The sequence below is a fragment of the Bufo gargarizans genome, chromosome 6 (assembly GCF_014858855.1).
Source record: "Bufo gargarizans isolate SCDJY-AF-19 chromosome 6, ASM1485885v1, whole genome shotgun sequence".
In the NCBI taxonomy this organism is placed as follows: domain Eukaryota; kingdom Metazoa; phylum Chordata; class Amphibia; order Anura; family Bufonidae; genus Bufo; species Bufo gargarizans.
Window position 1 is genome coordinate 322,985,808 of NC_058085.1, and position 72,089 is coordinate 323,057,896.

General features: G+C 45.3%; 2 protein-coding genes across 4 annotated transcripts; one reads left to right on the plus strand and one right to left on the minus strand.

Moving 5' to 3' along the window:
• Positions 1-20,028: 20,028 nt before the first annotated feature.
• Positions 20,029-37,420, plus strand: SDCBP2 (syndecan binding protein 2). The gene is made up of 9 exons (XM_044298709.1): positions 20,029-20,116; positions 25,361-25,422; positions 26,353-26,422; positions 31,412-31,512; positions 32,117-32,278; positions 32,364-32,539; positions 35,625-35,796; positions 36,101-36,192; positions 37,217-37,420. The coding sequence occupies exons 2-9, from the start codon at positions 25,372-25,374 to the stop codon at positions 37,269-37,271; spliced, it is 879 nt and encodes a 292-aa protein (XP_044154644.1). The 5' UTR covers positions 20,029-20,116; positions 25,361-25,371; the 3' UTR covers positions 37,272-37,420.
• A 2,331-nt stretch (positions 37,421-39,751) lies between these two features.
• On the minus strand, positions 39,752-56,141 carry SNPH (syntaphilin). 3 transcript variants are annotated; one of them, XM_044298794.1, is made up of 5 exons: positions 56,028-56,141; positions 50,682-50,772; positions 50,484-50,588; positions 47,308-47,457; positions 39,752-42,136 (listed from the first exon to the last, which is right to left on the minus strand). In XM_044298794.1, the coding sequence occupies exons 2-5, from the start codon at positions 50,723-50,725 to the stop codon at positions 41,185-41,187; spliced, it is 1,251 nt and encodes a 416-aa protein (XP_044154729.1). In that variant the 5' UTR covers positions 50,726-50,772; positions 56,028-56,141; the 3' UTR covers positions 39,752-41,184. The 3 variants fall into 3 exon arrangements, with proteins under 3 accessions (XP_044154729.1, XP_044154728.1, XP_044154730.1); XM_044298793.1 differs by having other exon boundaries at positions 56,091-56,118; XM_044298795.1 differs by having other exon boundaries at positions 50,682-50,769; positions 56,028-56,048.
• Positions 56,142-72,089: the final 15,948 nt, after the last annotated feature.

The window sequence follows — 72,089 nt, forward strand, 5'->3', positions numbered from 1 at the left end:
TATTGCTATAACTTCGTTTTTTTGGATATTCGTCATATTCTAAAAAACAAAGTTATAGCAATATAGCGAATATTCGTAAAATACACATATAGACTGCAATTTAGCTAATATAGTGCTATAGTATTTTTTTTAAGAGTGTAATTTTTTTTCAAATCTGAAGTTCATAGTAAAAAAAAAAATTTGACTATAAAAAAAAGATGATATCACTATATTAGCTAAATTTCAGTCTATATGTGCATTTTACGAATATTCGCTATATTGCTATAACTTAGTTTTTTTGAATATTCATCATATTCTAAAACAAGAATATATAGCAATATAGCGAATATTCGTAAAATACACATATTAGCCAATAGCCAAAGCCAACCAATAGGAAAGTTGCCTTATACAGTAAAAAAATAATAATCGCAATACGTGAATAATTAAATCGCATATTATTCGCGATAAATAGAATAATGACGAATGTTCAATTTCGACGAATATATAACGAATATTCAATCGAATATTCGTGAAATCGAATATGGCACCTCCCGCTCATCACTATTGAACAGTAGTGCCCAAAAGGTAAATAGTTAGTGTAAGCTGCCACTATCTGTTATTGGAAGGGCTAACTTAGTTAAAATGGTGCTGATGCCACAATTTCTATACATTTTGCATAATAGCCCAGTGTGGATACCAATGAGACACTTCTACAAAATACAGGGACTATTTCGGGCCCTTATATGGAATAAACAGTCCCCAAGAATTCGCTTAGAGACCTTACAGAGGCACAGGCTCAGCAGTGCTAATTCTGTAGTATTATGGGTACCTCAGACTCCATTAGTGTGCTAATATCTTATTTGATGGGAGGGAGACCACCAGGATATATATTAGAGCTTGGTTCTGTTGTCCGCCCCCCAGAATCTATCCCGAGTGTTGCCCTTCTCTGCAAGGTATGGAAAAAACTGAAAGAAATTACCAAACTTTCGGGGTGTAGCGCCCTTACTCCTTTATGGAACAATTCAAGCATCCCGGAACTGATTAAGTTGGAAGGCTTTGGTAGTTGGGAGAAAAGGGGGCTTTATTGGGTGTCGCAACTTTATACAAATGGAAATCTCAAAAGTTTTGAACAATTAAAGGAAGAATTTAAACTTATAAAACATATAAAATATAGCATAATAATGAATGCACTGAGCTTAGTTTAGCTTGTCTGTGGTTGACAAATGCTGTTGGGGTTCAGAAAATTGCTTACATCAATAAATGAATTGTGATATTATTAAGTGAGAATTAGTGAAATATTGATAATAATATTAGAAAAAATAAGAAAAAATATGAAAATATTATAATGATAATAATAGTCTTTGTGAGAAAAAGAAGAGATAATGGTGATGAACTGTGTCCATATAAAATTGTTGTAGCAACTTGTTGATTTCCCTACATCAATTTAAGTCCAGTATTTGGTAACACTGCTGTAGCAGAGTGAAGATACAAATGTAGCAGCACACAGAGTCCGCACTCCATGTACAAGGATATAGGTAATATTCGGGTTATTTGAATGGGGCGTCCCCCTCACTGTAAACCCTCTTACCTTGACTTTCAGAATGCTTGTCGCTGTGTATAAGGTACTTTGTAGCACTCAGTTATAGAGCTTTTAAACTTCCCGCTTGTTGTTCTCCGGTCTCTGCGTTACCACGTGATGTTGATACGTGTCACCTTCCAGGAAGCAGCATGCAGGGATCCTGGCTGCTTCCTGGAAGGTGACACGTATCAACATCACGTGGTAACGCCGAGACCGGAGAACAACAAGCGGGAAGTTTAAAAGCTCTATAACTGAGTGCTACAAAGTACCTTTGTAACGGATCTCCTAGCACCCCGACCGGGTACCTCCGTCGATAGATGCTCCTAGTGCTTTCCGAGGACTCCAAGCACTCCACTTGACACTGTACGCCCTGCAGACCCCACGAACCGCCGTAGCTTGGTTGGGGTCTCACCGTCCTCCACCCATGCTGGACCTACGACAAGGCTCCAGGCTCCAGTGGGTGAACCTCTCCTACAGCCAGAGAGCAGGAACAGCTCTTACAAGAGCTAGTAGTTATGCCAGGGGAGTATAGCAAATCTTCAGCGTATAGCAATCCCCCAGTTTGATCAGTTATCTAAACACCAGTCTCAGCATGATGAAGGATAAAACAGGAACACTTTATTGAGGGCTACCCGCCCCGTATTTATGCAGGTCCCCATCTGGTGGCCACGCCCTTAGGGGACCAGAATGGAGACTGCGACACAGGACAGATATGCAGAAATTCAGGATACACAGACACAGCACATCCCCACAATGCATCATGGTTTCCTCCTCTCTGCCTGGCGACACCCGAGGAGCAATCCAATTATGTCTCAGGACAAAGGGAAAACACCAATACACACGTGGAGACAACAGGACAGGAATCACCACCCAAACACACAATGGCACACCCTCCCAGCAAACACAGACATTTAACATATCCCCAGATAGCTCAAGTCTGAGTGCATATCATTAGGTGAATGGCACTCAGAATACACGAATACAATAATATTAGCTATCTGGGTGCCCTCACATAACATACAATTTAACCGAACGCATAATAACATAAAACACAATTCCAAAGACAGATTTAAGCTGTGCGGCCGGCCTGTTTTCTTTAAAGTTAGTATGGGCCATAATCCTGAGGCAAGAGGCTAGCAACCAGCCCCCTCCAAAACACCGTGGCGAGGTTGGTTTCGTCACAACCTTATACACAGCGACAAGCATTCTGAAAGTCAAGGTAAGAGGGTTTACAGTGAGGGGGACGCCCCATTCAAATAACCCGAATATTACCTATATCCTTGTACTTGGAGTGCGGACTCTGTGTGCTGCTACATTTGTATCTTCACTCTGCTACAGCAGTGTTACCAAATACTGGACTTAAAGAGGACCTTTCACTACTCTACAAACTAAAAACGAACTATACCTGTGGGCAGAGCGGCGCCCAGGGGTCCCCTGCACTTACTAGTATGCCTGGGCGCCGCTCCGTTCGCCCGGTATAGGCTCCGGTGTCTGCGCTCCCTCTGACTGATTTCTTGTAGGAGGCGTGTCCCTTGCTGCACTGCTGGCCAATCGCAGCGCACAGCTCATAGCCTGGCTATGAGCTGTGCGCTGCGATTGGCCAGCAGTGCAGCAAGGGACACGCCTCCTACAAGAAATCAGTCAGAGGGAGCGCAGACACCGGAGCCTATACCGGGCGAACGGAGCGGCGCCCAGACTTACTAGTAAGTGCAGGAGGACCCCTGGGCGCCGCTCTGCCCACATGTATAGTTCATTTTTAGTTTGTAGAGTAGTGAAAGGTCCTCTTTAAATTGATGTAGGGAAATCAACAAGTTGCTACAACAATTTTATATGGACACAGTTCATCACCATTATCTCTTCTTTTTCTCACAAAGACTATTATTATCATTATAATATTTTCATATTTTTTCTTATTTTTTCTAATATTATTATCAATATTTCACTAATTCTCACTTAATAATATCACAATTCATTTATTGATGTAAGCAATTTTCTGAACCCCAACAGCATTTGTCAACCACAGACAAGCTAAACTAAGCTCAGTGCATTCATTATTATGCTATATTTTATATGTTTTATAATTTTTATGTGATATTTTACTGCACATTTTACTATATAAATATTCTACTATAGCCATACCAGTTGTTGAGTGCCTGTTTTATTTTTATTTTTATTACGCAATTATTATATTGGATGATCAGGTGAAACATCCTCAAAACAGAGCACCTTGACCACACTAACAGACACGGGTGAGCCACGTTATATTTGTGTCCAAGAATTTAAACTTACCAACACAAACTTTTATCAATATCTACAATTACGCCATGCCTTGACAGTGCAGGGTAGGACAATGACTATATGACTATACAGGCATCTATGTTAGCAGAACAAATCAGGAAAGGAGGTGACAACAAAGGAGTGATCTCAGGATTTTACAAGTTGTTACTCTCATTTTATCAAGACCACTTTCCTTTGAATGTTAGGGAAAAATGGTCCCGAGAGGTTGGCCCCCTAGACGATGTACACTGGTCTAAAATATTGTCTAAGAGCCCCTTTGCTATCACTGTGCGAGACACACAGACTTTCACAACTATACCTGATACATAGGGTAGAGTTCCTACATAAGATAGGTGTACGTGACACATCTAACTGCCCTAAATGCAATATTCCTGGGGCACATATACTACACATGTTTTGGGAGTGCACTGCCATAGGTCCTTTTTGGAATGTAGTATTAGACATTATTTTTGAGGTATTCTGGATCAGACTCCCAGCCGAACCACTGATATGTGTGTTGGGCCTATTACAAGGGGATTCCACAACAGATCTTAATATTGGCATTAGCAGATGACTGTATCAAGCTAGGGAATTATTAGCCAAGTATTAGATAAGCACTACAGTACCGGCCAAAGAGTAATATATTGCACGCATGAATGTAATAATTGGATTAGAAAGGGGTGTGTATCTTAAAAGAGGAACGATTAAGAAGTTTGAGTCTATATGAGGACCATGGATGCGAACATCAGGACTACCCTCTGGACGTCTCCTGTCTATACAATTGGGGCAAAATGCTAGATAATGTTGAAGGGAAGCAAAATACTATAACTTTATTAAAAGTCATGATATAGTAGAAACAGGGGACATAACATCACAGGTAGATGACAATATGGCATGGTTCAGGTTGGGGGGGAGGGGGGAGAGGGTTCTTCATTCTTGTATGTTCAAAGATTGCTTATTAATGCACCCAAATTGGGTATGTACTTGTTTACTTAAATGTACACATGCTGGATTTATAAATGTACTTATCCGAAAAACTTTAATAAAAACGACTTGATTTAAAAAAAACATTGCCTATATGATTACTACAGCGAGCGGGGCCCGGTGTAATACAATACAGTGACTGCATCGGGCCCCGCTGCCATTAAAAAACAAGATGCCGGACCCCAGCCCCTCCTCCCTCCCCGGTGTATCAGTGTAATTTGCAGCATTCACCCCATAATACGCAGTGCTATTTTTCCCCCACTTTGGGGGGGAGTGCGTCTTATAGGGCGAAAAATACGGTAATAAGAATTGGAGCAGGACGCGTACATTCACTGGATGCCTGTGACAGATGCCATGCAGTGGCTTCTGGCAACCATAGGATTCTATTATTTAAAAAAAAGTGCATACTGTTGTATGGAATAATGGAATTAACTATACCATTCTGTGTTTTAGCTGTATAGTGGGAAACATCAACTTGACGGTGGCCATACATTTTAGATAGATAGACATGATTGGCTGAATTAGGGTCCTTTTACATGGGCCAAGGCTGGGCAATAAAAAAAATGAGGTCATTTAAAGGGCCTTTCATGTAGCCCGGTGCATAGGTAATGGAAGGAGAACATTCATTATTACAATTATTTGTCCACCAATTGCTGTGCATATTACGGACAAACTGTGATTTTAGCTGCTGCATTAAAGATGCGATCATCCGATAAACAAGCATTTTGCTCATTTGTCGCATGATCGGAGCAGTCTTACCCCTTACCGAACGTTCATTCCTGATCATTGGCCCCATTGTTGGCCAGTGTAAAAGGGTCCTTATATGCACTGCTCAGCAGAAAGTATCACACATGATACACTTACTGTAGGTACACTGCTCAACAAAAAGTATCACACGATAGACTTAGGTACACTGCTTAGCAAACATCACACATGAAAAGCTGAGATACAGCTGAGATAGAGGATTAGATACACAGCTCAGCAGACAGTATCACTTATGATAGGCTTAGATACCTTGATCCAGCAGGCAGCATCACACATGTTAGGCTTTTAGGTACTCTGGCTCAGAAGAGAGTATCACATGAGATACTAAGATACACTAACTTGGCGGACAGTATTACACATAATTAGCTTAGATACGCAACTTCAGCAGACATTATAGTAACGAATAAGGACCTTGTAATGCTAAAACCTCTTTAATATATTTTAATTGGGTGACTTCATAATGGAGAATTGTTGATTTGATCGCATCTCAATGCTCAGTTAACATCCATGTTGTAAAGAATGCTAATTGCTTACTAATCATACCAAAAGCTGTTCCTAAATTGCCAGAGATATTTCTAAAGATGAGAAATAAGGGTGTGCCAGTAGACTGATACAGACATGCTATGTAAACTAAGGAAGAATACCAAAGCACAAGCAAAAGTTCTTTTGATCAGGAATGTGATATAATACTGCCCCTAATGTACATGAGTGCAACTACTATAGTACAAAATAGTACAAAAATATAACTGCTGGAATAGTACACCCAATGTACAGGAAAATGACTACTATAATACTACCCCTTATGTACAAGAATATAACTACTTTCCTGGACGTCCTACGGCAGCACAAATACATATGGGTTTTATTCCCCTAGGTACAACCAGAAGAGACAGGTTAACAAGCTTAATTAAAAACTAAATTAATCAACCAATCACACGCCAGGTCCACCCATAAAACCCTGACACCAGAGAAGCCTCCTTATATTGGAAGCCCTGAATGAGAAGAAGAGAATAGAGATTTAAAATGATTTTTAGATTTTCCGACAAGTTGGTAAGGCTGATTAGTCAGCCTGCATTTGTGGGAGGGGCGGAGGCTCTTCATATACGAGCCACACCCTCACTCACAGGTGTGTGTTTTCAGGTGCACAGCTGCTGCTGGGTGTCATTAGCACACTAGGTTCTCTGGTGGTAGGAGTCTTTCTTTGCAGCATGGAGCCAGAATAGAGCTTGTTATTTTGCTCTCTGCTACCGTAGCATGCACGTGTCATACTACGTAAGTAGGTTGGGCCGGGGCCGTCTCTCCAGGCCGGTCGGATCCGACTTTGCTAGCGAACGGGAGGCTTTGCCTCAGAATCTGCTACCTCAGGTTTGCTCGTTTGGGCCTAAATACTTCCATTTGCTTTTCATTTTTGGTTGTTGGTAATAAGAGTTGGTTCCTATAAATCTTACAAGTTTCACTTTGCTTCGTTCGTCTCGTATGAAAAGTTTCTTTACAGCAATCCGGCTGAAGTAAGAGTTACCCCGGCTGCACGTGACGTTATGTTTGGAGATCGGACGCAGCGTTTATTGTTTAGGCCTCTTGCTGTAGCTGTTCCTTGCCATGTGTCTCCCCCCCCCCTTTTCCCCCCGCTACCACCATCTTTAAACTTCATGTATTTCACTTTCGTAAGCCGTGTACCGGGGTGGGCTCCCCAGGATACAGCAAAGTCACAGACATGGAAGCAACACTGACACCAGCTTAATATGCAAGAATATAAACTTTACTTTGGAAACAGTATTAACACAAGTACAAACAGTAATACCCCAGGCCCACAGTCACCGTCCCTGTCCGACGGACAGGCCTAGCCTGCTGGCGTACACAGCTGAGCCTACAAGTCGCACTGTGCCGCTATAGAAGACACACCTAACCGGTGGCAGACGCAGCAGAGCCTGCAAGTCAATTACTGCGCTGCAGTCCAGTACAGTAAGGCCTAACAAAGCTATAACCCTATCTAACTAGCTAATACAAGGCCTAGGCTAGTCTCTCGTTACTTTAGGCGCCAAACAGTGAAGTACAATTGGTAATCAGGTGTACTGACCTGCATCCGTTCTGGGCCCTAGGATGCCGCTTACCCAGGATGGCCACCAAGCTCTCAGCAACCATGCGGCCTTGCTTGATGCTAAGGTTTTCTGTCCATACACTGGAACTGGTCTTCCTGGGACAACCTCTCTTTCAAAGCGCTGGATCCTGACAGGGGACAGCAGATGCTCTCCTTCCTTTGAGAGTCCATTCACTGCCGGACATCTGCAAGCCAGGATGGAATCGGATTCAGCCCCTCACAGCACAATCCTTCCACCATGTCAGATCAACACTTACTGGTTCACCCAGAAGCATGCTGACTGTGCTGCAAAACAGCGGCCTCTAGTGCCCGAAATGCCAAATGACAGCTCCAGTACAATTTAAACATACATATACAGGCAGAGCTTATCCACAATCTCATACTTTCATGCTCCGCTGTTATCCTGAGCGGCATTTACACTTTCGGCTTTTATTTAATGTCTTATGCTGCATCCGCACGTCTTCACTGTACTGCACTTTTCTACTCTTGGTTCGTATTCACTCAGATTGGTCTCACATTCAAGCTGCACTCACCTGTTGGCTGTTACATCTCATTCCGTCCCCAGCCGACAGCCGGATCCGTATTACATGCCTGTTATTACATGTTGTATACTCTGCTTACAGCCATAGCTGCTACTGTTACTCCGTTTTCATGCTCTGGACGCACCACCCTGGTGTTCCCACCTTGCTCCACTCACAACCAGAGCTGCGGTTATACCAATTTTCATGCTCTGCTTATACCCAAAGTTGTGTTCACACTTCTACTGCTACACCAGGTCGTATACCCCACTCACCAAAGCCACTTTCCATGTCTGCGGTCACATCAAGTTAATATTTCGTTCACATCCAAAGCTGCGTCCGCATGTCTGCTTTTCACATCTTGTCCTATACTCCTTTCACTACTAGAGCTGCGTCCACATGTCTGCTTTCGCATCACGTCAATACTCTGCTCGCTTTCAGGTTGTATTTACACGTCTGCTTTATACCATGCTTTTCATGTGCTACCCATACTCAGAGCTGCACTCTGAGCTCCCATACCATGTTTTTAGGTACCACTCACATCCAAAGCTGCATTCACCCATTTGTTGTTACATCATGTGTTGTACTCTGCTCCCACTCAAAGCTGCATTCTCCTGTTTATTGCTACATCATGGTTTTGCTCAATCTCACCGGGGCAGTCTGCACCCACCGCTCTGGTACCTCTCTCCTGACAAACATAACTGCGTTCTTTTCAGGCTTACGTTCCCTTCCTCAGTGGTCTGTCACATTCCATAGGCCTACTTTCTGTTTAATCCTGGTTCGTAATCACTCAGACTGGTCTCCTTTTACTTCTGGTTTGTATTCACTCAGATTGGTCTCCTGCCCCAGTTCACCAAACAGCTCCTCAGCGGAGGTCAGTGGGCCGATAGGAGTACGTTTCCTGCCATGTTTTCACAAGCTGTTCATTTGTTTGTCACGATATGAGACTTCTCTTAGCGAACTTGCAATGCCTCAGGCATTTCATGTTTACGTTTATGGTTCGCGGTGGTTAGTGTTTTATGTACGCACGTGCTTCGGATTACTAATGTCTATATTTTTAACACCTGTCGGCAGTGATGTTCCTTAGGCCACCTTCTAGCCAATCCAATCATTCAAGTCGCTTCATATGCCATCAGGTCCGGCTTACGTTTTAATTACTTAATTTAATTGCTTCAGCCCCATGGCTTCAGGGGTCTGACCAATGGTTGTCTGTCCACCTGTGCAGCTATGCTTTTGAATGACTCATATCTTTACCTGCTTGCCAGCTTATGTTATTAATTTTAGTTAATGTCCTTTATCTCCATTTTCTGTCACATTTCCCTTCGTCTTTTCAGGTCATGCAGTTGAACTATTGGGGTCACCTCCACGTCGGTCAGGTCTCGTTCCTAACGATATTTCGCCTTGCATGTTATTCAGGCCACGTAGTTTATCTTGGGTATCGCCTGCCACATCGGTCAGGCTCATGGTTTAATTCACGTGCACCTTATTCATGTCACTTTTCATAGTTATAATTCTTAAGAAAAAAACAAAAAAACTCGGCCCCATGGCTTCGGGGGCCCGACGACTGCTTCGGCCCCATGGCTTCGGGGGCCCGACGACTGCTTCGGCCCCATGGCTTCGGGGGCCCGACGACTGCTTCGGCCCCATGGCTTCGGGGGCCCGACGACTGCTTCGGCCCCATGGCTTCGGGGGCCCGACGACTGCTTCGGCCCCATGGCTTCGGGGGCCCGACGACTGCTTCAGCCCCATGGCTTCGGGGGCCCGACGACTGCTTCAGCCCCATGGCTTCGGGGGCCCGACGACTGTTTCTGCCCCATGGCTTCGGGGGGGCCGACGTCTGCTTCGGCCCCTTGGCTTCGGGGGCCCGACGACTGTTTTCAGTCCTGCTGGGCTGATTGCCTGGTTGGTTGTCCATCTGTGCATCTAGGCTGGCCCCTATGTATCGCATACATATCTGCTTCCCTAATTTCCTAATAATCCATGTTGATCGCTCCATGTTGATCCATGGCTTTGGGGGCCCGACGACTGCTTCGGCCCCATGGCTTCGGGGGCCCGACGACTGCTTCGGCCCCATGGCTTCGGGGGCCCGACGACTGCTTCGGCCCCATGGCTTCGGGGGCCCGACGACAGTTTTTAAACCTGCGGGGCTGATTGCCTGGTTGGTTGTCCATCTGTGCATCTAGGCTGTTTTGGCCCCTATGTATCGCACACATACCTGCTTCCCTAATTTCCTAATAATCCATGTTGATCGCTCCATGTTGATCCATGGCTTCGGGGGCCCGACGACCTGCTTCGGCCCCATGGCTTCGGGGGCCCGACGACCTGCTTCGGCCCCCTGGCTTCGGGGGCCCGACGACCTGCTTCGGCCCCATGGCTTCGGGGGCCCGACGACCTGCTTCGGCCCCATGGCTTCGGGGGCCCGACGACCTGCTTCGGCCCCATGGCTTCGGGGGCCCGACGACCTGCTTTGGCCCCATGGCTCCGGGGGCCCGACGACCTGCTTTGGCCCCATGGCTTCGGGGGCCCAATGACTGCTTCGGGGGGGCCGACGTCTGCTGCGGCCCCTTGGCTTCGGGGCCCGACGACTGTTTTCAGTCCTGCTGGGCTGATTGCCTGGTTGGTTGTCCATCTGTGCATCTAGGCTGGCCCCTATGTATCGCATACATACCTGCTTCCCTAATTTCCTAATAATCCATGTTGATCGCTCCATGTTGATCCATGGCTTTGGGGGCCCGACGACTGCTTCGGCCCCATGGCTTCGGGGGCCCGACGACTGCTTCGGCCCCATGGCTTCGGGGGCCCGACGACTGCTTCGGCCCCATGGCTTCTAGGCTGATTTGGCCCCTATGTATCGCATACATACCTGCTTCCCTAATTTCCTAATAATCCATGTTGATCGCTCATTTTATGTTTTTACCGCAAACTGGTCCGGTTCGCCCTACAGCATTATTGTCATGTCTTACGCAGATATTTCGTCTTTCTTTAATTGTTCATGCTTTCATTCAGGTCCTGCCAGAGGAAGAACAAGTAGGGCAATTCGCTCTAGCATTTTAGTCTCCGATTGTAGTCGATCATATCTTGTCAACCAGGTCCCCACGCAAAGTCTTTGCCTTTTTACCACGACCAGGAATTCATTTTCGCCAGTAGCTTCATTGGATTGCATTCCCTCACTCATGGGAGGGCATAGACAGAATCTTGTATATTATGGCTTCATAGCTTCTTGCCGCACTAACCTCCAACTCCCTACAACCACGTTGAATCGGATTTTGGACAAGGTCCAGCATTTTCTCACGGTAGAAGATTCAGATAGTAGGTCGGTCTTCACGTCTCAAGCGTAAAAACAATTCTCAGTAGAGTCTCGCACAGTAGAACAAAGCGCGGATAGCTGTTGTCTGGGTAACTATTCAAGGATTCTCTTCCTATCTACATGGTTCTTTTTGGCCCTCATTCCTGCATAGTCTAGGCAGTTAGGTTTTGGTCCCACGATCTCCTGACGTTAGGGCATTGCCAGTACTCGCACTAGAACCAAACTTTACAAGTTTCAGTTGGTTTTTATGATCCATTTCACAACGTATTCTCGGTCCTCCATTCCGCTTTGGTGCAGTATCCGCAATATTGAGCATCATGTCTCTGGCCTTGTCATCGACAAGATGGGTTGTAGGTTTCCTACTGGTCTTGCCTCACATACCCCGAATTTTCGCTCTAGATCCCGGATGCCTTGCAGTTGGCTTGGGGATTAGTTTGTACATGCCATTCAAATTCCTTTTCTACCCTACTTGGCTTGGTTTTTGCCCACTTATAGGCCTACCCACGATCATGGCTTAGGGCACACAACAAGCCATTTAGTCAGGTCAGCTAAGACACGCCTAGCTGGGTTAGGTTGTTCCTGTTGTTTTCTCCCTAGGGTTCTTCGGATACCTCTTGGCCGTAGCCATGACCACAAGTTGGTAAGGCTGATTAGTCAGCCTGCATTTGTGGGAGGGGCGGAGGCTCTTCATATACGAGCCACACCCTCACTCACAGGTGTGTGTTTTCAGGTGCCCCACCCTCCCTCCCTTATCTTCTCATTTCCACAGGGTATGCCCACTTATAGGCCTACCCACGATCATGGCTTAGGGCACACAACAAGCCATTTAGTCAGGTCAGCTAAGACACGCCTAGCTGGGTTAGGTTGTTCCTGTTGTTTTCTCCCTAGGGTTCTTCGGATACCTCTTGGCCGTAGCCATGACCACAAAGAAGATTTATATGAAAAAGATAAGGCTCACCTGAGCAACATCTTGGCATCATGGAATGGTGCTCACAAAGATGGTGTCCATTCATCTCTCGATCTGTTAAGACTTTCTGTGGTGGCTGATTCCGTCTCATCTCCAGAGAGGTCATTGTCTGTTTCCTCGGCACTGGAGTCTCCTCACCAAGGATACCTCTATTTGTCCAGAAGATGGAAATGCCAGACTTGGATGCCATGGCATCAAAGGAGTATGAAAAGCTAAGATAGTTCTGCTCTCTCCATTGGGAGACGCAAGCTTTGACTGCAGATGGTCTATCTATTACCTGGATGGGAAAACTGATATATGTATTCCCTCCATTTTCTCTAATACCCAAGGTCCTGAGGAAAATATTGGAAGAAAAGACAGAAGCAATAACAATGCAGAGCGTGGTTTTGTCTGACATTGATGATGTCGAGAGGGATCTTCTGGAAGCTTCCACTGCGGCCCAATCTTCTATCCTAGAGAGGAATCCTTTATCCCAATCTGAAGATGCTCCTTCTAACTGCCTGGAGGCTGAGCGGCAAACCTTATTAAAGTTATGCCTCTCCTCTGAGGATCTCAGCACAATTCAAGCTTTCAGAAGAACTGCTATTATTAAAACCTATAATAGAGTCTGGAAGATCTTCAAGTCATGGTGTACCAGGCAATCTTGGGTTCCTAAAGCTATAACCAGCATTCTTCAGTTCTTGCAAGAGGGTGTCAGTAAATATCTTAAACTCAACACTTTGAAATTACAGTTTACAGCCATAAACACTCAGCTTCAGGGATTACTCTCCAATAACTGCCTGGTAAAGTCGTTTTTCAGAGCCCTAAAGATCGCTAATCCAGCGGTTGGTCCTCTGCTTCAATCCTAGGACCTTTCTCTTGTTTTGTTGGTGCTCTTCAACTCGCCATTTGAGCCTTTACAGCAAGCATCTTTGCACTTGATGATCTTAAAGACATTCTTTCTTATGGCCATAACATCAGCCAGTAGAATAAGTAAGCTCAAAGCTCTGTCTATCCGGGACCCATATGTCAGAGATCTGGGTCACTGTCTGGTTCTTCAAACAATGCCTGGATCACTTCCAAAGGTGGCTTCCAGCAATAATATTATAAATCAAGAAATCACCTTACTGTGCTATGTCAGAATCCTGTTGGAAAAGAACAGGCATCACTTCATCTGTTAGATATAAGAAGAGCTATCTTGTGTTATCTAGAGAAGACAGAACAGTTTAGATCAGCAGAGAATCTGTTCATACAGCATCATGGTCCAAATAAAGAATCTGATTACAGAGCGAGCCAGATGGTACACAGTACAATAGAAAGATGGTATTCTCTGAAGGAAGTTCAGTATCGCCTTAACATTAAGGTCAATAAACCAGATCAACGGCAACTTCATGGGCAGAGCTTGCGCAGGTGTCCCTTCAACACAACCTGGTCCTCGAATTCCACCTTCATGAAACATTATCAACTGGAGCTGGTGCAGGCAGAGGGCTCTAATTTTGGCAAAAGAGTATATTGGAGTTAGCATATTCTACCCCCCCCCCCCCCCATCCCCATTAATTTTTGCTTTTCAAATCCCATATGTATTTGTGCTGCCGTAGGACGTCCAGGAAAAGTGGAAATTTACCCACCTGAAATTTTCGTTTCCTGTAGTCCTTAGGCAGAACAACTTTCCCTCCCTCAATAAATTTTCATTTTTTGCTTCTTTATAATACAAGGAGGCTTCTCTGGTGTCAGGGTTTTATGGGTGGACCTGGCGTATGATTGGTTGATTAATTTAGTTTTTTAATTAAGCTTGTTAACCTGTCTCTTCTGGTTGTACCTAGGGGAATAAAACCCATATGTATTTGTGCTGCCGTAGGACGTCCAGGAATCGAAAATTTCAGGTGGATACATTTTCACTTATAATACTGCTCTCTATGTACGAATATGCATATACAATGGAGGATGCCGGGAGCGGACCACATGCATCACAAAAACATCCTACATAAGATGAAATAATGTGTGGATGAAAATATAAGAATACATAAATCACTGAAAAAAGGTGCACCATCATTGTATGCATTTTTGCTGGGGATTGCCGTTAGCAACGGCTCACTTGCGTTGGAATTTCTCCCCTGATTATAAACACGCTACAGTGCTTGGGGTTGAGCATTTCCTCCCATTTAGGCCAATTTATTCAGTGATTTAACTACTATAATACTGATTCCTATGAATACGACTATAACTACTATAATACTGCTTCTTATGTTAAAGAAGGTAATTACTATAATACTGCCCCATATGTCCCTGACTGCAGTACTGATAAATCTGCATTGTGGTGTTCTAGATACAGTGTGGAAGCATATTATCAGAGTATGACAGTCCAGGAGAGTACATGAACCTGGCAGCATGTGACACGGATGGTGATGTCATCAGTTTGTTATCTGTGGGTGTGAGACCACATGACGGCTTACGCTATTTATAGCAGTATTATTGATATGCATACTGTGCTTATAATACTCAGTTATAATGATTGTAGAGCATTACCAGCTTAATCATTCTACGGAAATCTCATCATTAGTGCTTGTCCAGGGTTTAAAAGGGGAAGATCATCCCCCAATGACAGCGTCAAGGAAGCTGAAATATGTAGACTTGTTTCCAGTATCCTCACACTGGAGAACAAAGTCTGAGAGGTTCTCTTGGGGTATGTTCACACAATTAAAACCTGTTGCAGATTCCACCACATTTTCCGTTGCGAAAATGGCAACAATAACTTTCCACTGACTTCAGTGAAAAAAAGGGCACCATGTGCAGATGGCGGCGTTTTGTTTTTTTTGCCGCTAAATTGAGATCCGCTTCTGAAGTGGCATGTTACTTATGAGAAGCGGATTGTTAGTGGATTTTGAACTCAATGGGGAAGCAGAAAATAACCCTTGCGGTTTTAGAAGTGGCTTTGGAAGCATTTTTAGCAGCCATTCTACCACCAAAAACGCTTCTGAATTATCCCATCCAAGGACTTAATAAAAAAAACTTTTAAAACCGCTTCTAAAAAATCCCTCAGTGAAAATACTCTTCTAAAACACTTGTAAATCCACCGCAAAATTGGAAATCTGTCATCAAAACCAAACTGCTTTCAGCTACTAAGCTGCTACTGATTTTTCAGCTCTGGATTTTGCTTTGGCTTCCACTATATGAGAACCACAAGTTATCATTTAGCGGTGTCATTTGGACAGTGTATGGCATAATTTGGGGTATGTGATAGTATGGTGCTGATATATTCACACTGTGTGGAACTATTATTAAGAGACTGTTGTGTGCGAGTATGAGCCTCCTATTAGATAATTACTGCATGGGTGATTATCTTTCAACTGGCAACAAGTCATTTAACCCCAACTGGTGCAATGAGTTGCTTCTCATTCTTTAAACAACCATGTCAAAAGACACATCTCGTGGTCGTGGAAAAGAAAGGGTCAAATCATTGGCATGCATCAAGCAGAGAAAACATCTAAGGAGATTGCAGAAACTACTAAAATTGGGTTAAAAACTGTCCAACGCATTATTAAAAACTGGAAGGATAGTGGGGACCCATCATATTCGAGGAAGAAATGTGGAGGGGGAAAAAATCCTGAATGATCGTGATCGGCGATCACTTAAACGTTTGGTGAAATCAAATCGAAGAAAAACAACAGTAGAACTCAGGGCTATGTTTAATAGTGAAAGTAAGAGCATTTCCACACGCACAATGTGAAGGGAACTCAAGGGATTGGGACTGAACAGCTGTGTAGCCGTAAGAAAACCACTAATCAGTGAGGCAAATTAGAAAAAAGGCTTCAATTTGCTAGGGAGCATAAAGATTGGACTCTGGAGCAATGGAAGAAGGTTATGTGATCTGATGAGTCCAGATTTACCCTGTTCCAGAGTGATGGGCGCATCAGGGTAAGAAGAGAGGCAGATGAAGTGATGCACCCATCATGCCTAGTGCCTACTGTACCAGCCTGTGGGGGCAATGCTATGATCTGGGGTTGCTGCAGTTGGTCAGGTCTAGGTTCAGCAACAGTATGTGCTCCAAGAATGAGGTATATTTCGGCATTGGACATTGTTTGCCACTTTTATTGGATGACTATGTAGTACTGGTATTATTTGTGTCAAATCTCTTTTTTATTAATTTTTGGGCATAGTAAAGAAATGTACATAACATTTGATTGGGTGTTGACATATCAAGTAACAGATAATAATAAAGTTTGCTGTGAACAATATTCGCAAATGTGGTTCACTAACTATCCCTTGCTGCTTCACTGCTGTGGTATGGGCTTAAGTTTATTGACCTAATTATGCGTCAAAGATGGTCTTCTCGGCTCGCCCAAGGTTTTGTATATCTTGTGTGAGGCTGGCATGGTTCAGCTAACAATATGAATAAAACTAGTGGCGTATAACAGTGGAATGTGCAAGGACTAAGTACATATAGTCCTCATTCTACATTTTAAGAAGTTTTGCATGTGTAGACCCATTTTCTAGCCCATATATTCCATATATGGAAGAATATCTGAACTCTGTGTGAAGGACCTCCTGGAAGACCAAGTAAGCTTGTATTTGTCGTGTCGTCCATTCACATATGAGCATAATTCCTCTAACCTTGCATTTTGGCCAATCTTATTGATCCAGTAAGATATCGTAGGTGCGGTTGTTTCCAGTATCATGGGATCATGGCTTTAGCTAATAGTACCAGTTGGGACCATAGTGTTCTATTATAATTTTGCGTTGAGGGTGGAATGAGGTTGAGAAATACTACCTCGGGGGTCAGATGATGGGCGTTCGGACATGTTTTGGAAATAACTTCATTAACACCAGTCCAAAAGTATTTCAGTGCGTGACATTCCCACCATAGGTGGATGTATGTCCTGGCATTTTTAGTGCATCTCCAGAAATTGGCTGGGATTGTGGGATTCATGCGATTCAGCGCCACTGGACTCCTGTACCACCTACTTACTAGTTTGTATGTGGATTCTTGTAACAGAACGCAATTAGATGGGCCCGTGAAGAATCTGTATATCTGTATGATATCTACCTCTGTGAGATCGAGAGATAGTTTTTTATCCCCCGCTGAAATGTATGGCAGTACATAATCTCCTGTGGCGTCCGAGTGCAGGCCTGCATTGACTTTCGTCACAACTCTCCGTAACCATGGGCGAGATGCCGCTAGTTTCTCTAGCCATGTTAATTCTCTAGTGATATCTCCCATTTTGATCAGCTTTTAAAATTTAAATATAGATGGTTGTATGTGATGTCATCCATTATGGATCCTCTGACAGCTAACTGCAGAGTGGTCTGGTCTGGGAATGCACCTTCTTGTAGAATGTCACCTAAGAGATGGCACCGCAACTTCTTTTGTAGCGGGCGCCAGTGTGAGGAGTATGGATCTTGAAGACCTAGCAGACCTCTGAAGCTCATTAACGAGGAGGGGGTGGGCCAAAAAGTGTGATCCTAAGGCCTCATGCACACGACCGTTGTTGTGTCCCGTGTCCGTTGTTCCATTTTCAATGGGTCAGTGGAAAACTCGGCTAATGCACCGTTTGTCATCCGCGTCCGTGATCCGTGTTTCCAGTCCGTGAAAAAAATATGACCTGTCCTATTTTTTTCACAGACAACTGTTCGCGGACCCATTCAAGTCAATGGGTCCGTGAAAAAACCCGGAGGCACACAAGATTGTCACCCGAGTCCGCACGTCCACGTCAGCTTTTTTCCTATCATTTGCATGGCAAACTTGACTTAGATTTTTTTTACTTTCCTTCATGTCTGGAGATCCTCCAAAAATAAAGGAAGACACACGGAAACAAAAAAACGGACACGGATCACGGAACAATGGAACCCCTTTTTGCGGAGCGCAAAAAAAAATATACTGTTGTGTGCATGAGGCCTTAAATAGCTTTTTCCACTGATGCAAAGGGGCTTTGTTAATAAGTTATGTTTTGGGATGGGGCACGTCTGAGTAGCAATAGATATTAGTGCTTGGGTTAGGGAAAAATGTTTGCTTCTTCTTCGATGGGAACATATAGTTTTGGGCTAGGTCTTTTGTACCAATCGAGAATTCTTGTGATCTGTATGGATTCATATATTGCCTGCATATCTGGGAATTAAATCCCTTCCTCTTTCTTTCTCTTGATCAGGGTGCTATACGCTACTCTGTGATGGGATGAGTCCCAGACATATTTCAGAAATAATCTGCAAAGTTTAAGGAAGAAGAAGGGAGGAAGATAGATGGGCAGTGTCTGCATCAGGTATGATATTTTGGGGGTAATTATCATTTTAAGCAAATTGGAGCGTCCCATCCATGAGATGAACGGGATCGTCGAAGAATTGAGAGTGGATTCTATCGTCTGCAATAAGGGTGCATAGTTTAGTGAGAACCATTTTTCAGGTATTGAGGATATCTGTAGACCTAGGTACTTGATGGCTGAGGAGGACCATGGGAAGGATGTAACCTTTTTGACTGCTGAGATTGTGGAGGGTGGGCAAGTAATGTTCAATGCCTCAGATTTTGATGGATTTATTTTAAAGTTGGACAGTAGGTGGAATTGGTCGAAAAGATGGGACAAAGGGAGGAAGGAGGATTCTGGGTTAAAGGTGATAACCAGTAAGTCATCCGCATATGCTGCAGTGTAAGGCCTCATGCACACGACCGTTGTGTGCATCCGTGGCTGTTGTGCCGTTTTCCGTTTTTTTTCGCTGACCCATTGACTTTCAATGGGTCCGTGGAAAAATCGAAAAATGCACCTTTTGGCAGCCGCATCCGTGATCCGTTTTTCCTGGCCGTGAAAAAAATATGACCTGTCCTATTTTTTTCACGGCCAACGGTTCACGGACCCATTCAAGTCAATGGGTCCGTGAAAAAACACGGATGCACACAAGATTGTCATCCGTGTCCGTGATCCATGTCCGTTTTTTCCTATCATTTCAATGGCAAACTTGACTTAGATTTTTTTTTCATTTTTCATGTCCGTGGATCCTCCAAAAATCAAGGAAGACCAACGGACGAAAAAACGGTCACGGATCACGGACCTACGGACCCCGTTTTTGCGGACCTTAAAAAAAAACGGTTGTGTGCATGAGGCCAAATGCTCAGTGCCTCCTGCTTGGAACCCCTTTATCTCTGGATGTTGTCTAATTGCTTGGATGAGGGTTTCCATTGTGAGCAGAAAGAGGAGTGGGGGGAGGGGGCAACCCTGTCTTGTTCCGTTAGATATTTGGAAAGAGGGGGACAAGGTGCGTACTGGTATAATTTGGACATTGTTTGGCTAAATAATGACACCGCAAAATCCACAATGTTTGGAAATATTATTTGGAGATGACATGATATTATTTAGACACTATATGGCACTATTATGACATCAGCTGCAAAGTGCACCACAATGCACGAGCATGGGGTTGTACTAAACCCCTCTCATACACACAGGTTTCAGGGCATTTAATAGGTCAGGTTCCCTTTAAGAGATGGCATTGAGTTACACCTGGTGACAGGTAATTATCAATAGGCAGCTCTCCTGTTATTAACTGTAACCTGTTCTCCTACTTCCTGGCTGTGACCTTAAAGTCTTGTGACCGCCCCTCCCTGCTGGAAGAACTATATAGATAGCAAGCAGGAAGACAGGTGAGCTAGAACCGAGAAGATTGACACCGCACTCACTAGGTAAGCATCTGTCAGTATCCTGTGATATGTATATGAGTGATAGATCCCTGTATCATGGTCAGATGTAGTGTAATCTTACATAGGACTGCAGGTGAACCTACTGTGGTAACTTATGACAGCTTAAGAAAAGAAATAGATAAATGACTAACTCGGTCTGCTACATCACTATACACATCGGGGTGAGATGAGATAAGTTGGTTATGGGGTCCAGCACTTTTGGGGCTCATGCACACAAACTTATTGTTTTCTGTGTCCATTCAGTTTTTTTTGCGGATCACAAAATATATACGGTCGTGTGCATGAGCCCTTATACAGTGAAACTGCTGAGAACATTTATGGCTCCGTCGCCTTTGTTTCTTGACTTTCATTTGTTTTCACCAACACCAGTCATTCTAGTTCTATGCGTTCACATTTCACATGTGGCCCTGGGGGCCAAAAGGTGTATTTCTAACCTTGAAGTCTCAGACTGCAAGTCTCCTTCTAATTTCTACATGTGATCATCACGGCTCCCACATGGGTTTGTCACCCAGCTTTCCCAGATCCCAGAATAGCAAACCTCCTTAGTTATTCAACAATACCACCCTCCACTTCTATATTACTGTAGGTAAAAAAAAACTGGGTGACAACCCCTGTGGGAGCTTTAATGGTGGTTATAATATTCGCCCAGATCCCAGAATAGCAAACCTCCTTAGTTATTCAACAATACCACCCTCCACTTCTATATTACTGTAGGTAAAAAAAAAAATGGGTGACAACCCCTGTGGGAGCTTTAATGGTGGTTATAATATTCGCCCAGATCCCAGAATAGCAAACCTCCTTAGTTATTCAACAATACCACCCTCCACTTCTATATTACTGTAGGTAAAAAAAAAAATGGGTGACAACCCCTGTGGGAGCTTTTATTCGCCCAGATTCCAGAATGGCAAACCTCCTTAGGGTACTTCAGACTAGCGTTTTTCTTTTCCGGCATAGAGTTCCGTCCTAGGGGCTCAATACCAGAAAATAACTGATCAGTTTTATCCTAATACATTCTGAATGGAGAGCAATCTTCAGTTCAGTCTTTTTGACTGTTCAGGACGGAGATAATACGGCAGCATGCTACGGCCCAAAAAACTGAACACTTGCCTGAATGCCGGATCCGGCATTTTTTTTCCATAGGAATGTATTAGTGCCAGATATGGCATTCAAAATAACGTTTTGAAGGATCCGGCAGCGACGGAACTACTTGCCGGATCACTCTGCCGCAAGTGTGAAAGTACCCTTAGTTATGCATAAGTGCCATCCTCCACTTCTATACCACTCTAGGTTGTCGAGGAAAGCTGGGTGATTAAACCCTGTGGGAATGGGAGTTAGCCACCCAGCTTTCCCAGAAACAGATATCAGTACAAAATGACTGAATAGAATTGTTAACTCCCTGACACCTCAAGAAAGGAATACAATACTCGCTGTAGACAAGTGGTCCATCTGTTGCAAACTACAAACCCCAGCAGGTCCTGATAAATGCTGGGAGATGTGGTTTTCCAACGGCTGGAACGCCAAAGCTTGAAGGAGTTTTTATTCAGGAAAACTTTCTTCTAAAAACAGCCCCACACCTGTCCGTAGGTTGTGTCTGCTATTGCACTCAGCATTCGTCATTCAATTCGATGGTGCCACAGGTATTCTGTAGTAACTGACCAGGAAATTCTGGCCACACATTACTGACGTTTCCACCCAACCAGGAGGTGACGCTCATTTATTGCATGAGGTGTTGCTTAATCATTGGATTTCTTGACCTGATCGCTTTGTGATTCAGAACAGGATCCATGTTGGAGAAGATACAGTGAATGATTCATACACTCACTGCCTGAAATAGAAAACCAGCGGTGTGTGTGGAGATCCCTCACCTGTGGTGCTCAGGGTTGGGTTTGTCTCATGCCGAGCTTTTCCAACCCCCCTGAATGGCATTGCTGCCTAGTCAGTGCTCATGCACACACAGTGGTTTGTCCGTATGTCTGTTCCACGGCCCCGCAAAAAAATAAAAAATAAATAGAACATGTCTTATACTTGTGGACAGAGATAGGACAGCTCTACAGAGGGCAGGACATTCCATTCCGCAAAAAGCGAAACGCACACGGCCGGTATTCGTGGTTTGTGGATGCACGATTTGCAGACTGCAAAAATGGCTACGGCTGTGTGTATGAGGCCTTCTACAGTGACATATTCCCTGTTTCAATATCCCCTCATAACTAGAAAGATTTGCCATTCAGGAGCCTGGAAAAGCTTCGGATGACCCCAGTGGGAGCGTCATCAGCTGTCATCCAGCTTTACCAGAGTCAGATACAGCTGAATAGAATATAACAATGTCTTCTTCTGCTAAAAATCCTATGTTTCTGTATGTAATGTCATTTGGGAAAGCTGGGTGACCACCAATGTGGCCACCATTTCAGTTCCTATTAGGCCTCCTGCACATGAACGTGTGCTGCCCGTTGCCGTATTGCGGACCGCATTTGCTGATCGGCTATACACGGGCGCCGTTTCGTGGGCATTCCGCATCACGGATGGAGACCCATTCACTTCAATGGGTCTGCAAATCCGGAGACGCGGAATGGTGCGAAACAGAAGCATGGAACGGAAACCCACGGAAGCACTATGGAGTGCTTCCGTGGGGTTTCGTCCCATACTTGCGTTCTGCAAAAAGATAGAACATGTCCTATCTTTTTGCGGAACGGGCGTTAAAATAAATGGGTCCGCGATCCGCTGCGGCATCCCCACGGTCGGTGTTCGTGCATTCCGTTCGTGTGCAGGAGACCTTAGGGTTATCACTACCTAGCTTTCTTAATATCGTGAGTGCAGATCTGCCAATACATCACCCAGCTCCTATATCACTGTATATAGGATTTCACATTCAGGAGTATGGGAAAGCTGGGTGGCAGCCCTTGTGGAAGCTGACATGGCAGACACATTTTTTTTACTTTCGCCCTCAGATGTAACTTCCTCTTCTGCAGAACATTCAGTACTTTTTACTGTAGCAATATAGGGTGACTGCAGGGCATTCTACTGTTTGCAATTGCCCCAGCTAGATCTGCAGAGCATTGCGTCTGTTTTCCTACAAGTACGTACTGGCACATTCTGCAGATTATCAAATTATTCATAGAGCTATAAACCTAGATGAGTATGTATCTGTTCTGCAGATTGCGGAGCTCTCTGCAGTGCATTCTCCATTTCTTTCTACACTATAGCCATATATGAATAAGTTCTTTATTGATCTGCAGAACATTAATCTGCTTGGTCTAATCTATATTCTACAAATTATTAGTTTCTCTATGTACCTCCAGAGCATTGCCCATCACTGTATCCTAATAATTTATTATGCAGACTATTCGATTCTTGACATTCCTACAAATCAGCAGAGTTCTGCACTTGAAATGGTCTCCTGTCTGTAATGTATGTACAGTATATACCATTGACAGGGGTACACCTAGCCTTTCTGCTGCCTGAGGCGAAAACTGAAATGCCCCCCCCCCCCCCATGCCAATTTCTTAACCTAACCCCTTCCCTCTAGCCCTACTATTAAAGACATACTTGGAAAACATTACATACAGGGTAATACACCGCCACATACCTCTTACATCCACTGACGGGATGTAGATGTTCTCTTTCTTTATTTTCTCCATTCAGACCAGACCGCCATGATGATTTCTTTCAGCCATCTCTTGTCTCGGCAGAGTTTGATAACTACCCACCTTCTGAACACCCCATCCTGCCACCTCTAATACTTTGCCATTGTGCATCCAGGGCCGGTGCTACCATAAGGCAGACCAAGCGGCCGCCTTAGGGCGCACCCTGGGGGAGGGCGGAAAAATGTGACATGGAGGGGGAGAAATGTGACATGGGGGTCTGATGGCTGACATTGGGGGCTGATGGCTGGGGGATGATGTCTGACATGGGGTTCTGATCTGAGGTCTGATTAACATTGGGGGTCTGATTGGGGCTGTGAGCTGAGGTCTGATTAACATTGGGGGTCCAATTGCTGGTCTGACCTGAGGTGTAATGGAAAATATTTTTTTCTTATTATCCTCCTCTAAAACCTAGGTGTGTCTCAGAGGGCGAAAAATAGGGTCCTCAAACCAGCCATTGTCTGAAGCAGAGAGAAGATACCAGGACCACAGAGAGGAGAAGCGTGGGGGGGGGGGGGGGGGGCGCCAAAATGTAGCTTCGCTTGTCTTGGCAAAAATCCTTGCACCGGCCCTGTTCCCAATACTATACTTCAGAAACAGTCCCCCTGAAAATACTATTACCACACAGATAGTTCCCCTTCAATAATTATTGGCACACAGTATCCTGAAAATAACTGTGCCCAGGAAACAGTGTCCCTGAAACTTATAGTGCCGTAAACATAGTGTCCTCCAAAAATAATTGTCCTAAGCTGAAACTGTGCCAAGGTGCCTCCCAATGTAAGGCCCCTTTCACACGAGCGAGTTTTCCGTGCGGGTGCAATGCGTGACGTGAATGCATAGCACCTGCACTGAATCCTGATCTATTAATTTTAATAGGTCTGTGTACAATAATTCCCCCTTGCAATGTGTGGCAGTACAAAAATGCCCTCTAATGTGTGCTAATAAAAAAAATATGCTCCCTTATGACATGTGACAGTACAAAAAAAAAACTTTTAGTGCTCCATGTAGAAAAAATGTCCCCATAGTGGCCACCTTAGAATGTGTGCCAGTACAAAAAATGCTCCCTTACAATGTTCGCTAAGTACAAAAAATGCCCCCTTATGTGCAGTACAACGAATGTCCCCATAGTGACCCCCTTGTGTGCCAGTACAAAAATGCTCCTTTTTACAGCTGTAATGTCCCCATAGTGCTTTCTCCAATTACAAAATAATGACCCCCCACCCCATTGTGGCCGAACACCATGTTGCCAAATAAAAATAATAAACTTAAATACTTACGTTGCTACTGTGCCCCGTCGCAGCATTCAACTGTATTTCTGTCCTCAGTACAGCGATGCAGTTGACTATGTAGAGATGAGCGTTTTCACAATGAATGCGCCCATGGCCCTTCCGCTGCCCCACTCTTGCCTCTACCTGCTGCTGCCTGATGCAATCACCTCACTTGGCCTCATTGGTGGTGCACCCCTGACCATTGATTTCAGACAATCGTCCATTTTTCTGTAGGCACCATCTGTTTTATATTTTTTTATACCCCAGAGAACATGAGATCACCCACACCTGCAACACTAAATACGTTCCCCTCGTTTCAGGTACTTCAGTCATGTCTCTGTACCCATCTCTAGAGGATCTGAAGGTGGACCGGACCTTACAGGTGAGTTCATAATCACTCTCTGTATTCTAGTAGCCATATCCCTTTCATTAAAGAGCCCCTGTCTCCCTTCTGTCTATGTTTTGTGAGAAATGTAATGTACACCCGACATGCTTCCCTAGAGATGGAGATAAGTGGCTGCCAGTACTTCTGGTGTTGTTTATATATGAGGGAAACAGAACAAAATCCAATCTTGTCACATATTGGGAGATGTGGAGAGTGCTGACAGATATCTAATGTGCATGGAGGCCAGGGCATAGCTAAAGGCTCATGGGCCCTGGTGCAAGAGTTCAGCTTGGGCCCCCGTTCCCTCAGTGCTTTGTGGCGGGGTGCCTGAGGGAAAAATTGAAACAGAACCTCACCCCCTCCCATTGCCAAATTCTTGATCTAACCCCTTCCCTCCAGCCAGAGGTGTAACTTGACCAGCATGTACTTTCTATAATATCGGTGTCTTCTTATGTGGCACAAGGGTCTTTGGGCCCCCTCCGGCTCCTGGGCCGGGTAGTAACTGCTACCTCTGCACCCCCTATAGCTACACATGGCCATAGCTTCTTCAAGAAGTCCCTTTTCAGCACTGTGGAATTTTATGCAAATAAGAAACCTGAGAATAGGGGATGGCGCACCCTAGTGAGAGATGTGTGATCTCTTCCTCTCAAATGTCGTAAGCGTTGTGAAGGAAAGTCCAGAAGAAGGTGCGGCAGACACAACGGTCTGTATACAGGTATCACAACATACAGATGTATTGAGTCACAGGCTATCAGTAGGTACTGGGATTATGGTTGAATCTCGGCCATGTGACATTCCCCGTAATGACACACGTCATGTTGTGTCACCTCACGTGATATAATAACACATATGGCTTCCTCACAGGTGAGTCGGTGACTCATGGCTTTAGGGGAGAGTAACCTATTTATTTTTATTTGTCTCTTCCAGGCTCAGTCCATCCAAGTGATCGCCCAATCACAGCCTGCAGCCATAATGCCACCTTTGCCCTCCACCAATGGTAGGTGGCCCATAGGAAACCTTTTACTTAGTGTTTTCTTAATGGCTCTCTAATTCTGTTCTTGAAAATGAAACTTGCACTGCGATTAGTTGCTATGGATAAAAAAACTAAGACAAAAAAAACTATTCTTCTTTTAGTGACCGCTCACACTGCATTTATTTTTGTGTGGACACTACTGTAAAATTCCAACGGCAAACGCGTCATTTCCAGCTCCCATTCCTTTCACTGGGAGGAAGCGCTGAAGATCACGGAGTGGCGGTTTAAAGCCGCGACCACGACGAGAAGGGACATGTATGCAATCTTCAGCGCCGCCTCCTATTGAAAAGCATGTGAGGCATAAACGATGCATCACTGGTGGAATTTTGGTGCAGTGTCCGTGTAAAAATTCCACCGGAAAAAAACGCTGTGTAAACAGCCCCTTAGACCAGACCTCCCAAGTGTCTCTCCTTTGGAGGGACAGTCCGTATTTTTGACCCAGGTCCCTCTTTCCCCCTTTTCTCCTTAAATGCCCCTCCTTTTGATATTAGGTGTAGATTTGCAATTTACTTAATTATTTGATGCAATTTGTATTTTAGCAATTTCTGTATTCAGATAATTTTTGCGCTATTGTGAGCTAAGAAAACTATTAAAGTGTATAAATATGTCGGAAAATGGACTTTCACACAATGAACCATAAGTGTCCCTTTTTGACAGTCCAAAAAGTTGGGACAGTTTTTATAACTCTGCCCCAAAGTATATTAGAAAGTTGCAGGACAGCCTGTCATACCATGAGTGAGCTATAGGAGCAGTGCCGTTGTCAGGCAGCACATCCCTAGCAACCAGTCTCAGCTTACTTTGGACTTTAGTTTAGAGTCAAATTGGCACAAAGGTAAAGGGGCAAAAAGGCCTAACAGTACTAAAACTACTCTTCTGTCTCTCTGATACAGTCTGCAGCACATTACTCACATTACTCTGTGCTGTGAGGGTATGACCACACAGAGTAGTCGTGCTAGCTACGCTTGGGATGTGGCCGAGTACCAAGCGGCCTATTAAAGTGGTTGTCCCATGCCCTATTTACAGCATAGGCCCCAGTGATGGCTAACCTCCGGCACTCCAGTTGTGATGAAACTACGACTCCCAGCATGCTCTATTAATTTCTATGGAGTTCTGAGAACAGCCAAGCAAGTGTGCATCTTGGTAGTTGTAGTTTTACCTCAGCTGGCGTGCCGGAGGTTAGCCATCACAGGCATAGGGGATAAGTGTCTGATTGATGAGGGTCTGACCACTGGGACCCCACCGATCACGAGAATCTGAACGGAGCAGGGGTCACACATGCGTGCTGCCGCTTCATTCATCTCTGTAGGGCTGCCCATTTCTGGCAGTCCCATAGTGTTAAATGGAGTGGCGGACATGCATGTGTATTTCCAGCTCCATTCAAACTAGGAGGATGGGCCCCCATTCTCATGATCCACAGGGGCCCCAGCAGGCTGATCACCACCGATAGCACACTTAGGGTTCATGCAGACGAACGTACTTGGGTCGCCCGTGAAGTGCATTGGGAACTGCAAATTTTAGCCCCCAATGCACCTGAACCATCTGTGTGGCCAGCGCTGATGGATGCAGACCCATTCACCTTGAATGGGTCCGCAATCCGTCTGCACCACAAATAGAGCATGTTCTATTTTTTGTGGTGTGGAGGCATGGACTGAAATGTCCTGGAAGTGCTCCATAGTGCTCCCATGGCCTTCCTCTCCGTGCCTCGGCACTGTATCTTACGGATTGCTGACCCATTCTGTGAAACAGTGCGCACATGGCCAGTGCCCATATATTGCGGGCCGCAGAACAGGCATTGCCGGCAGACGTTCATGTGCATGAGCCCTTAGGCTGGTATTACACCAGCAGATGTGGCAATCTCCTGCTTGTGAATGCAGGAGACAGCTGCAGCGATCTCCTCCACAGTATCTGGAGGAGTGATCACTATGCCATCGCTTGTCTTCATACACAATCATTTTTAAGCCTGCTTTATCAGGTAATCGGTGGCAGTATTACACAGGTAGATCATCGCTAATGAGCGTTCCTACCAATGCTTGTTAGCGATGATCTGCCCAACTAGGTTAGGTGTAATACAGCCCTTATCCCTCTAGACTTTGAATAGGATATAAGTTGTCTTAATGAGACAAGCCCTTTAACTAATTCCAACCACATTGTTTATTCTGTCTTCATTGTTAATGGCCACACGGTTTACCAATTTACTGCACAGACATTAACAATGAAGACGGAAGAAACAATGTGCTTGGAATTAGTTAATAGGATGCAGCTTCTGCTTGTACGCCTGAGCGCTACTCCACCTGAGGTGGCTACATCCCAAATCCCATGTAGCTACTCTGTGTGGTCATACCCAAAGGCAGGGATGCTCAACCTGCGGCCCTCCAGCTGTTGTAAAACTACAACTCCCACCATTCCCTTCTGTAGGCTGATAGCTGTAGGGTATCCGGGAATGATAGGAGTTGAAGTTTTGCAACAACTGGAGGGTCGCAGGTTGAGCATGCCTGCCCTAAGGGAATCTCTGTAGGATTCAGTGTAGAGCAAGGATGGCTAACCTGCGGCTCTCCAGCTGCTGTAAAACTACAACTCCCACCATGCCCTTCTGTAGGTTGATAGCTGTAGGCAGTGTGGGCATGCTGGGAGTTGTAGTTTTGCAACAGCTGGAGAGCCTCAGGTTGGCAATCGCTGGTGTAGAGCAGGGATGCTCAACCTGCGGCCCTCCAGCTGTTGCAAAACTACAACGCCCAGCATACGCTAATAGCTGTAGGCTGCCCAGGCATGCTGGGAGTTGTAGTTTTGCAACAGCTGGAGGGCCGCAGGTTGGGCATCCCTAGTGTAGAAGATATCAAACTATGACTGCATCATATACGCGGAAGCTGCCACACATCAGACTGCAGGAGGGGGGCCATAGTGATATGAGTGGAATACCAGGATCCTGTGACCTGAAGGATGGCAGATCAGGGTGTGACAGTACCTAAAGATACTACGATATGTTTATCTATAGAACCTGGCCTATACTGGATGGGCTCTACATTGCTCTCTGCTGGAAGTATGTGGTTACTGCAGCCTCCTGTTTGTTCAAAGAACATTGCAAGTAAAGAGTCCTACCTGTACCTTGTGCCCAAAAGAAATTCTGAGACTTTGTGTTTGCTTAAGATTATTTTTATATGTTAAATATATTACAACAAAGCTGCCAAACCTTGAAGATAAGATGCCACACTTCACCTACATCTAGGAGGGTGAACACTCTATAGCACAAACAGTGCTCGGACACTAGCAACCATATCTGCGTTCCGGCACGTCCTGTGTCCCCGGTTCGTTTGCTGGGTGACTGAGTGTAATCTATTGTTCTCTGTTGTCAGTCATTAACTACACTGGGTGTCATTGTATAAACAACTTCACGGCCTGGTGTCAGCATCACATACCATTTATAGTGCTGTCGTCTGTTTGTGGCCTCCCTCAGGACCAGGTTATGGCTGCACCCCATATAATTACAGCCGGTCAAACTACTAAATGCTGGATCTTTTATGCGCGCATTAAAACGATCGGTTGTTGGCAGAGAATCACGGCGTGTAAACAGGGATGTGGTGCCGCCAATAATGGGACACCTACAATGTCTGTTTTTTTAGGAAGAAAATTGATCTCCCTTTGTACTCAAAGGGCCAGATTTATCACGACTCTGACAGCTCACTCCACTTTAACATATGGCTAAAGTCAGTTTTAGCCAAGTCAGATTTTTGATCGGCCCTTTAAGACTGTAATAAATGTGGTTTGACGGTAGCAGTTTATCCGTCAGTAAGCAGCTTTACAAAAGTCGCACATCTTTATGAAAAAGTCGCACGTTTTTATGAAAAAGTCGCATGTTCTATTAAAAAGTCTCATAAGATAAGCATGGTCCTCACTGGAGTGAAATTGCGACTTTTTTGCGACTTTTTAAATAGTCCCAATAGTAAATCTGTCTAGAGATTCATTTACATAAGAAAACACGCCCACTGGCGTGCATAGTGCAGAGCAGAATTTGTGCGCAGTTTTAGCGTTTGGGACTTTTGTGGGACTTTTTCACTCCATTATTCTGACCTGAGCTAATGATAAATCTGGCCCAATGTATTTTGTCATCTCCAGTACGTGTAGCTTTCTTCAGATAGCAAGTTGGGTAGTCCTCCTGCCAATACCACGTGAGCCTGATCGGTTCTGGGAAACGGAGCAGACTGCAGGCACCAGCCTGTCCTCTTAGGGAGCCTTCACACATGGCAGAAACTTTTAAAAACTTCTAAAAATCAGTTCCATGTATCATTCTGACACTGTTCAAACTATTCTTTTGGAGGGAAACGCATGGACTTCTGCAAGTTTCATTCCAAGACTGGATCCGTTATACCAGCCTTCCAGCTGTTGTAAAACTACAACTCCCACAATGCCCTGCTGTAGGCTGATACCTGTAGGCCAGGGATGCTCAACCTGTGGCCCTCCAGCTGTTGCAAAACTACAACTCCCAGCATGCGCTAATAGCTGTAGGCTGCCCAGGCCTGCTGGGAGTTGTAGTTTTGCAACAGCTGGAGGGCCACAGTTTGAGGATGTGTGTGTTATACAGTCAACAAAATCTTAACACGGTGCAGATTACGCTCAGCTTTTCCAAGCGGATTTTTTTAATCTGCAGCATGTCAATTGTTTGTGCGATTTCTTTTGGAGCAGATTTCACCCTTTTCAATAGTATTTTTCGTATGGGTCTGATGTGGAAACGCACAGAAAACCTCCTGGAAATCTGTGCGCTTTTTCTGTTACTAAACCTGTACCCCGTGTGCTGGCACCCGCATTGTGGAACGTTTAGGATTTGTGCCACAACTAATAATATTGTCTAAAAGTAAGTGTAAACTTAGACAGACAGGGGGATATTTATCACCCCCCCTAGGCAGGAAAATTGGTGTTTAAAAAGTCGCAATCCGCTCAATTAAGTTTCCATTCTCTTAGGTCTATACCCAAACCTGACAGAACTCAACAATTACATGGGACTGTCACTGACTGACGAGGAGTTACAGCTCAATATGTCACTGGTTCCATCTGGAGGAAATGTGAGTGTTGTTCTGCTCAACTCATTATTATTTATAGGCCTCATGCACACGACCGTTCCGTTTTTTGCAGTCCACAAATTGTGGATCCGCAAAACACGGAAGCCGCCCATGTGCCAGGCGGCCCATTGTAGAAATGCAAACGGACAAGAATAGGACATGTTATATATTTTTTTGTGGAGCATCGGATGCGGACAGCACACGGAGTGCTGTCCGCATCTTTTGCGGCCCCATTGAAGTGAATGGGTCCGCACCAGAGCCGCAAAAACTGCAGCTCGGATGCAGACCAAAACAACGGTCGTGTGCATGAGGCCTTATGTTAAGAAAGTAAATCTGCCTAATCACACAAATGGAGCACTAACAATTTGTCATCATTGTCACAATATCCGCTTGCTGTCAGTGAATGAGAACATTGCTGTATACATCTTGAGGCTGTGCCGACCTAAGGGTAAAGATTTGCAGCAGAAATGGTCGGAGATTGTTTTAGGATTTCTACAAGCCCAATTTAATTGAATGATACAGTCTCAGAAATTTTTTAAATCTTACATTTCTTGTTACACTCCGTTGGCAGACACACATTTCATTGCTCCCTCTCTTTGCCCTGCAGGCGGTGGCAATCCCTCAAACCCTCCATGGTGGTCTAGTGGCTCCAGTCACTGGTAATGACATCGGTCTGAGACGGGCAGAAATTAGGAATGGAATCCGGGAAGTTATCCTATGTAAGGACGAGAATGGCAAGGTGGGCCTGAGGCTGCGGGCTGTGGATAAGGTGAGGAGACACCGTGGGGGCCACATGCTGGAAGGACTGGGATAAGGCAGTAGGACTGACACTCTGTAATGGCATCTTGTTCCAGGGGGTGTTTGTGCAGCTCGTCCAAGCCAATTCTCCAGCCTCCCTGGTGGGCCTGAGATTCGGGGATCAGATATTACAGATCGATAACCAGGACTGTGCTGGGTGGAGCAGCGAACGGGCTTACAAGGCACTGAAGAAAGCAGGACAGGACAGGATCAGCGTAATAGTCCGGGACCGGTGAGTTAACCCCTATGCACAAGCACAGACACCATATTTAAAAAAATTGCTCTTAATTAAGGCATTCGCCCTAAAATCTATGAAACAATTGAATAAAACTGTTTTGTGTATACAGCATCTATGCAGACGGATGTGTTTTCGTGGTTTGATCCTGCAGGCATAGTCCCTTCCATCTGTCCTCTATAGACGGTCACTTAGCAAAAAGTAAAAGGACAGATGAAAGAGTATAATTGCAAGGTCCAACTACACAGGGTTTATATGTGGTCTGTAGCCATGAAGACACATACGACAGCATAGGAGGTGTAAACACAAGACAGTAGTAGTAGTAGAGGTTTTGGTCACCAGCAATTTATTTTCTGTTATAAAAATGCTCCAGTTGTGAGAGATCTTCTTTACTTCATTATAATGGCGCCCCTTGATGTTTAATCTGTATAGTAATGTGCACTTCCATTTACTGAGGTGGTCACACATGCTCAGTGTCATCCCGTAACTGCCACCAGTCATATCTACATATTACTGTTAGAAGCTGAGGCAGTTACAGGGAGAGAGCAGCAGCAGAAAGGGCATGCCCCATTACTTGTTATAGGGAGAGCTCCAGCCGAATTCACACGTCTCCCGGCTGCGACAGGGAGAAAGCTGCAGCAGAAAGAACCCCCCCCCCCCCCCCTTCCCCGAGCTTTCACAGGGAGAAATCTGCAGCAGAACGAACCCCCCCTTCCCCGAGCTTTAACAGGGAGAAATCTGCAGCAGAAAGAACCCCCCCCCCTTCCCCGAGCTTTCACAGGGAGAAATCTGCAGCAGAACGAACACCCCCCCTTCCCCGAGTTTTGACAGGGAGAAAGCTGCAGCAGAAAGAACAAGACCCCTGAGCTGCCACCCTTAGGAAAATCTATCAGAGGAACTGGCCCCATGTGAGGTACAGGGCTGGTTTAGGCTTTCTTACAGATTGTCATATACGATATCTGATTTACATTTGTTACATCAGTCATGACATAAACCCTTTAGTTTAAAAAAAAAAATGATTGAAAGTAGACATAGCTGCCAGCATCTAGAGCAGATGGGTGAGGTACAATATGGCTGTCATTATAGCTCCTAAGGGTTATCACCTGGCTTTCCTGGAAACTGATAACTCACATGGAGTGTTCAACGAATGCGTTCCTGGGAAAGTGGAGTGTGGGCTACAAGGACGGCCATATAAACAGTCACCCATCTTTCTTTTCAGAAGGCGGAGTTGCTCTATAAAGTTTGGAGCACGACTTATTATATAGGAGATATTCCTATAGTCATCACAGGCTAAATATCACAATAGAGAACATTTCCGGAGCTTCCAATCTACAATTAGTTATAAGTCCTTTATTTCTCTATAAATATTCAGAAAACAGGCACAAACCATCATATACACTTCAGCTATTTACTATCAATTTGGTAACAGCTGCCAATGTAACCACTCTGGAAAAACAGAGACGGACTGATGGCTAACCTCTGGCACTCCAGCTGTGGTGAAACTACAACTCCCAGCATGCTCCATTCATTTCTATGGAGTTCTGAAAACCGCTAAGCAAGTGTGCATCTTGGGAGTTGTAGTTTTACCACAGCTGGAGGGCCAGCGGTTAGCCATCACAGGACTAAGGCTTCCCTATGCCTAGAACAGTGCCCCTGGTGGACAATCTCATTTATTTAAAGGGAGTGTCACCACAGTATGCCATTATACACTGCTTACCTATTACTGTAGCATAACTATAGGAGTCAAATGGTACCCGTCTCCTTTTGTTTTGATGTTTACCAAAGGATAAAAACGCTGTTTTATTCATATGTAAATGAGGTCTCGCAAGTGCCCAGGGGCAGCGTTCGGGCTGTAAGTGCCCGTGCCCCTCTTCCTTCTTCTCACATAACCCCTCCCCAGCCTATTGCTTGGCCCACCCTATAAGCCTCTTGCATCATCCAGTTTACTGTATGAGATCCTGCCTGCGTATGCGCACTGTGATGACCATTGTGGGCATGCGCCAGCAGGATCTCGTCCAGTATACTGGATGACGCAAGAGGCTTACAGTGTGGGCCAAGCAACTGGCTGGGGAAGGGTTATGTGAGAAGAAGGAAGAGCGGCCTGGGCACTTACAGCCCGAACGCTGGGCACTTGCGAAACCTCATTTACATATGAATAAAACAGCGTTTTTATCCTTTGGTAAACATCAAAACAAAAAGGAGACAGGTACCATTTGACTCATCTATAGTTATACTACAGTACTATATAAGCAGTGTATAATGGCATACTGTGGTGACAGACTCCCTTTAAATAGCTACAATTAAAGCAGTGTTCCTTCTAGTGGTGACTTAATTATAGCAGTGTAGAGAGAAATTGGAGCAGTGCCCTCTAGTGGCCAAGGCAGCTAATCTGTGTAGTAAGTATAAATTAAACAGTGCCCTCTATCTTTCAAGGCATCAGTTTAGTAGGTCTATTTTGGACACTGCCCTCTAGTGGTTATCTTATTTGGTAGCTTTTCCGAACTTTGTTTTATGCAGTATTTAAAGGCCATTTGGAATATATTAGTTCGGCATAATACAAGTTCTACAGTAACTTTCATTGGAAAAATCCTCCCCTTACAGAGCATGTTCAATCCATCATTTCTTTCCGAAGATCACGTGATTTACAAATAGTCCAGTATTGATTCTAGTAAAAACACCAAAAGCAAAAATCCATACAGCATCTATACTCGAGGTCATGGGGTGGGTTTGGACAGCTGCTTCCTTGGTCAAATCAAAGTCAGGATCCCTGCAGAATTTCCCTCTATCAGTGCATAGTGTAAATGCCACATTTCCCACAATGCACATCAGAGCATGCTTTGTGCAGACACTGAACCAGCAGGGGTATTGAATAATATTTGAGTTCCTAAGGCCTAAGAGAAGACAGATTGTGAATGCAGCTCTGCAGAGCTGATTAAAGGGCCCGATGTCGCCCAGTAGAGGATTATATATAGATGTAACCTGGAAATTAGGATCAAAAAAGGGAGCTATGATGGTCTTAAATGATTGCAGGGTTTACAGTGACCTATAGAGGGCGTTACTAACAGTTACTTGCTTTTCTTAGCCCATTCCAGCGTACCGTTACCCTACAGAAGGACAGCTCAGGACATGTAGGCTTCATCTACAAGAAGGGAAAGATCACATCACTGGTAAAGGACAGCTCGGCTGCCAGAAATGGGCTGCTCACCAACCACTACCTGTGTGAGATCAACGGGCAGAACGTCATTGGACTCAAGGTGAACCGACATGGCCAGATCTCTAGGGGACATTATGTGTAATATATTTCAGTATTAGAGAATTGCATAACTAGCAGTTCCCCGATATATAGCTTAGCGCAGTGCAGAAGTGATGGCAGTGTGTGACGGATGATGTGGTGGAGTACAGGAGAATGGGGGTTGGAGCATCATTCAGTGTGCAAGTGATAGATTTAGTGCAAGTAAGTGTATATTGAGGAAGGGGGTCTCACAGTGTATATGTGCCGTAAGTGTTATGTGAGCTGATTCATTTAAAGCATTCTAACATGTCAATTCCTTCTCTCAGGATAGCCAGGTAGAAAACATTTTGGCATCATCCGGCCGCAGTGTCACCATCACCGTGATCCCTACCATCATCTACAATCACATTGTAAAAAAGTAAGACTTCAATTACAGGAGTACAATTGGGGGGAGGGTTGGTGGCAAGTTAGTAGATCTCTGCAACTTCTGTGACCATTGTGTCTCTAGAGGACACGTCCTGTGCCGGTCTGTCTGGAAGAGAGCTGTGGTGCAGATGTCCGGCTCTTTTCCTGCACATGGAGACACGGGTTCACATAAGTCATAGTGGAGAGCCACTTCAAGTGCCCAGCTTTTCTTGAAAGGGAACAGGCTGGATAAATAATGGCTCCTGTTCACATCCAAGGAAATCTTCTGCACCATCTGGGTGATTAAAGGGGTTGTGCAACTTTGGGAGGAAGAGGTGGGTTGAAGAATACCCCGAAGTTTACATCCAGAGAGCCCAGCGTAGGTCATAGAGTGAAGGAACTGGGGCCAGCAGCAAGTATGCATCTCTTGTATGACTGCTCGGCATGAGAGGGGTTTCACACAGAATCTAGGATGCCGCCCCGATGCTATAAGGGGATCTTCACAGCCTGTAGCTGGGGAGCAGGACCGCCTGGCACATTTAACTAAAGAACAAAGCATCCAAGATTAATAAAGTATAATAAGAAGACATTATTTTAAGCCTTGTCTGAAGCTGAAGGCTTGTTTTAAAGGGGAAGTTTCACATGTACAGAAGCAAGAAGCAGCGATTTCTGTGGTCTCCAGAGCAGAGTCTAAATGAAAACATAATGTGTTACTGGCATTTCAGAGGTTAAAAGAGTCAGTGTTAGGAAATATATGTCCTTGTCCTCTATGGCAGGGATGCCCAACCTGCGGCCCTCCAGTTGTTGCAAAACTACAACATCCATCATGCCCGAACAGGCTACAGCTATCTGGGCATGCTGGGAGTTGTAGTTTTGCAACAGCTGGAGGGCCGCAGGTTGGGGATCTCTGCTCTATGGGAAAAAGGGAGACATGACAATGAGGGAGAGGGTTGAAACCATCATAACCCAGAAACGTGCAAGGATACATGGGGCTACAGACTGCAGTTCGCTAAACATTAAGCTTTTATTTCTTTCAGAATGTCATCTGGACTCATTAAGAACGCCATGGATCATTCCATCCCAGAGGTGTAAAGACACCTGTCTGGAAAACTATGTATGTAAGCACCTGAAGTAACATGGTCAATAGCCTGAAGGTGCGTCAAGTCCTAATATGCACTTTATATATACAGACGTGGACAAAATTGTTGGTACCCTTTGGTCAATGAAAGAAAAAGTCACAATGGTCACAGAAATAACTTTAATCTGACAAAAGTAATAATAAATTAAAATTCTATAAATGTTAACCAATGAAAGTCAGACATTGTTTTTCAACCATGCTTCAACAGAATTATGTAAAAAAATAAACTCATGAAACAGGCATGGACAAAAATGATGGTACCCCTAGAAAACACAGAACATAATGTGACCAAAGGGACATGTTAATTCAAGGTGTGTCCACTAATTAGCATCACAGGTGTCTACAACCTTGTAATCAGCCATTGGGCCTATATATATGGCTCCAGGTAATCACTGTGTTGTTTGGTGATATGGTGTGTACCACACTCGACATGGACCAGAGGAAGCAAAGGAAAGAGCTGTCTCAAGAGATCAGAAAGAAAATTATAGACAAGCATGTTAAAGGTAAAGGCTATAAGACCATCTCCAAGCAACTAGATGTTCCTGTGAGTACAGTTGCACATATTATTCATAAGTTTAAGATCCATGGGACTGTAGCCAACCTCCCTGGACGTGGCCGCAGGAGGAAAATTGATGACAAATCTAAGAGACGGATAATCCGAATGGTAACAAAAGAGCCTAGAAAGACTTCTAAAGAGATTCAAGGTGAACTTCATGCTCAAGGAACATCAGTGTCAGATCGCACCATCCGTCGTTGTTTGAGCCAAAGTGGACTACATGGGAGACGACCAAGGAGGACACCATTGTTGAAAACGAATCATAAAAAAGCAAGACTGGAATATGCCAAACTACATGTTGACAAGCCACAAAGCTTCTGGGAGAATGTCCTGTGGACAGATGAGACAAAAATCGAAGTTTTTGCCAAGGCACATCAGCTGTATGTTCACAGACGAAAAAATGAAGCATATCAAGAAAAGAACACTGTCCCTACTGTGAAACATGGAGGAGGCTCTGTTATGTTCTGGGGCTGCTTTGCTGCGTCTGGCACAGGGTGTCTTGAATCTGTGCAGGGTACAATGAAATCTCAAGACTATCAAGGAATTCTAGAGAGAAATGTACTAGCCAGTGTCAGAAAGCTTGGTCTCAGTCGCAGGTCATGGGTCTTGCAACAGGACAATGACCCAAAACACACCGCTAAAAACACCCAAGAATGGCTAAGAGGAAAAAATTGGACTATTCTAAAGTGGCCTTCTATGAGCCCTGACCTCAATCCTATTGAGCATCTTTGGAAGGAGCTGAAACATGCAGTCTGGAAAAGGCACCCTTCAAACCGGACACAACTGGAGCAGTTTGCTCATGAGGAGTGGGCCAAAATACCTGCTGAGAGGTGCAGATGTCTCATTGACAGTTACAGGAAGCGTTTGATTGCAGTGATTGCCTCAAAAGGTTGCGCAACAAAATATTAAGTTAGGGGTACCATCATTTTTGTCCATGCCTGTTTCATGAGTTTATTTTTTTACATAATTCTGTTGAAGCATGGTTGAAAAACAATGTCTGACTTTCATTGGTTAACATTTATAGAATTTTAATTTATTATTACTTTTGTCAGATTAAAGTTATTTCTGTGACCATTGTGACTTTTTCTTTCATTGACCAAAGGGTACCAACAATTTTGTCCACGTCTGTAAGTCCAACCTCATTCTACACGAGGACCCCATCACCACCACCAACCTATGGCCTGTTCCTTTCTTATCCGGCTCGATCTTCTACAGAGAGCAAGACTTGTCCAGCAACAATCATATATATGCAGACCTTATTTATTGAGAAGGATCGACCGGACAATCCGGTTGTGGAGGCACACCAAGGAACTGTATGTTACAAATAACCTTATCACTGAGATAAGACAGAATACGTTATGGTGTGATCTATCATTTCTTTACACAATCATATTACTTAGCTAAATCCCCCCTCATATATAATTGGATCGTTCCATTTCCTCTTCCTGTAACTATCATTATGGTACCCACATGGCTGCAACCGTGTCTACACTATGTAATAGCAGGTACCAAGAAAATCTCAGTATTTCTTGGTGATGCATGGTACTTGATGGGATTGTGGGTAGACCTGGGATTTACCACACATAGCGTGTATGGTGTCATACAGTGGAGAACCCCTTTAAGCTTTTCTGTTACCTGTATACCTCCATATAATCTTTAGCAAGATGCCGCTGTGCTGGTAACCTGATATGTTCAACTGAATCTTGATACTTTAATAAGAATAAAAGAGAAAATAATTTACCAGTGAAACGTCTTCCTGTGACCCCACCCACTGCCGATAGGACCTACAGTACAGAGACGACCAGTAAGACGGACTTGGCTGTTGATGTGGCTCAGGCCAGTTTAATACATTCAGCAGGACAGACAACAAACAAGCAACATCAAAAAATATAGATCTCTCTATGTATATATAGATTTATAGCGTCTATGACTTCAATCCAACACCAGCAACAATTTCCTGTCCGCAAAGCTTAGAGGGTGGGAGTAACTTGACCACGTGGTGGGCGCCATTGGTCATTCACTCCCAGGGATCAGGTAAGTGCAAAGAAAAAGGTTTCTAAGTGCTGTATATATTAGGTCGCTCCCTGTGGAGTCTGTGCTAATGCCATTCAGAGCCCCCTAGTGAGCATTCAGCACACTGCAGAATGAGTGACCAGCACACACACTACATACAGCTCCTACAGAGGAGGGAACCAAAATAAAGGGGACGCGTACCCCTCAAGTGCAGAGGACCAAGTTAGCTATAGCAGAACTCCTAAATAGGGTGGTGGCAGTGCTGAGCAGAGTGTTCCTGCAACTTGCCAGCTCCTGCCCAACCAAAAGCTTATGTTCTGAAGACCACAATGTAACAGCACGATTGTTGTGAGGTCCAGTGACAAATCTCAGCATTCATTCGACAGTGTGGGGCTTGTGCAACCACAAGGGAGGTAGCTGCAGGTATTGGACAGGGGACACAAGAGATTGGCCCAGGGCACGCCGTTATGGGTATAGGGATGGAAGTCGAGCATGCTCCTGACTGGGGTCATGCTCTGGGGTTTATAGATCTGGTTCCTAAGCACAATGCTCCAAGCCATGTTGCAAGATCATATGAGCAAAGACAAGAAGTAGGGAGGAAGCAGCAAAGCCAGGGCATGGAGGCAGCGAGGAAAGGATAATGGATTGTGGGGTCAGAACCAACCAAGGTGAAGACACTAGAATAAGAGTTGTCAGGACCGGCCCAGGACATGTATACACAGCACTAGATCACACATACAACATATATGTACACAGTACATTCCGTGGCCACGCACTGCTCCCACACGTTCCGCCAGGTCATACGGATTGCTAGCATACACATCATCACAAGCTGCTATACGGTTTACATGAGAGCGGGGAGGGATCCTGTACATATACATGTGGTGATACAGACTCTAGAGGACCTGGTGCAGGTAGACGACATCTGTTAATGGGGGAGGGGTAGATGAACAGGTAACCTGTGTACTCGGATCAGCAGCATCCTCGTATATACATATCAATTCTAGAGGTATATACACAACTGGCTGCAGCAGACCGTGCCGGCAACACACAGTGCACCATGCATGCCAGAGTCCGACTTGGATAATACCCCCCCTCCAGTCTCTGGAAGAGCAGACATCCCCACCCAATTCTCAGGGAAGTTTACCGTAGCATACAGCATGTGACGTTTGACACAAGTCAGTGATATATTGGCATACAGTCCATCCACAGACCTCCATGATACCCTTTCCAAGACTACGCCCCACCCCAAAGTCCTACAAAGTGCTAAGTAATGCATCCATTGGAAGCCGCCAGGCTTAGGGCTGGCTGGTGGAGGCACTGACTGGGCGACAACTGATCCTGCGGATTGAGTGCAGGGCCACAGAGCAGCAACCACGCATTAAGGAGCTGATGTTATATACAGGCTGTCCTTGACGCCTCTGTGCGCGGCATAACCAGGCTACGGTAGGTACCACAGGGATCAGTACAGCCAATAGGTCCACAACAAAATGTCGACTCCAGTAACCAAGAGGAGCGTCAGGATTCTCGCCGTCTGCATTTTCCGTGTTGGCAGTGTTGTCTGTTACCAGCACTACACAGCTGGGGTCAGCGTTTGCACAGTCTAGCTCTTTGGGGTCCATGGTGGTGGGGGTGGCCGCAGCTTGTGACTTGAGCAGTTTGTCTAATATTGCGTCGGGTTCTGGGGTGCCCGCTGATTCATCTGTCTGTACCCCACAATCATTGACGCTGCTGGCCTGGACAGCCGCTTCTGCACACAATGGTGGGGGCTGTACTGTAAGACACAAAGGGCCTTCCCCCAGGTAGAACTCTGGGCCAGAGGATACGGCACTGCTGTCATCTGGGGCAGCATACCCGCTATCTCCAGTGTCCTGAGAGTGGCGATCTCCGACAGGAGGCTCACTCAGTTTTGTGTATGTTGAGCTACGAGTGAGGGAGCGAGCAGGTGAATCCCCGGCGGAACCTCCACCTTCTGTTCCACGTATGGTGCCATCATGTGCCAGCTCCATGTTCTGCAGAAGAGTCTCTAGCTTTCGGTTTTGAACAGTGATGTCAGCAAAGTATTTCTGCATCCCCATATCGCCTTCCCCCAGGTGACCACGCACGCCTTCCATGACCTCACGAAGCTCTTGAATCTCTCGTTGTGCAGCTTTCAAAGCCAACTGTGCCTCCACTCGGTGACACTCCTCTTCTATCCAGTCTTCCTGCATCCGGCTCAGCTGAGACTTCAGCTCATCAACCTCAGTGTCTCTAAATTACAGAGGAAGAACACAGCGAGATCAATTTACACTACAGAGAATGTTAACTTAAATGGGTTTTCCAGTACAATAATGATGACCTATCCTCAGGATAGGGCATCTTTATCAGATTGTTGGGGGGCTGGCCCCTGCCCCCTAACCCCCTCCCCCCATTGATCAGCCATTTAAAAAGGCCTCTATGCTCTATTGAGCTATGTGGATTCTTCCTAAGCCAGTGATGTCACATTCATTGGTCACATGACCCTCGTGCAGCTCATTCCCACTCAAGTGCTGCAATTCTAAGCACAGCCACTATACAATGTACGGCATTGCGCTTGTTACACCGTTAGGAGACCCTTTCAAACACCTGATCAGTGGGGGATAGGTCATCAATACCGTACTCCTGAAAAATCCCTTTCATATTTTCTTCAGTTATACAGTACTGCCTTAACCACTTCAGCCCCGCTAGGTGAAACCCCCTTCATGACCAGAGCACTTTTTACACTTCGGCACTACACTCCTTTCACCGTTTATTGCTCGGTCATGCAACTTACCACCCAAATGAATTTTACCTCCTTTTCTTCTCACTAATGGAGCTTTCATTTGGTGGTATTTTATTGCTGCTGACATTTTTACTTTTTTTGTTATTAATCAAAATGTAACGATTTTTTTGCAAAAAAATGACATTTTTTTTACTTTCAGCTGTAAAATTTTGCAAAAAAAACGACATCCATATATAAATTTTTCGCCAAATTTATTGTTCTACATGTCTTTGATAAAAAAAAAATGTTTGGGCAAAAAAAAAAAAATGGTTTGGGTAAAAGTTATAGCATTTACAAACTATGGTACAAAAATGTGAATTTCCGCTTTTTGAAACAGCTCTGACTTTCTGAGCACCTGTCATGTTTCCTGAGGTTCTACAATGCCCAAACAGTAGAAACCCCCCACAAATGACCCCATTTCAGAAAGTAGACACCCTAAAGGTATTCGCTGATGGGCATAGTGAGTTCATAGAACTTTTTATTTTTTGTCACAAGTTAGCGGAAAATGATGATGATTTTATTTTTTTTATTTTTTCTTACAAAGTCTCATATTCCACTAACTTGCGACAAAAAATAAAAAATTCTAGGAACTCACCATGCCCCTCACGGAATACCTTGGGGTGTCTTCTTTCCAAAATGGGGTCACTTGTGGGGTAGTTATACTGCCCTGGCAATTTAGGGGCCCAAATGTGTGAGAAGAACTTTGCAATCAAAATGTGTAAAAAATGACCAGTGAAATCCAAAAGGTGCACTTTGGAATATGTGCCCCTTTGCCCACCTTGGCAGCAAAAAAGTGTGACACATCTGGTATCGCCGTACTCAGGAGAAGTTGGGGAATGTGTTTTGGGGTGTCATTTTACATATACCCATGCTGGGTGAGAAAAATATCTTGGTCAAATGCCAACTTTGTATAAAAAAATGGGAAAAGTTGTCTTTTGCCAAGATATTTCTCTCATCCAGCATGGGTATATGTAAAATGACACCCCAAAACACATTCCCCAACTTCTCCTGAGTACGGCGATACCAGATGTGTCACACTTTTTTGCTGCCAAGGTGGGCAAAGGGGCACATATTCCAAAGTGCACCTTTCAGATTTTGCAGGCCATTTTTTATACATTTTGATTGCAAGGTACTTCTCACACATTTGGGCCCCTAAATTGCCAGGGCAGTATAACTACGCCACAAGTGACCCCATTTTGGAAAGAAGACACCCCAAGGTATTCCGTGAGGGGCATGGCGAGTTCCTAGAATTTTTTATTTTTTGTCACAAGTTAGCGGAAAATGCAGATTTTTTTTTTTCTCTTTTTTCCTTACAAAGTCTCATATTCCACTAACTTGCGACCAAAAATAAAAAATTCTAGGAACTCGCCGTGCCCCTCACGGAATACCTTGGGGTGTCTTCTTTCCAAAATGGGGTCACTTGTGGCGTAGTTATACTGCCCTGGCAATTTAGGGGCCCAAATGTGTAAGAAGTACCTTGCAATCAAAATGTGTAAAAAATGGCCTGCGAAATCCAAAAGGTGCACTTTGGAATGTGTGCCCCTTTGCCCACCTTGGCTGCAAAAAAAAGTGTCACACATGTGGTATCGCCGTACTCAGGAGAAGTTGGGGAATGTATTTTGGGGTGCCATTTTACATATACCCATGCTGGGTGAGAGAAATATCTTGGCAAAAGACAACTTTTCCCATTTTTGTATACAAAGTTGGCATTTGACCAAGATATTTTTCTCACCCAGCATGGGTATATGTAAAATGACACCCCAAAACACATTCCCCAACTTCTCCTGAGTACGGCGATACCACATGTGTGACACTTTTTTGCAGCCTAGATGCGCAAAGGGGCCCAAATTCCTTTTAGGAGGGCATTTTTAGACATTTGGATCCCAGACTTCTTCTCACACTTTCGGGCCCCTAAAAAGCCAGGGCAGTATAAATACCCCACATGTGACCCCACTTTGGAAAGAAGACACCCCAAGGTATTCAATGAGGGGCATGGCGAGTTCCTAGAATTTTTTTTTTTTTTTGCATAAGTTAGCGGATATTGATTTTTTTTTTGTTTTTTTCTCACAAAGTCTCACTTTCCGCTAACTTAGGACAAAAATTTCAATCTTTCATGGACTCAATATGCCCCTCACGGAATACCTTGGGGTGTCTTCTTTCCGAAATGGGGTATTTATACTGCCCTGGCTTTTTAGGGGCCCTAAAGCGTGAGAAGAAGTCTGGAATATAAATGTCTAAAAATGTTTACGCATTTGGATTCCGTGAGGGGTATGGTGCGTCCATGTGAGATTTTATTTTTTGACACAAGTTAGTAGAATATGAGACTTTGTAAGGAAAAACGAAAACAAAAACAAACAAAAAATTTCCGCTAACTTGTGCCAAAAAAAATGTCTGAATGGAGCCTTACCAGGGGGGGGGGTGATCAATGACAGGGGGGTGATCAATGACGGGGGTGATCACCCATATAGACTCCCTGATCACCCCCCTGTCATTGATCACCCCCCTGTAAGGCTCCATTCAGACGTCCGTATAATTTTTACGGATCAATGGATCGGATCCGCAAAACACATGCGGACGTCTGAATGGAGCCTTACAGGGGGGTTATCAATGACAGGGGGTGATCAGGGTGATCACCCCCCTGTCACTGATCACCCCCCCTGTAAGGCTCCATTCAGACATCCGCATGATTTTTTACGGATCCATGGATCCATGGATCGGATCCACAAAACACATGCGGACGTCTGAATGGAGCCTTACAGGGGGGTTATCAATGACAGGGGGTGATCAGGGTGATCACTCCCCTGTCACTGATCACCCCCCCTGTAAGGCTCCATTCAGACATCCGCATGATTTTTTACGGATCCATGGATACATGGATCGGATCCGCAAAACACATGCGGACGTCTGAATGGAGCCTTACAGGGGGGTGATCAATGACAGGGGGGTGATCAGGGAGTGTATATGGGTGATCACCCGCCTGTCATTGATCACCCCCTGTAAGGCTCCATTCAGACGTCCGCATGTGTTTTGCGGATCCGATCCATGTATCCATGGATCCGTAAAAATCATGCGGAGGTCTGAATGGAGCCTTACAGTGGGGTGATCAATGACAGGGGTTGATCAATGACAGGGGGTGATCAGGGAGTGTATATGGGTGATCACCCGCCTGTCATTGATCACCCCCTGTAAGGCTCCATTCAGACGTCCGCATGTGTTTTGCGGATCCGATCCATGTATCCATGGATCCGTAAAAATCATGCGGACGTCTGAATGGAGCCTTACAGGGGGGTGATCAATGACAGGGGGGTGATCAATGACAGGGAGGTGATCAATGACAGGGGGGTGATCAGGGAGTGTATATGGGTGATCACCCGCCTGTCATTGATCACCCCCCTGTAAGGCTCCATTCAGACGTCCGTATGCTTTTTGCGGATCCGATCCATGTATCCGTAAAAATCATACGGACGTCTGAACGGAGCCTGACAGGGGGGTGATCAATGACAGGGGGGTGATCAGGGAGTTTATATGGGGTGATCATGGGTGATCAGGGGTTTATAAGGGGTTAATAAGTGACGGGGGGGGGGGGGGGGGTGTAGTGTAGTGTGGTGTTTGGTGCGACTGTACTGAGCTACCTGAGTCCTCTGGTGGTCGATCCTAACAAAAGGGACCACCAGAGGACCAGGTAGGAGGTATATTAGACGCTGTTATGAAAACAGCGTCTAATATACCTGTTAGGGGTTAAAAAATTCGGATCTCCAGCCTGCCAGCGAGCGATCGCCGCTGGCAGGCTGGAGATCCACTCGCTTACCTTCCGTTCCTGTGAGCGCGCGCGCCTGTGTGCGCGCGTTCACAGGAAATCTCAGCTCTCGCGGGAGGACGCGTATATGCGTCCACCCAGAAGAGCAGGACCGCCGGCAGGACGCAATCCTGCGTACGGCGGTCCTGAGGTGGTTAAAGGGGCATTCCAGTAATAGAACGTTATCCCCTATCCACATGAGGGGGTCCTGTCGGAGTCCTTTCCCCCCCTTTAAGCTTCTTCTTACACTCCAGTCATTCCCAAAGTTAGACCCATAATCGTGCTGGTTTCCTGTTAGCTCTAAGGTGGCAGCACATCTCTACCCACTGCTGCCCGATGGCAACACTGCATCTCTGACAAGCTCATCTGAACAGTCATAAAAAGGTGTTAACAGATATTGTCTGCTACTTACAAAAAGCCAACAGAATTATGAATACAGCTCTGGATGGAACTGGCATATTGGAACCCAGGATCAGTGCAGAAGTAATGCTCGAGTAGAAAAATAAATCACTGTACAATAAAACATTCTGCATGATTCTAATGTACTTCAATTCAGATCCGTTTTCAAGATCTCTGTCTGTGGATGGGAACATTCTTATTTACACTTAGAGGCCGAAACCATCCTCACCCATTATTTCTTAATGCCTAAGGTTTGTTACAATTGTATCCAAAGTAGACAATCCGTAGTGATCTCACCACAGCAACCATGGGGAAGGATAAATAACATTATAGTACATTGCTGTAAACTGGGGGGTGGTCTGGAGAGCAGGTCTAAGGATCACAGATTTTGGACCATGGCTCCATTTAGGGAGTAAATGTTGCATGGGAGCAAATATCCGGCCTCACCTCTCATGCAGAGCGTCCTGCATGTCTTTTAGCCTTGCTCTCAGGTGCCGGATGCAGACCTCTTTCTGCTGCAGGGGGGTGAGGTATTGTTCAGGGGTGGGTGGCTTGATCCCATGATTTTCGCTACACAGACTATATTTATTTGAGCGCCTAAAAGAGAAGCAAATGTCAATTATGTATCACAAAAACAATTTTATTGACTTAAAAAAGCCACAAAGTAACCCCTGTGAAATAAAAATGTTAAAGAGTAAATGTTACGTGGGAGCAGAAATCCTGCCAGAATTATGAAAAAAATGTCGCTTTTGAACATCGTTATAACTCTACATTCAATGCTAGGCAGGTTTGCTTTAGGCCCCTTTCACACGGACGAGTTTTCCGTGCGGGTGTGATGCGTGCGGTGAACGTATTGCACCCGCACTGAATCCGGACCCATTCATTTCTATGGGGCTGTGCACATGAGCGGTGATTTTCACGCATCACTTGTGCGTTGAGTGAAAATCGCAGCATGCTCTATATTGTGCGATTTTCACACGACGCAGGCCCCATAGAAGTGAATGGGGTGCGTGAAAATCGCATAGCATCCGCCAGCAAGTGCGGATGCTATGCGATTTTCACGCATGGTTGCTAGGAGACAGTCTATTCACTGTATTATTTTCCCTTATAACATGGTTATAAGGGAAAATAATAGCATTCTGAATACAGAATGCATAGTACAATAGCGCTGGAAGGGTTAAAAAATAAATAAAAAAAAAGTTAACTCACCTTCTCCTCTTGATCGCGTAGTTCCCGGTCTCTTTACTTCTTGAATGGGCTGTGGGGTGGGCTAAAGGACCTGTGGTGACGTCAGATCACATGCTCCATCACCACAGCGATGGACCATGTGATTGGAGCATGTGATCTGACATCACCACAGGTCATTTAGCCCACAGCTCATTCAAGAAGTAAAGAGACCGGGAACTACGCGATCAAGAGAAGGTGAGTTAACTTTTTTTTAAAAAAATTTAACCCTTCCAGCACTATTATACTCTGCACTCTGTATTCAGAATGCTATTATTTTCCCTTATAACCATGTTCTTTTGGGTACCAAACATGCGCGATTTTTCTCACGCGAGTGCAAAACGCATGACAATGTTTTGCACTCGCGTGGAAAAATCACGCATTTTCCCGCAATGCACCCGCCTCTTATCCGGGCAAAAAAACTGACGCCCGTGTGAAAGAGGCCTTACTAATCCCGAGCGACATGTTTTATACTCTAGTCACACCCAGAGCTGCATTTCCACTTTTGTTATGTTCCAGTTAGTTCACATATCATGCAGATCCAATCATTTCATTGTCTGTACAGAGGATGGTCAAGGGGGTTCTCCACAGCTTAAAGGGAACCTGTCACCAGGGTTTTGTGCATAGAGCTGGGGACATGGGCTGCTAGATGGCCACTAGCACATCTGCAGTACCCAGGTCCCATAGCTCTCTGCGCTTTTATTGTGTTAAAAAACAGTTTTGATCGATATGCAAATGACCTGATATGAGTCAAGCGGAAAGGAGCCCAGCACTGCCCCGCGTCCTCCGAATCTCCTCCTTGCTGGCTCACGTCACAGAGCTGGAGCGCCAAAATCTCGCAATGCGCGAGCTAGCGCATGCGCAGTGTCGGCATCATGTTCATTCCCTGTGCTGGCATCAGCACAGGGAACGAACTACGCATGCGCTAGCTTGCGCATCGCGAGATTTCGGCACTCCAGCTCTGTGACGTCAGCCAGCAAGGAGGAGATTCGGAGGACGCGGGGCGGTGCTGGGCTCCTTTCCGCTTGACTCATCTCCGGATACAGGACTCATATCAGGTAATTTGCATATCGATGAAAACTGTTTTTTAACACAATAAAAGCGCAGAGAGCTCTGGGGACTGGGTATTGCGGATGTGCTAGCGGCCAACTAGCAGCCCATGTCCCCAGCTCTATGCGCAAAATCCTGGTGACAGGTTCCCTTTAAACATTGCTGACCTATAGTTAGACCATCAACGACATATTCTGAGCTTCTGGATCCTTACTGATCCCCACAGTAAAGCAGCCGCAGCACTTTTTGTTTAAAGCGGCTATGTCATGGTTGATTTAAAAAATGAAAATCAAACCTCATATAGTTTCTGATAACCAGCCCTGTACCTCACATGGATCCAGAAATCTCCCCATTCATTGCTCTGATAGATTTACTTTCTGATGGAGCTTTTTCCTGTAACTGTCACAGCTTCACACAGTAGATATGACTGGTGACCACCTCAGCAGGACATGAACATTAATATACAGATTAAACACCAGGTGGCACTATGATAATGAAGTAAAGAGAATATCTCACAACTGAGGTGTTTTTAACAGAAAGCAACTTGCAAAAATAACTCTTTTTCATGCTGAATTATATTCAAATAACATTTAATGGTCACACAAACCCTTTAAAAATGCACACTGGCTTATCTGTACAAATGACAATGGCTGCAACTAAAGCTCACTCCCTTTTAAGCATGTGCCATGGACTCATATTGTGTGATCGGTGGGGATCCTGGAGGGCGAGAGACAGCTATGCCGTTTGGGGTGTGTCTGTTAGCAGTGCACTGTAAGATCCAAATGATAACTAGCTGAATTCTAAATGCAGCTTTAGATGCAACTAGAGTATAAGACAGCTATGCTGCATACTTTTACAATAAATTAGTTTTCCCCTACAGCATCTGCCCCAATTCTATTTCTCAGGTTGAAGGGGTAGTCTCATCTCAGACAATGGAGGCATATCGCTAGGATATACGCTGGGACCCACACCAATAGAGCCCAGCAAAGTGGTAGCTGGAGGACTCCGGTCAGACCACCACCAAGCGCGCTCTCCATAGAAGTGAATGGGAGCGCACTGCGCATGATCGTCCACCGCTCCCATTCACTTCTATGGGACCGGCGGAAATAGCTGAGCCAGCGCTCGGCTATTTTCGTAGGCCCCATAGAAAATGATTGGAAGGCAGCTGCACATGCGCAGTGAGCCCTCCATTCTCGATATAGGTGCGGGTCCCAGCGGTCGGACCCACACCTATCAGATATGGGGCATGCCCCCAGTGTCTGAGATGAGAATAACCCTTCAATCTGATATTTAGGACAACATAACTTCAAAGTGACAGCTGAGGTTTCTAGATGCCCCTCTGTACTGACCTGGATGAAGGACTGCTGTCACTTCCTTTATATGACCCAGACGTGCTAGTGCTGACAGAGGACATCCCATACGGATCCCTCATGGACACTGGAGGCGAGGTTCGTCTGGGAAGGGAAAACAGGGCAAAAAGAGGTATTTAACAAAATATACTAAAGAGGAAACGGTAAGACGGCTGTGATCAGGAGAGGATTGATTACCTGCGTGAGCCAACTGATGACCTTCTGACTCCTGGCACAGACATAGGTGCACTGCAGCAGGGGGGCACTAGAGGGCGGCACAGGGCACCTGCTATAAAAGGATATAATTTTATTACACTAGAATTAAAGCGACCCTCCAGTTAAAGAAAAATAATAATTCACTTTAACTGGGAAATGAATAGCTCACTCACATGGTGACCTCTTTTTTTTTATCTTTTTAGTGGCAGATCCATCAATTCCTTGGCTCCTCTTCAGTCATCCATGATTGCCACACTGCTTCCGAGATTACCCGATGCAAACTGTGCATTTGGTAGCCCAAAACTGTTTCTGCTGGCCAATCCAAGAGCAGGGCTGGACAAGGAGGAAGCGTCTTGGGCTACCGATGCACAGTGTGCACCAGACAGTCTGAGAAGCAGTACGGCCACCTTGGATGCCAAAAAAGGACTTCCAGAATTGGTGGAGCTGAGTAAAACAATACTTTTTTTTTTTTTTACACAATGTACACTTTTTTTTTAATGCAAATTAGGCATTGGAGCACCAGGTGGTGGGCTTACACGGTTTGAGTTCCGCTGGGCAAGCAGTAAAAACAGAGCGCAGGTACGAGAAATGACCACTAGACTCATGTCCCCAATCTAAGGGGAGGGGGGCATGTTTTTAACAAGTATCGTTTTACTCAGCTGGATGAACCCTAGCAGACTATGTGTCTTGTTTAATAGGGTTCATCCTTGTGACAGAGCCTCTAATGTGAATTTTTGTCTTGAACCAGGTTGTTTTAACCTCATGTTTAATCCATACGTGACATAAGCAAATGATACACATTCCTCAATGTAGGCAGTAGCAGAACTTCAGAGGGCAGGGGCAATATTTATATTCTGTGGTAAGCCCTGCTGCCAGCAACCCTAGCCCAAAGTCCTGGCATCAAACACCCCTCTTGACTCCCTAGAAGCAGCCTTACTCCAACCTGAGGTTTGGGCATCAAAACCCCAATCAATCTTTGAGGTTCTAGCACCAGCCTCTGTACTTGAAGTGCTGGCATCAGACAACTATCCTCATGCCATCAGCCCACACAACACAAGGCTTTGGGGCCAGAATGCCTCCTTGACCCCCTAACAAATATTACCATCACCATGCAAGGTCCCCAACTACAACCATATACACAGGCATTCTTCTATGGCTACTCCATATAAGTGCAGTTATTCTTATCAGAACCATGTCACATAAGCCTGGCAACAGAGAACAATCCAATATTTACTGAATTTTTGCAAATATTTATATTCTTACAAATACAAAATATGATTATGTTTAATAAATTGAAAAATATAATCGAAAAAATTAGCACAATTACAGCAAAAAAATGTTAACACTGACCTGTGCCCGCAGAACTGCCGAAACTGACAGCATTGCTATCATATACCCCACAGTTTGGGTAATACAAAGATGCCAATGCTCTGCAGCCAGACGTTCAGCTGTATTATGTGTATTTCCTATGGAAGTAATAACGGACGCAGGATATAAAACAAGCATAAAAGACACACACAACACTCCCTCTGTGACAAAGAGTCTCACACAAACCTGCAGGGAAGACCCCAGCCACCCTGTCCCCACACACAAGAGCTATGGAGGAGGAGGATGATGTCACACGCTGATATGGCATCCAGCCCATCACTCTTCCATCCCACAGGGTTGCCACAGTAACAGGGATGATGCTCGATTAGGATCCCAGGCTGTCAGATACAGCCTTTTCCTGTTCCTCCACCCACTACTAGCTGCAAGCAACAGCAGCTCCACTATCATCAGATGCTCAGCAATAACAAGTCATCCTCCCTGGCACACATCCACAGATACCCAGTAATGTCTTATGGCACATGCCATAACATACCCTGACTGGCAGCTTCCTGACACAATACCGAGTACATCTACCATTAGGACTTGCCTATGCAGATGCAATGGGGCCAGAATAGAGGGGACACCAGCTGAACTCTGCCCCAGTACCCTATGAAGTAAATCTAGAACGAGCTCCCCCTCCTTGTGGGCACCAAACCTGAGATCATGCAAACCTTCTCCCCTACAAGTGATGGCAAAGGACCTAAATAATGAAACTTCAAAGTCCAGAATCCCTCCATAGGGTTGTTTCTCCTTTGTAGAAGTACAGGCCTAGCTAGAAATATTCCAATACCACATACAAGGCCAGAGATGGAGTAGGGTTTGAGGGATCCATAGACATCAAAAGAAGACACCATAAAAAGTTAAGCAACACCATTTGCATGTTTCTTGGAACTGGCATAAAAACAAGACTGATGTTTTGGTGGGGTTTATGTAAAAAGGGGTGAGCGCCAGTTGGGCCCCAACTATCTTCCCCATAGTCTGGTGCGCTCTCCACCCGGGAGAACAAAACTGAGGGTCATGCCAGTCTAATTTCCTACAAGGGGTAAAAAAATAAGTATGAAGATGTCAAGCCCTCACGCTCAAGGTGGGCCCTTGTTGAGATTTGTGGAACATTTATATGGAGAAGGTGCTTTCTGAGCCCAATACGGTGTACAACAGCATCACAGAGATCACCTCCACAGGTTCTCAGAGGCTGACAGAGATGAGGACCCCCGGCTCAAGGACTGAAATGATGGAAAATGATGGCAACAAGGCAGTGGGTCTTAGTGATATAGGCCACCAAAAGGAGGTCCCCCCTCCCCATACATCCCTAAAACTGTGTCCGGGAATAACAATGAGACTCAGCAGACCCAGGGCCCCACAGCATCTATAATTGACTGTGCAGAAATCCTGCGTTCTCCCATCCAGCGATCACACCCTCATATTACACAGCTCTCACTTCTTCTTCAGCAGAATTGCAGTGTTCTGGGCCCAGGAGATCCACCCACACATTAAACCAAGTCTGATGGGAGGCTTACAAACAGAACAGATGCCCCAACCCTGCGGCCGTCACAGTGGATCATGAGAGTGTTAATGCTACAGCTTGGTGTGACCTTCACAATAACAGCAAACGCACGGAAGAGCCAGGGCAGTCATCCGGAGGGAATAGTGGCAAAGGCAGAGGGATATATGTGGACGGATAGATCAGAGATAAACAGCCCTAAGTCACCTTTATGACAAATCCAAAGGTCATATTAATGAACGGCGCAGGTACGTGACTGCTGGACCATGTACACACTCGGGGACAGGATTGCAAGCTCTTTGGGACAATTCAAGGTGCAGTTTGTCCTTAAAGCATAATGGTCTCCAAAGCAACCCCCTCCCTTTCCCATTATTAAATGCACAGTAACCCCCCCCCCTACCACCACCAGTCATAATGGTGGCTACAATCACAACAGGGTATGGGAGAGCTTTGCAACAACCAAGCAAGCACCGAAGGGTCTACAAAACAAGCGGTGGCAGGAAAGCTGGGGTCGTTGCGGCAGTAATAGCTGCCCCCCCCCCCCAAATATCCAACTCCACTTTAATGCAGGATAATTGGATTTTTCAATATTTCATACATCAGGCCACACTAGTTGTCAGCTCCAAAACAATGCAAAGCAAGATCAGTCACTAAGGACTTCCAAGACAGCTGGGGTCATTTCTAAAGCCCCCCAATTATACAGAACTACTGTATACACCAAGCAAGGCTGGAAACTCTGTGAATCCGAACGCGTTTCTAAATGGGCCGCATAAAGATGGCGTCTGAGTGCGGTCTGCTATCTCACGGACCCATTCACCTGAATGACTGAGTCTTGTGGGAAAAAATCAGAGCAGGATGGTCCATGAAGCGGCTTTCTTGGCACGGACCGGTGGTCTATGCAGAAAATCTAATGTGAACTGGCGCATTGCCTTGTCCGTGTTCAGTCAGGGTGCTCTCCGTCTGAAAAGGGCCTAAATGAAAATGTTTCCACTGTCACATACACTTGTCTTGAGGTCGATTAACTTTTGATCTACGTATACATCTGTACTGAATTCTATATATACGGCCAATGCAATAACAAGTATGTGGATGGAACCTGGAGTTCCCCTTTAAGTGGGTTAGTGCTGAGAGTCCGCTATTCATGACAATCCGACAGCACACGGACTGAACATCAACCTGTTCTAGTCAATAGGCCAATTCACATGTTCAATTTTCCAAACGGAACGGCAGACGGCGCAGAGCAAATCGTACCATGCGCTGTTAGGTCTGATTTTCCCGCAGGACTTGTCTATTCTAGGGGTTGGGTCTAAAAAAACAACAGGTAAAACACGGACGCCATAATAATTTTTTTGCATGCCAGTACAAGGAAGAATTGCAGCGCACTCATCTGAATGAGCCCAAACACAGTCCAGTTTACTAAAAATTATCAACTACTGACTACCTAACACAACAGCCCTAATCCTCCAGAGTGCAACAACCTGCACCCCCTAATCCTCCAGAGTGCAACAACCTGCACCCCCTAATCCTCCAGAGTGCAACAACCTGCACCCCCTAATCCTCCAGAGTGCAACAACCTGCACCCCCTAATCCTCCAGAGTGCAACAACCTGCACCCCCTAGTCCTCCAGAGTGCAACAACCTGCACCCCCTAATCCTCCAGAGTGCAACAACCTGCACCCCTAATCCTCCAGAGTGCAACAACCTGCACCCCCTAATCCTCCAGAGTGCAACAACCTGCACCCCCTAATTCTCCAGAGAAACCGTATGCATCCCCCAAAATTGCAAAATGCAAGTCTGCTCTGCACCCCTAATCCTCCAGAGTGCAACAACCTGCACCCCCAATCCTCCAGAGAAACCGTATGCATCCCCCAAAATTCCAAAATGCAAGTCTGCTCTGCACCCCCTAATCCTCCAGAGTGCAACAATCTGCACCCCCTAATCCTCCAGAGTGCAACAATCTGCACCCCCTAATCCTCCAGAGTGCAACAATCTGCACCCCCTAATCCTCCAGAGTGTAACAATCTGCACCCCCTAATCCTATAGTGTAACAATCTGCACCCCCTAATCCTACAGTGTAACAATCTGCACCCCCTAATCCTCCAGAGTGCAACAATCTGCACCCCCTAATCCTACAGTGTAACAATCTGCACCCCCTAATCCTACAGTGTAACAATCTGCACCCCCTAATCCTCCAGAGTGCAACAATCTGCACCCCCTAATCCTACAGTGTAACAATCTGCACCCCCTAATCCTATAGTGTAACAATCTGCACCCCCTTATCCTCCAGAGTGCAAACACAACACCCCCTCCTCTTCCAGTATAACACTGCACCCCCCCCCCCCCCATTCCTCCACAGTGCAACTGCACTCCGTGCACCCACTACATTATCTACAGTGCAAACCCAGCCCTGTAGAGCAGCACCCTGTATTTAAAGAGTAGCACACTTTTCCCCCCTCCCACCTGTATGTCAGCGGCATGCACCCCTTCCACCCCCAGCGTGCAGCCCGGGCCGGGCGCTGTCACCTGCGGGGCTCTGCATGATGCTGCCGCAGCTCCGGCCGGCGGAGGAGGAGTGCGGGAGAGAGAGGTGTGGGCCGGGGGACACCGGGGAGGGGGGAGGAGACGCTGCGTCATCGCACTCTCCCTTAAAGACGCAGAACATATCGCCAGTTCACCAGGACTGTACGGGTGGGGGGAGCTGCTGGGACTTGTAGTACGCACTGTCGTGCACTCACCCCCCTCCTTACAGCTGATCTAGTGCAATGACTTATAAAGTCAATGTACATGCAGTCCTGCCCCCCACTATCACAAGCCTGAGGGCTCCCACTGCACCCTATGTCATGTGTGAGAGGGGCTCCCCTTTAGCTGATTCTCATGAACATAATGGCTCAGAAGTGGAAGAGCAGCATGCACAGTGATGACATGACAGTCGCAGAGCCTCCTAGGTGAGATAACTAAGACCCAAAAAGTCACCCGAGTTTAACCACCTCAGCCCCCCTAGCTGAAACCCCCTTAATGACTAGACCACTTTTTACACTTCTGCACTACACTACTTTCACTGTTTATTGCTCGGTCATGCAACTTACCACCCAAATGAATTTTACCTCCCTTTCTTCTCACTAATAGAGCTTTCATTTGGTGGTATTTCATTGCTGCTGACTTTTACTTTTTTTTATATTAATCGAAATTGACAAATTTTTGCAAAAAAATTAAATTTTTCACTTTCTGTTGTAAATTTTTTCAAATAAAACTCTATTTCTATATAAATTTTTCTCTAAATTTATTGTTCTACATGTCTGATAAAAAAAAAAAGCAATAAGTGTATATTTATTGGTTTGGGTAAAAGTTATAGCGTTTACAAACTATGGTGCAAAAAAATTAATTTACGCACTTTGACTTTCTGAGCACCTGTCATGTTTCCTGAGGTTCTGCAATGCCCAGACAGTAGAAACACCCCACAAATTACCACATTTCGGAAAGTAGACACCCTAAGGCAGGGGTGCACAACCTTTTTTGGTCTGAGGGTCACATTGTCATATCACTCTATTTCAAGGGGCCGCAATGTACACAGGCCGATGTAACGTAACTGGGTGGAATGATCGCTATCACAGTCATTCCTCCTTCATTTAGTTACATTGACTATCAGTAGCACATCCCTGATCACACAGAGAGATGTTCAGCGCGATTATGCCGCCAGTTATCATGAGTGAGTGTCCCTATGAAGACGTGTTTCCAATAATTGACCTGAATATCTCACTGCTGGCCAGGGGCGGACTGGGCCGGGGGGCAGGGAGGCAATTGCCCCCCAGGCCGCCCTAAATAAACGGCCGCTGGGCCGCCCGTCTGAAAAAATAAAATAAATTTTTTTTATTCTTCAGGGCCGCACCGCCGATCACCACAGGCGGCGCGGCCCTGGATGTAATTGCGCTGCGGCCGGGCTGTGGGGCAGGGGAGGGAGAGGCGTGTCCCTCCCCTGTTCTTCTGATAGGCCGCAGGCACTAATGCCTGCAGCCTATCAGAGGCCGGCTCAGGAAGCGCGATGACGTCATTATCATCGCGACGCCTGAGCCGGCAGCACACGCTGCTGATGGAGGTAAGTATTTTTTCTTCTTTGCGGAGATCTGGCACTATGGGGGGGGGGGGGGAGATCTGGCACTATGGGGGGGGAGATCTGGCACTATGGGGTGCACTATAGGGGGAGCTGGCACTATGGGGGGCACTATAAGGGGAGCTGGCACTATGGGGGGCATTATAGGGGGAGCTGGCACTATGGGGGGCACTATAGGGGGAGCTGGCACTATAGGGGGAGCTGGCACTATGGGGGGCACTATAAGGGGAGCTGGCACTATGGGGCGTACTATAGGGGGAGCTGGCACTATGGGGGGCACTGTGGGGAGCTGGCACTATGGGGGGGCCTATAGGGGGAGCTGGCACTATGGGGGGGACTATAGGGGGAGCTGGCACTATGGGGGGACTATAGGGGGAGCTGGCACTATGGGGGGGACTATAGGGGGAGCTGGCACTATGGGGGGGACTATAGGGGGAGCTGGCACTATGGGGGGGACTATAGGGGGAGCTGGCACTATAGGGGGAGCTGGCACTATAGGGGGGAATATAGGGGGAGCTGGCACTATGGGGGGGACTATAGGGGGAGCTGGCACTAAGGGGGGGGGACTATAGGGGGAGCTGGCACTATGGGGGGGACTATAGGGGGAGCTGGCACTATGGGGGGGGACTATAGGGGGAGCTGGCACTATGGGGGGACTATAGGGGGAGCTGGCACTATGGGGGGGCACTATAGGGGGAGCTGGCACTATGGGGGGCACTATAGGGGGAGCTGGCACTATGGGGGGGCACTATAGGGGGAGCTGGCACTATTGGGGGAGCTGGCACTATGGGGGCATTTCTTACTGGCACATTATGCGGGGGCACCATGGGGGAGAGGAGCACTATGGGGGTAACTGGGGGCTCTAAAGGGGCTTTTTTTTTTAATTATTGGCACATTCTGGGGGGCACTATAGGGGAGAGCAGCACTATGGGGCATCTGGTGCTACTATAGGGGCATTATTTGGGGGCACTATGGGGAAGTGGGGGCTCTAAAGGGGCCTTATGTATTGGAACATTATGGGGGGCACTATGGCATTTGGTGGCACTAAGGGGGCATTTTTTACTGGCACATTATGGGAGGCACTATAGGGGAGAGCGGCACTATGGGGGAGTGGAGCACTATTGGGGCATATGGTGGCACTAAGAAGGGGCATTTTTTTACTGGTACATTGTGGGGGAGAGGAGCACTATAGGGGCATCTGCTGGGGGCACTAAGGGGCATTTTTTTACTGGCATATTATGGGGACACTATGGGGAAGGGGGAGAGGAGCAGTATGAGGGCATTTACTGGGGCACTATATAGGGGTATTTTATACTGGCATACATTATGGGGACATTAGCTCAACTGCGGGCACTAAGCGGGGGTATTTCATGTACTGTCATATTATAGGGAAAATTAGTACTACTAGGGGGTATTATGGGGAGCTTTACTACTACTAGGGGCTATGAAGAACATGATTACTAGGGCACTATAGGGGCATTATTACTACTAAGTGTTCTCTGGCAGAGAATTATTTCTATTGGTGGGATTTTGGGGAGCATTGTTACTTTGGGGGCACCCTGGCATAGTATCAGCACAATTATTTTTGGGGGACATTATCTTTATACTATTAGTGTCTGGGCGCAGTTATTTTTTAGAGCGCTGTGTGCCAATAATTGTTTAAGGGGGCACTATCTGTGTGGTAGTAGTATTTCTAGGCGGACTGTTTCTGCAGTATAGTATTGGGGGCATAGCGGGTACAGTATTGGGGGCACTATCTGTGTGGTAGTTTGTATTTCCAGGGGGACTGTTTCTGCAGTATAGTATTGGGGGTGGCAGGAAACTAATGTCTGTTTCTCAATCTCTGCAGTGAAGGGAGATGGCAGAAAAATCATCATGGCGGTCTGGTCTGAATGGAGAAGATGAGGAAAGAGAACGTCTACAACAAAGGTGACATCACTGGATGTAAGAGGTATGTGGTGCTATGTAGGAGAGGAGATGCTCCGGCTCCTCCTCCTGCCATTTGCAGAAGGAGGATTCAGAACTGGGTGAGGATGACGAAAGGGGGCAGCAGGCCACGGGCGGGTGGCAGATGGTGGGGGGAACCACAGGCCTTGAGCAGGATCAGGGTAGGGAGGAGAGCGGAGGAGCTTCCTGGCTGTAGCTTGTTATATAAGCAGGCAGTGCAGCCAGGACGGCCTCCCCTCTCCGTATGATGTGTAGAGACAGGCCGCAACTATAAAATGTCAGCTGTACAGTGTGTGTTGGGAGTGGCCTATTATATGTAGGAGGGGCTTTTAATGATGGGCGGGGCTAAAAATGGGCCACTTGACTAGATTTGCCCCCCAGGACTAAGGCTGCCAGTCCTCCCCTGCTGCTGGCCCTGGAAAAATACTGACAGTGGCCCTGTTTTGTAGTCGGGTACAAATTGATGGAAGTCCTGGGCAGCAATACCATATTGTGGCACATTATACCGCCCCACAGTTCATCACACAATACTGCCCCCATGAGCACAAAATGCATCCCCAAAAACTCTCACTGGCTGGCCGTGAGGAGGGTCCAGGCGGCCCCTTGGGAAATTTCCCTGTGAGATCTATGGCTAATCCACCCTGGCACAAAGGGATTTCCCAGTATAAATTAATTTTTAACAAGTTCTTGCAGCATGGCCCCTGAAACCGAAGAGTTATACTTACCTGCTCCCGGTGCTGATTGCACCTGTCAGTGCATGGCCATGGTCACATGCACCTCTGCAGCCAATCACTGGCTTCAGCGGTGATGTGGCCACAAGCAGCGTGTCACTGCGGCAGCCAGTCATTGACTGGAGCGGTGTATGTGACCATGGTCATGCACGGCAGGTGTAAAAAGGCAGGAACCGGGAGATGGTTGTGTTTTTGTGCACCAGGTGGTTCGAACGGTTGTAACTTTATGTGTTGGGACTACCAAAATAATTTTTGCAACAATTTTTCACTTGACAGATAGGGCCTTATAATTTATTTTATTTTTTGTTTTATTTGGGGAAAACTGCACAAAACATTTTTAAAAAGTATTTTTTTTTTCAAACTATAGCTCCTTATTCTTTAAATATGCAAACTGACACCAAAATAAATTATTATAATTAGTTCCCTATTTTGTGTCGGTCGTTTTGTTATATTTATATGTATAGTTAGTTTCACATGAATAGGGCGATAATGGAAATGTTTGGTGTGGGTGTCTTTTCTTTTATGTACTTTATAATTTTTTATCTTTTTTAACATCATTTTTAATATATTTCTGCTACAAATAATATCCCCCAAGAGGTCATAAAAAGACCTTTGGGGGACACTGACACTTTTTGTGAATTTTTCACTCTTTCCTTTTTATAATTGTTTTATTACTTATTATTAAAATATATTTTTGCCACATAATATCTCCCCCAAGAAGTCATAAAAAGACTGTTGGGGGACAATAAACACTCTACTATTTTGCACTTTTTATTTTATTTTTTATTTTATTAGTATTTTATTATTTTTTTACATTTTTATTTTTTATTTTCTATATTTTTTTATATATATATTTTTGCCACATAATGACAGGGAATCATAAAAAGACTGTTAGGGGTCAGTGAACACTCTATTACTTAGCAATTTTTTCTTTTACTTTTTTCCTTTTATTTATAATTTTCTATTTTTTTGCCACATCATATTTTTATTTTTTTATATTATTTGTGATTTATTATAATTTTTTAAAACTTATTTAATATATTTTTTCCACATACTTTGTCTCCAAGAGCCCCAGTTACAGGGGAAACCAGCCTATGGTTGGGGCATTGTACACAGGCAGAGCTGATCAGGTCTTCTAACCCTGCAGCTCTGCACTCCTCTGCCCCCAAGCCGGGTCCACCCTACATAGCGCTCACCTGTGTGAGGAGAAGGCAGAAGCGCTGATAACTGCTTCTGCCTTTTCCTCAGCTCCCCCGCTGTCACTGACAGCCGACGACCCGTCCTGCTCATGCTCATGCTACAATGCAGGGGCCGGAGCTGCTAATGATTCATCGCGCGGCGCTGCGGGCAGAAACACAGCTGATTTTACGATCAGCTGTGTTTCTGTCCAGGGGGTCGGGGGCCACAAATCTTGGCTCTGGGGGTCACATGCGGCCCGCGGGCCGCAGGTTGTGCACCCATGCCCTAAGGTATTCGATGATGGTCATAGTGAGTTCATGGAAGTTTTTATTTTTTGTCACAAGTTAGCGGAAAATGATTTTATTTTTTTCTAACAAAGTCTCATATTCCACTAACTTGTGACAAAAAATAACATTTTGCATGAACTCACCATACCCCTCACGGAATACCTTGGGGTGTCTTCTTTCCAAAATGGGGTCATATGTGGGGTATTTATACTGCCCTTGCATTTTAGGGGCCCTAAAGCTTGAGAAGTAGTATGGAATCCAAATGCGTAAAAAAATGCCCTGTGAAATCCTAAAAGTATTCATTGGAATTTGGGCCCCTTTGCATACCTAGGCTGCAAAAAAGTGTCACACATGTGGTATCGCCATACTCAGAAGAAGTAGGGCAATATGTTTTGGGTTGTATTTTTACATATACCCATGATGGGTGAGATAAATATCTCTGTAAAAGAAAACTTTTCCCATTTTTTTATACAAAGTTGTCATTTTACAGAGATATTTCTCTCACCCAGCATGGGTATATGTAAAAATACACCCCAAAACACATTGCCCTACTTCTCCTGAGTACGGCGATACCACATGTGTGACACTTTTTTGCAGCCTAGGTGCACAAAGGGGCCCAAAATCCAATGAGTATCTTTAGGATTTCACAGGGCATTTTTTACGCATTTGGATTCCAAACTACTTCTCACGCTTTAGGGCCCCTAAAATGCCAGGGCAGTATAAATACCCCACAAGTGACCCCATTTTGGAAAGAAGACACCCCAGGGTATTCCATACTATGTTACTATTTATTTATTTTTTCCTTACAAAGTCTCATATTTCACTAAGTTGTGACAAAAAATTCAAATTTACATGAACTCGCCATGCCCCTCATGGAATACCTTGGGGTGTCTTCTTTCCAAAATGGTGTCACATGTAGGGTATTTATACTTCCCTGGCATTTTAGGGGCCCTAAAGCGTGAAAAGAAGTCTGGAATCCAAATGTCTAAAAATGTCCTCCTAAAAGGTACTCATTGGAATTTGGGCCCCTTTGTGCACCTAGGCTGCAAAAAAGTGTCACACATGTGGTATCGCCGTACTCAGGAGAAGTAGGGCAATGTGTTTTGGGGTGTATTTTTACATATACCCATACTGTGTGTGAGAAATATCTCTGTAAATGACAACTGTTTACATTTTTTTATACAAAGTTGTCAATTTACTGAGATAGTTCTCTCATCCAGAATGGGTATATGTAAAAATACACCCCAAACCACATTTCCCTACTTCTCCTGAGTACGGCAATACCACATGTGTGACACTTTTTTGCAGCCAAGATGCGCAAAGGGGCCCAAATTCCAATGAGTACCTTTAGGATTTCACAGGGCATTTTTACGCATTTGGATTCCGTGAGGGGTATGGTGAGTTCATGTAAGATTTTATTTTTTTGTCACAAGTTAGTGGAATATGAGACTTTGTAAGAAAAAACAAAAAAAATATCAATTTCCGCTAACTTGTGCCAAAAGAAATCTTCTATGAACTCGCCATGCCCCTCAAAAGTGATCTTTATAGCGCTGCAGCGATTTTACGGTGTTTTTGCAGTGATCAGAAAAAAAAATTCTGTCATTGCGGTGGGACGGACTGAATGCAAGTGTGCGCACAAGATCAGGCCTGATCGGGCGAACACTGCGTTTTTTGTAGAGCTTATAGAACATGTCCTATTCTTGTCCGCAATTGAGGACAAGAAAAGGCATTTTCGATATAGTTCTGGCAATGTGCGGATCCGCAAAATGCGGAAAGCACATTGCCGGTCTCCGTGTTTTGCGGATCCGCGGATCTGCAAAACACATACGGACGTCTGAATGGAGCCTTACAGGGGGGTGATCAATGACAGGGGGGTGATCAGGGAGTCTATATGGGGTGATCAGGAGTTAATAAGTGACGGGGGGGGGGGGGTGTAGTGTAGTGTGGTGATTGGTGCTACTTACAGAGCTTCTAATGTACCTTTTTGGGGTTAAAATAGAATAATCGCTGCTGGCAGGCTGTAGATCAACTTCTTAGCTGCGCGTCGCTGTGAACGCGTGCGCATGCCTCTCACGAGATGACGCGCTGATGCGTCAAGGAGGAATAACCCGGCCGCCCGCAGGACGCATCCCTGTGTTAGGCGGTCGGGAGGCGGTTAAGGCATTTACCGAGTACTTATGTCCTGACCATTTTGATCCTGGTGATAAATACTCTTTAACCCATTCCCGACCACATTACGTATATATACGTCGGCTGTCGGGAATTTAACCCCTTCAGGACACAGCCTTATTTCACCTTAAGGACCAGGCCATTTTTTGCAAATCTGACCAGTGTCACTTTATGTGGTGATAACTAGGGGTGCACCGAAATTTCGGCGGCCGAAAATATCGGCCGAGAATGCACCTAATCTGCTTCTGCCGATATTTTTACATATCGGCCGGAAATAGCGGGGAGGGACTGGGAGGAGGAGCTGGGGGCCGGTGCGTTCACTGTGCTCCGGCCCCCAGCTCCAGTAGTTATAAAATGTTGTACAATTAATAAGCATTCTATTAATTTGGCCCCCCTCTGCAGTATTACATTCAATACAGCCACATCCTACTCACAGGGCTGTGCTGGCCGGCCGGGCAGACGAGCGGCAGCGTCACGACTGACGTCACATGCCTGCGCCGCCTCCTTCATTCAGAAAGTAGGCCGGGCACATGACGTCAGTTGTGATGCTGCCGCTCCTCTGCCCGGCCGGCCAGCATTAAGATGACAGCCCTGTGAGTATGATGTGGCTGTATTGAATGTAATACTGCAGAGGGGGGCCAAATGAATAGATTTCTTATTAATTGTACAACATTTTATAACTACTGGAGCTGGGGGCCGGAGAACAGTGAACGCACCGGCCCCCAGCTCCTCCTCCCAGTCCCTCCCCGCTATTTTCTATTAATCTATTAATTGTACAATGGGGGCTGTGGATGGCACTGTTATGGGGTGGGGGTCTGTGGATGGCACTGTTATGGGGTGGGTGGGGGTCTGTGGATGGCACTGTTATGGGGTGGGTGGGGGTCTGTGGATGGCACTGTTATGGGGTGGGTGGGGGTCTGTGGATGGCACTGTTATGAGGTGGGGGGGTCTGTGGATGGCACTGTTATGGGGTGGGTGGGGGTCTGTGGATGGCACTGTTATGGGGTGGGTGGGGGTCTGTGGATGGCACTGTTATGGGGTGGGTGGGGGTCTGTGGATGGCACTGTTATGGGGTGGGTGGGGGTCTGTGGATGGCACTGTTATGAGGTGGGGGGGTCTGTGGATGGCACTGTTATGGGGTGGGTGGGGGTCTGTGGATGGCACTGTTATGAGGTGGGGGGGTCTGTGGATGGCACTGTTATGGGGTGGGGGGTCTTTTAAAAGTATTTGGGCAAAAAGGCAGTTTCGGTTTCGGTTTCGGTTTCGGTCAAGGGGTATCCTGAATTTTCGGTTTCGGTTTCGGACCAGAATTTTCATTTCGGTGCACCCCTATAACTTTAAAACACTTTTACTTATCCAGGCCAATATGAGATTGTTTTTTTCGTCACATATTGTACTTCATGACACTGGTAAAATGGAGTCAAAAAAATTCATTTTTATTTATAAAAAAATACCAAATTTAACAAAATTTTGGAAACATTTGCAAATTTCTAACTTTCAATTTATCTACTTCTACAATACATATTAATAACTCCCAAAAAAGTTATTAATTTACATACCCCATATGTCTACTTCATGTTTGGATCATTTGGGGAATGCTATTTTATTTTTTGGGGACGTTAAGAAGTTTAGAAGCAAAGCATTTTCAAAAACCCATTTTTTTAGGGACCAGTTCAGGTTTGAAGTCACATTGTGAGGCTTACATAATAGAAACCACCCAAAATTCACAAACTATGTTAACCCTTTAGGTGCTCTACAAAAGTTATTGGCAAATGGGAATGACATTTCAGAATTTTATTTTTTTGCCAATTTTTCCATTTTAACCAATTTTTAACCCATACAATTATTTAGGTTTTAGACTATATTATTTTTTTGGATACTAAAAAAGAATTCAGAATTTAAATCACTCAGAATTGAGAAAGCTCGTTGGAAGAACGAGTGAAACGTTTTCAAGAAATCTACAGTACGTCCAGTTGCCTTGATTTATTCTTTACAGATATATACCATGACCTGGATAAATGAGAGCCTTCACAGAACATACAAAAAAAAAATTTTTTTGTATCTCTATAGTCTAAGAGTAATTTTTTTTAGCCGATTGTATTAGGTAGGGGCTCATTTTTTGCGGGATGAGGGAACGGTTTGATTGGCACTATTTTGGGGGCTATATGACTTTTTGATCGCTTGCTATTACACTTTTTTTATGTAAGGTGACAAAAAAATTCATTTTTTGCACCGTTTTTTGTTTTGTTTTGTTTTACTGTGTTAATCTGGGGGGGGGGGGGGGGGTTAGGGGTATATTTACAGAAGAGATTATTACCGACGCTGCGCTACCTAGTAAGTCAACTTAAAACATTTTTTAGTTCTACCCAAAACATTTTTGGGGTGTCTAAGGTCTGAGAACCATAGTTTTTTTTAAATAATCAGTGGCTAAGTTGGTGAAGGGGATTATAAATTTAGAACTCCATGGAAGTGTGGTACTCCCTGAAGCAACCAATAACGCAGAGGCCCGGATGATCGGGGCACGTGTCACACTGAGTAGTGGTGTCCTTCCATATCCCTCTCCTGTGACACACTCTGCATTTTTTGGGGGTTTGTCCCTTCTTTCCAGTATGGGGGACCACACCTGGAAAGTGTTGGCCAGGGACGATCCGGGCCCTCCAATTCCCGAGGTACTCCCACCTGCTCTTTCCCGGTCAGAAAAGATCAGGGTCTTGAGGACTGCCTCATAGAATTGGAGGAATGTCCCTGTGTTGCCAGCGCTCTGGAACAGTACAAAAGAGTTGTACATGGCAACCTGCACCAAGTAGACCGCAACTTTTTTGGACCATGCCTTGGTTTTGTACATGGCGTTATATGGCTTGAGAACTTGATCAGAGAGATCAACTCCTCCCATATACCGATTGTAGTCGACGATACAATCGGGCTTGAGGACCGTTGCCGCGGTACCTCGCACAGGGACAGGGGTGATGCCGTTACCGTGAATTGTGGACAGTACAAGAACATCCCTCTTGTCCTTATATCTAACCAGCAGTAGGTTTCCACTGGTAAGGGCACGGGTCTCACCCCTGGGGATAGGTACCTGGAGGGGGAAGGCAGGGAGGCCGCGCAGATTTTTCCGCACGGTCCCACAAGCAAACATGGCTCTATTGACGAGGGACTGGAACAAGGGGATACTAGCATAAAAGTTATCCACGTATAGGTGGTAACCCTTATCTAGCAGTGGGTGCATAAGTTCCCACACAAGTTTCCCGCTAACACCCAGAGTGGGGGGACATTCTGGGGGTTGAATAGGTGAATCTTGCCCCTCGTACACACGAAACTTGTAAGTGTACCCTGAGGTACTCTCACAAAGTTTGTACAGCTTCACACCATACCTCGCCCGCTTTGAGGGAACATACTGGTGGAAAATGAGTCTCCCCTTGAACGCAATGAGAGACTCATCAACTGCGACCTCCCTTCCAGGTACATAGGCCTCCATGAATTTGGCCCCAAAGTGATCGATGACCGGCCGTATCTTATACAGACGGTCATAGGCAGGATCACCTTGGGGAGGACATGCTGCATTATCTGCATAATGCAGGCATTTCCAGATGGCCTCAAACCGGGAGCGTGTCATGGTCATACTGTAGAGTGGGGTCTGGTAGAGGACGTCCCCACTCCAGTACAGCCTGACACTGGGCTTTTTGACTAGGCCCATATGCAGTACGAGGCCCCAAAACGTCCTCATCTCGGCTGCACTGACCGGGGTCCAGCCACCGGGCCTAGCCAAAAACGAGCCCGGGTGTTGAGCGACAAACTGTTGGGGATTCAGGTTTGTCTGTTCCACCATCAGATTTACCAGTTCCTCACTGAAAAAAAGACTGAAAAAGTCATATTCAGTGAAGCCCACTGTGTAAATCTGGATTCCTGATTCACCTACAAAATCCGGAATTGCGGGCTCAAAGTTCTCTGGGGTACACCAGACAAGTCCACCTGCAGGGGGCTCTGGTGGACTGATCTGGTGGGCCGGAAAAATAGTACGAGCCCCAGAGCTGCTCGTCTTAGGCTGGGCCACAGGGTCCCTAGCATGGGGTCCCCTCGATCCGCCTGGCGGCATCTCCACCGCCTTGGGGGCTCACCATCGCTTTATGATGAGGAGGATGCGGATGACAACAGGAACGTGGAGTCATCCTTATCCTCACTGGGGCTCTCGGACTCGGAGGCAAGGAGGGCATATGCCTCTTCGGCCGAGAACGTCCGGCGGGCCATAGGGGAGTGTGTGTCTGCGTGTTTATGTGCGTGTGTGTAAATCTTTACTAGGTGTGCGTGTGTGTGGGGCACGGGTGTTCACGCACTTACCCTATAGCTATAAACAAAAAACAAACAAAAAAAAGATCCGTAACTAAAAAAAGTTTTTTAAAAAGTGTAAAAAAGAAAAAAAAATACAAATGCGCTGTGGGGCGGGGTGGGAGCGATGCGCTAACAGTGGCCGGACGCAAAGAGTGGCGGCCACAGATAGCGCATGCAAAAAAAAAACTAAACCTTGCACCCCCAAAAAGTGTGTCCGTGTGTGTGGGGGGGGGGGGGGGGCAAGCTGCAGCACCCCTGGGGGGGGGGGTCTAGGGTCACACAGATAACTGCTGTGGACCCCAGACACCCCATCAGGGGGCTCACAGACCCAAAAATTTTTTTTTGTTTTTTTTTTACCTAATCTAACCCTAAACTTGCCCTAACTACCCCTGCCTACACCTCCCACTACCTGCCTGTCCCTGCCTCCTAAGGTGTCTGATGTCACCAAAAACTCACAATATTGGTGGGCAGCGCAATCTCCTGTTACTCTCCCCGCTCCACGGACCAGAATGAGGGAGGAGAGCAGCGGCGGAGATTCAAACTTGCCTTGCTCCGCCCACATGCCGCATGGGGACCAATCGCAGGCGATCCTGAGAGGTGACGTGATCGCCACCTCACAGGATCGCAGGAAGGTGATTAGTGGTGTATAATAACACCACCGATCACCGTCTTTTCCGGAGTATCGGGTCATCCAAGACCCGAATAACCCAGAAACACAGAAAATTGCAGGTCTGAATTGACCTGCGGTTTTCTGCGATCGCTGACATCGGGGGGCCACATTGGTACAGAGTAAATATGGTGCCCGCTCGCAGCTTTCAACAGCAAGGCACCCAGGGCTAAGGTCAGCAACTGGCCGTAATGCCGATAGCGGACTTATAACCTTTCAGATGCCGTGGTCAAATGCAACTGTATCTGTGAGAATAAAAACCTGGAGCACGCACTCTCGGGCCATGCTCCGGCTCCCCTGTATTTCTAATAGACTCCAATGCTAATGCATTTAAGTCTACAAGAGAAGCAATCTAATGATTGCCTGTTATAGTTCCCTAGGGCGACTCTAAAAAAGTATAAAAATAAGAAAAAAAAGTTTTAAAAAATATAAACATTCAAATCACCCTCCTTTCCCCAAAATTAAACCCTTCTACCACAGGCCAGTTTTCACCTTCCTGCCCAGGCCATTTTGTGCAAATCTGACATGTGTCACTTTATGTGGTAATAACTTTGGAATGCTTTTACTTATCCAAGCCATTCTGAGATTGTTTTCTCGTGACACATTGTACTTCATGACAGTCATACATTTGAAGCAATATAGTTCACCTTTATTTATGAACAAATCCCAAATTTACCAAAAATTTTGAAAAATTTGCAATTTTCAAAATTTCTATTTCTCTGCTTTTAAAACTACTATAATACATAGTAATGCCTACTACTTCTATAATACATAGTAATGCCTCCAAAAATTGTTATTACTTTACATTCCCCATATGTCTACTTCATGTTTGGATCATTTTGGGAATGCCATTTTATTTTTTGGGGACGTTACAAGGCTTAAAAGTTTAGAAGCAAATCTTGAAATTTGTAAACATTTTTCCAAAACCCACTTTTTAAGGACCAGTTCAGATCTGAAGTCACTTTGTGAGGGTTACTTAATAGAAATCACCCAAAAGTGACCCCATTTTGGGAACTACACCCCTCAAGGTATTCAAAACTGATTTTACAAACTTTGTTAACCCTTTAGGTGTTCCACAAGAGTTATTGGCAAATGGAGATGAAATTTCAGAATTTAAATTTTTGGGCAAATTTTCAAATTTTAATAAATTTTTTCCAGTAACAAAGCAAGGGTTAACAGCCAAACAAAATTAAATATTTATTACCCTGATTCTGTCATTTATAGAAACACCCCATATGTGGTTGTAAACTGCTGTATGACCAAACGGCATGGCGCACAAGGAAAGGAACCCCATATGGTTTCTGGAAGGCAGATTTTGATGGCCTTTTTATTTTTACACCATGTCCCATTTGAAGAACCCCAGATGCACCCCTAGAGTAGAAATTTCTTAAAAGTCACCACATTTAAGAAACTACACCCCTCAAGGTATTCAAAACTTATTTTACAAGCTTTATTACCCTTTAGGCTTTCCATAAGATTTAATGGAAAATAGAGATAAAATTTGAGAATTTCACTTTTTTGGAAGATTTTCCATTTTAATATTATTTTTTCCAGTACAAAGCAAGGGTTAACAGCCAAATAAAACTCAACATTTATTACTCTGTAAACTGCAGAATCAGAAACACCCCATATGTGGTCGTAAACTGCTGTACGGGCACACAGCAGGGCGCAGAAGGAAAGGAACGCCATTTGGTTTTTGGAAGGCAGATTTTGCTGGATTGGTTTTTAGACACCATGGGCCAGATTTATCATGACTCTGACAGCTCACTCCACTTTCACATATGGCTAAAGTCAGTTTTAGCCAAGTCAGATTTATGATCGGCCCTTTAAGACTGTAATAAATGTGGTTTGACGGTAGCAGTTTATCAGTCAGTAAGCAGCTTTACAAAAGTCGCACATCTTTGCGAAAAATTTGCAAGTTTTTATGAAAAAGTCGCATGTTCTATTAAAAAGTCTCATAAGATAAGCATGGTCCTCACTGGAGTGAAATAGCTTTTTTGCGACTTTTTAAATAGTCCCAATAGTAAATCTGTCTAGAGATTAATTTACATAAGAAAACACGCCCACTTTCAGAAAACTGTCGAGCATAGTGCAGAGCAGAAAAAAATCGCAAATTTGTGCGCAGTTTTAGCGTTTGCGCATTTTTTTGGGACTTTTTCACTCCATTATTCTGACCTGAGCTAATGATAAATCTGGCCCCATGTCTCATTTGAAGCCCCCTGATGCATCTCTAGAGTAGAAACTCCAAAAAAGTTACCCCATTTTAGAAACTACGGGATAAGGTGGCAGTTTTGTTGGTACTATTTTAGGGTACATATGATTTTTGGTTGCTCTATATTACGCTGTTTGTGAGGCAAAGTAACAAAAAATAGAAATTCTGAAATTTCATCTCCATTTGCAATTAACTCTTGTGGAACACTTAAAGGGTTAGCAAAGTTTGTAAAATCAGTTTTGAATACCTTAAGGGGGGTAGTTTCTTAAATGGGGTCACTTTTTGGAGTTTCTAGGGGTGCATAGGGGGGGCTTCAAATGGGACATGGTGTCAAAAAACCAGTCCAGCAAAAACTGCCTTCCAAAACCGTATGGCGTCCCTTTCCTTCTGCGCCCTGCCGTGTGGCCATACAGCAGTTTATGACCACATATAGGGCATTTCTGTAAACTACAGGATCAGGGCAATAAATATTGAGTTTTGTCTGGCTGTTAACCCTTGCTTTGTTATGGGAAAAAATGGATTAAAATGGAAAATTTACCAAAAAATAGCTGTTTTGGCACCGTTTTTATTTTTTATTATTTACAAAGTTCATCTGACAGGTTAGATCATGTGCTATTTTTATAGAGCAGGTTACGGACGCATGGAGACCTAATTTGTTTACTTTTTAAAATGTATTTAAGTTTTACACAATAATATCATTTTTGAAACAAAAAAAAATCATTTTAGTGTCTCCATAGTCTGAGGGCCATCTTTTTTTTTATTTTTTGGGCGATTGTCTTAGTTAGGGTCTCATGTTTTGCAGGATGAGATGACAGTTTGATTGTTATGATTTTGGGGTGCGTATACCTTTTTGATCTCTTGCTATTACACTTTTTGTGATGTAAGGTGACAAA

Coding starts and splice junctions, on each gene's coding strand:
- SDCBP2 (XM_044298709.1), top strand. CDS start 25,372: ATGTCTCTGTACCCATCTCTAGAGGATCTGAAGGTGGACCGGACCTTA. Junction 31,513..32,116: donor TGGTTCCATCTGGAGGAAAT/GTGAGTGTTGTT, acceptor TTTGCCCTGCAG/GCGGTGGCAATCCCTCAAAC. Junction 35,797..36,100: donor AGAACGTCATTGGACTCAAG/GTGAACCGACAT, acceptor TCCTTCTCTCAG/GATAGCCAGGTAGAAAACAT.
- SNPH (XM_044298793.1), bottom strand. Junction 50,589..50,681: donor TCATCAGTTGGCTCACGCAG/GTAATCAATCCT, acceptor TTCCCTTCCCAG/ACGAACCTCGCCTCCAGTGT. Junction 47,458..50,483: donor GACAGCAGTCCTTCATCCAG/GTCAGTACAGAG, acceptor CTTCTCTTTTAG/GCGCTCAAATAAATATAGTC.